The 72,089-nt window shown below is 37.1% G+C and overlaps 2 protein-coding genes and 3 pseudogenes across 2 annotated transcripts; all 5 read left to right on the top strand.

The window, feature by feature from the left end:
• Positions 1 to 6,532: 6,532 nt before the first annotated feature.
• Positions 6,533 to 8,762, top strand: LOC116119825 (pentatricopeptide repeat-containing protein At1g20230-like). Its single transcript, XM_031405748.1, is given in 3 exon segments — positions 6,533 to 6,899; positions 6,950 to 8,341; positions 8,344 to 8,762. Coding segments are annotated over 3 exon segments (2,091 nt in total). The 3' UTR covers positions 8,676 to 8,762.
• A 5,070-nt stretch (positions 8,763 to 13,832) lies between these two features.
• On the top strand, positions 13,833 to 15,819 carry LOC116119824 (annotated as a pseudogene).
• A 25,035-nt stretch (positions 15,820 to 40,854) lies between these two features.
• On the top strand, positions 40,855 to 51,909 carry LOC116119823 (annotated as a pseudogene).
• A 2,623-nt stretch (positions 51,910 to 54,532) lies between these two features.
• On the top strand, positions 54,533 to 56,925 carry LOC116119826 (annotated as a pseudogene).
• A 7,483-nt stretch (positions 56,926 to 64,408) lies between these two features.
• LOC116119822 (caffeoylshikimate esterase-like) lies at positions 64,409 to 66,490 on the top strand. The gene is made up of 2 exons (XM_031405747.1): positions 64,409 to 64,441; positions 65,696 to 66,490. Exons 1-2 carry the CDS (start codon positions 64,409 to 64,411, stop codon positions 66,488 to 66,490), a joined length of 828 nt encoding a protein of 275 aa, XP_031261607.1.
• Positions 66,491 to 72,089: the final 5,599 nt, after the last annotated feature.

Below are 72,089 nucleotides of genomic sequence, written 5' to 3'. Positions count from 1 at the left end.
GTGGAACACCAAAGTCCCGCAAGATTACTGGAACCGTTGTCCACACCGAGTAGACCATGGAGAGCATCTCATCAAGGATTTCATAGTGGCTGCCGAAATCCGAGGGGTTTACTACCATTATGTTGTGGGTGGACAAGTTATCAAAGTATGCTACCTTCATCCCCGCACCAAAGGAATGTACAGCGGAAGACACAGCCAAGCTCTTTTTCAAGCATGTGGTGAAGTATTGGGGTCTTCCGAAGTCTATTATCAGCGTTCGACAGGTTCACCGAGATTTTGGACCGAGTTGTTTAAACTGATGGGGTCGGCATTGCACTTTTCTCAAGCTTTCACCCTCAAACCGATGGGCAGACCGAAGAGTGAATGCTTGTAGAGATTTATCTACGACACTTTGTAAGCGCCAACCAACTGATGGGGAAGTTGATTGATGTAGCCTAATTTTCATACAACTTACAGAGAAGTGAAGCCACCAACAAAAGCCCGTTCGAAATAGTAATGGGTCAACAACCCCTCACATCGCACACTTTGGGTACAAGTTATAAGGGAGCAGCCCGCGGCATTCAGAGTTGCTAAGTCATGGCATGAGCAAGCCGACATCACACGGGTGTACCTCGACAAAGCACTAAGAAAATGAAGAAATGGGCGGACAAGAAACGGAGGCATGTAGAGTACAATGTGGGAGATTTAGTACTTGTCAAAATCCTCCCTTCACAACACAAGTCCACCCGATCATTACACAAGGCCCTTTTCCGAAGATACGAGGGGCCATTTCCCATATCAAGAGGGTCGGTAATGTGTCTTACAAGCTTGAGCTACCTTCTTGGTTGAGACTTCATCCGGTCTTCCATGTGAGTTGTTTGAAGCCGTACCATGAAGATATGGAAGATCCGGGAAGAGGAGAACCAAAGAGAGTACCGTTTGGCAACACCAATTCTATGACAAGGAGTGGAATGTGTGTTAGCCGATCGCGTCGTGGGACAAAAGGGCCATCCTCCAAGTCGGAATACTTTGTCAGATGGAAGGGGCTACCAAGAGTGAAGCTAGTTGGGAACCCGAGAGTGCATTGTGGCAATTCAAAGACAAGGTCCGAGAATTCCACGAAGAGTCGACGAGGACGTCTCCGGATTAGGTGGGGGAGAATGTGACGCCTCTCAAGCATTTCATCGAACACTTGGTGTGCGTCACCCGGACATTCTAGAAGCTTCCGGAATACTCTTGTATATGCTAGAATATTGTAATTAATGTGGTAGTTGGTAGATAGTAGTTGGTAGGTGGTAGTTTGGAGTTAACTAATCTCTACCGTTGATCTCGGAAGATCTAGACCGTTCATTGTATATTCCAACTACTATAAAAGGGGGAGACCTTCATTTGGCCAAACCATCGAAGAATTGTAAAGTTCTCTCATTTAGTAAAGAATTCTCTTCTAGCATCTCTTGTGAGTTTGTATGAGTGTTTTCTTACTTGCAGGGCTAGGAGCGTGAGCAAGCAAGGCTGACTTAGGGCAATCGTCGGGAGATTAGCACCTAAAGCCAAACGAGTCCGAAGGGAAGCAATCGGGTCATTACAAAAGGCAGCGCAAATATCCGGAGGAAACAAATATATATTCTATTACAAATCCCTAGGCCTCTATACATCTAGCAACCCACCAAGATGAATAATGAGGAAGAAACGCCTAACAAAAACCACCAAGGTGACGCATCAAAGACTTCACCAAAAATATCTGGAGGAAGAGATACTGAATAGATCCCCTAAAAGCTTGAAAAAATATAGGACCTGTCAAGAGGCCTATAGGAAACATAGAAAAAGGGGTAGGCCAAAATGAGTAGGAAGAGAACAGAGAAAAACAACCTTGCCACTACCCGCCTCGCAAAATAAGACATCCCCGCATTGGTAGAACCGATATCCCTACATGAAGAGGGCATCTCCACACAATTTGCAAGCATAGTCACCCTTTATTTGAGGCAAGCTTGCACATATAAAGATGCTTCCCCTAATGCAAGGATAGCGTGGGCACATCTAGGAGGACACTAATCGTTGCTAAGGAAGGGAAAGCAATTGAATTTCACATCAGGGTGAACAGTAATCCTCGTGGGGAGAGGTGGAGTCCTAGGACTCCATATCTTGATGTGCCTCGACTAGCCAGGTAAGCCTTGCAGCCTCCGCATTCAGCTCTTCCCAAATTATGACAATGCGTCTATCCTTATTGTGAAGGGTGTGGCACGTTACGTCCAATTCCTTCTTGTGGTCAGTGTGAGTTGAAGCCACTGCCTCTTTCAACTCGCTAACCCTTCTTCTGCTTTTTGGAATCATTTTAAAAGTGCAACCTGGCCCTAAAAATTAGGATATGCCTCTTGGAAGAGAAAGGTCATTAGGAAGAAAAGTTGTAAGGGGAAAACCACAAGTACCTGTTAGCGACATAAACTTCTAAGCCAATAAATGCAATAAGCCCAAGGAAAGGAAAAAACCTTGCTCTAATCTGCAACCACTTGGGTTAACAGAGTGACCTGACTCTGCTACTTATACTCTTCCCAGATAGACCCAAGAACGTAGTCAAAAAGGGTGCCCAGCGAAGCCTACAAATGATCTGGAGGCTCCCTCATTGCTTGCAGAGCCCTTGGTAACTAAGGAAGGCGAGCCTTTTAACAAACATTCGAGGGCTTCTTCTACTCCTCCTAGCCTTTTTATCCTCAAAAAGGTTGACCATTAGGGCTATTCCCCAATCAACGACACCACTTAGAGTGCCCACCTCTTGGCAATTGTGAAGCCACCTAATAACAAGAACTATCTTCTAGGGCCTAGCCTGGTCGGAACAGTTTAGCCAAGACGTAGCCTTATTGCCACAGTCCGCAAGCCACCAGGGAGGGATTCTGCCGCCATCTCCTTCTCCTCCATCGTAGGTATGGAACCTATTAGAAGATGACATTTGCATGAAAATGAAACTTTAGTCAGATAGCGAAACGTAAAAGAATAATAACAATGATAAAACCAAGGAAAAAAGGTATACCAACCTTGCCTAATTGTAATATTCTATATAGCTAGTAGTTCATTGGAAAAATATAAGTAAAACTCAATAACATGTAATGTAATAGTGGGCCCAAAATAAATTTAACTTTATATAAAAATCTTTACACCAAGTAATAAAGTCACAAAAAAAAAAGTACAAAGTAATCTCGGACAGTGGTGCAATTCTCCTCTGCTACTTGACGTTCCTCCTGATTGCATCTCATCTATTACCTGCAAAAATAGTGAAATCAACAGAATGAGCACTAACAGTACTTCTATTGTTTTTCCGTTACTCAGATCCTAGATTTTCTTTCCTTATACCAAACTTCTCAATTCTTCTATGCTCTTTCAAAGATTATAGTTTCTCACTTACCGATATGTAAGCACAAATAGGGAAACAAACTCAGGGTAGTAGAAATGGCATGATGCATATGCACAAATGCATAAAAAAATTTCTATGCAGTGCATTTTCTTTTCTGTTTCAATTCTCTCTTTTTTGTTTCTCTTCTTTCTTTTCTGTTTCTCTTATTTTCTATTCTTTCCTGTTTTCTATTCTTTCTTTCTTTTCTAATCTTTCTTCCTTTTTTTTTTTTTATATATATCCTTTCTTTCTTTTCTATTCTATTCTTTTTTTTTTCTTTTTTATTATTTCTTTGCCGATCGGACTCGGTTGAGGCATGGATTCGGAACCTTGGCCATGCGAGTGTATTCTCAAATTCTTTCTTGGGTACAGTCCTCATCCACATGCACTTCTTACAGACTGTATAAATTCTTCTTTCTTATTCTTAGGCCACTCACTAAAGGCAGCGTGCATGTGGGGATATTCTTCTTATCTGTCACTTATGGGTTCCCCATCGCAACAACCTTCTCTTCTCTTATCTTTTTATATTTCTTTAAGTAAAATTTTAGATTTGAGGTATTCTTTAATTATGTTCTTTAGATAATGATTCTACAATTAATTTCTTTTCTTTCTTTCTCTTTATTCTTTAATGTTCTCATACATGTATATGTGCATGTAAATATGCTCATTCTTTGCTATTCTTTCTAAATGCAAATGCTCAAACGTAAGAATGCATTATGGCATATAAAGATATCATTATGGAACTAGTATTCTCTACCAACAACATTTCAATAACAAAGTAATAATCTAATATAATCATATATATGCACTTTCTTTGAAATTTCATCAAACACCTTATATGCTCATACAAACCCTAAATTGGTTATAGTTCCACTTATTTCTCAAGCCACCAAAATTGGAGCAAAAACTCCCTAAGGCCAACAACCACCCTAGCCGAATTTCACCTTCCACCCTCCACATCCATTCTTTCATATTTAATCAACTCACATGTACAAATACATCACTTCTCATGGCCATAAGATTCACAAATCAAACAACCTCAGTTTCAATCCATAATTCTTATCATCCGAACACACATACAACATATACAAAATTTCTCTACACAAGTATTTATTCAATCAAAGTTAAAGTTTGATTTACTTACCTTGAATTTGAGCTATTCCAACACTATAATCTCTCTTTGGTAGAATTCCCCTTTCTCTTAACCCTAAGCATATAAAACCATAAGAGTTCAAAACTTTAAAATTTAATCTCACATCTTGGTGCAAGAATCTTACCTTTGAATGCTTAGGATTGAAAATCTATCAAAATCTAGCCAAAATCCTAAGAATTTCTTTGGAGATTTAGTGAAGAAATTTGAGAGAATTTGGGGTGAAGGTGGCGTGAACAATGGGTGGAGTGGCTAGGGTTTCAACTCTTGAACTCTTATTACTACATAATAATATATATAGTTTCCCATTTTACTCTTGCACTTTCTAAAAATTCCATCTATGTCCCTTAGTTAGTTACAATAATGCCCTCATTTCTATTATCTTCTCTATGTTATTCTACTTCTTTTCATTCCCCACTCTTTCATCAATTATGAGTGGAATGACTATTTTACCCGTAATAACATTTTAAAGAATTTCTTTAACACTTGTCCAAGATAACTCTAACAAGATTCAACTAAAGGTATTAGGGCATAAATAAAGTTACGTACCTTGATGTGGGCGTCACACTAATAATCTCCGGTGACTCAACAAAGGTTATGAAGTAGGGACAAGCAAGTATCTTTCTAAAAATGAAGAACCAAAAGCGACAAAGATAATAGCCCTAAATGAAACGACCATATTTATAGATGGAGAGGAAGGCCAACCATTCACATCATCATTATCATCGTTTCATTGTACCTATAAAAAAGGTATGGGAGTCTCCTCATTCCTTCCAACCGCTGTCATTTCCAACGCATTCGTACGCATGGGGAAGGTAAATAGATGTGCAATCATTCATTACGCTGCCAAAGAGTTAAGTGAAAAGGCCTATGATGTGACCAAACAGGGCAAGGGAAAAAGTGTCAAAGGTGACACATCGCATAGAAAAAATGGATTCGATAAGATAGATGTAGCTTGCCAAAACCATTAGACGCTGAAGCTCGCAACCCATCTGACACGCAGGTCACTAGAAAATAGTTTTTGAAGCCCAACACTGCCCTCCAAAATCTGGGGGTTTAATGTTGTGCCTAATTTCCTAGTGGTTAGATTTGTGCTATGCATCCTTAAGGTGTATCAAAGCCTGTCAACCAAGATCATCCCACGTGTCGTCCCATCAATGCTTACCTTCTCTCACAAGGTAATTACTGTCATAACCATGGGTTAGCTTGTTATTAGCAAAGCCTGGTCTATCACAAGCATGGAGATTACTGACTCAAATCCTGATTAAAGGGATTATGCATGCAAGCATCCCGTAATACCTAGTCTCAACTACTGCCAGAAGGACCAAGTATAAAAGGAGTCCATAGCCTCCATTTCAAGAGATAATTCCGATCTAATAAAGTTCAAGAGAAAAACACACTCATCTGTGTAAGAAAGCATTTTAAGAGAGAAGGTTGTGAGAGCTAAAGGTCTTCCATTTAGCTCATGCACATTTCCTTTGTAACTTCTCCTTGCCCTATAACATAACTAAGCAATAACATAACAATAGATGTAGGCTTGGTCTTTATGCCGCTGAACCACTATAAAAATCTCTTTTGTTCTTTACTTTTTTTATGTCATTTTTATCAACCTTGTTGGTTATCAGTAACCATATGCAAATCTTGTCTGGCCACTTCTGAGGTCGACTAGGTATCTCTGCTTGGTACAAAATTTCACATCAATCATTTGTTATGAAGATATATTAAGATATTGGAGGATATTAAAAATGAAAATCATAAAACTTAATAAATTCGATTTCTGTTTGAAAAATAATATTATGAGTTTTTCCATGACTGCAATGGAAATAATTTTGGCAAAAAGTTTAGGCCTTTAGAATTAACAATTACATTTGTGGCCAAGCTTTAAACTTTAATGGCCAAAAAAAAAAAAAAAAAAAAAAGATCATTAGAATGGCACAAAACTTTTTCTATTAGGCTTATTTGAGACAAACCCGCCTTTGTTTATTTAATATCTATCATTGTAATTCAATAAGTTATCCATGCCTCATGCCAAATCTCTTGGTACCACACCAACACAGAGTAAAATCTCTATACATGGAAAGGCTAAAGGAGCTATAGAGATTTTTCAATTGATGCAAAGAAGTGGACAAAAGCCTTGTTCTAATAGCTTTATTTGTGTATTATCTACCTACAGCCAGGCTGGCCTAGCTGATGAAGGCTGCAAATTTTTTGATAGCATGTGTAAAGAGCATGGTATTGAAGCAAGGATGAAGCATTATGCCTACATGGTGACCCTTCTAGGTCGTGTTGGAAGGCTAGAAGAGGCATATAATATGATTGAGCGAATGTCTTTCAAGCCAAACGCTTGTGTTTGGGGAGCTTTGCTTAGTTCTTGTAAAGTTCACGGTAATGTGAGTATAGATGAGGCTACTGCTAAACATCTATTACGCGACAAGGGACTATGGATGCAACGAAAAAACTCTTTAACGAGATGGGTTGTTTAAGGGTGGAGCCCGATGTGTTTACTTGGAATGATATGATTGCACGGTTTAATCAAAGCGGACATTATGAAGAGGCAGTTCTTTTGTTTCAAAGGATGCATTTTGAAGGATTTACACCTGAAGAGCATAGTGTTTCTAGTGTTCTTTCCGCTGTGGGCGACTTGGAGAATCCTAAGCTTGGGATTCAGATTCATGGTTTTGTGATTAAGGACGTGTTATCGGAGGACAACTGGGTCAGTACTTCACTTATTGATATGTACGAAAAGTGTGCGTGTACATGGAATATGTCCAAAGTGCTTCATGAGATGGAATTTTTGGATGTAGTTGTTTGCAATGCTTTTCTTACGGGTCTCTGTAGGAATGGTCTTGTTGACAATGCATTGGAGGTCTTTAGGCAATTCCAGAGCCAAGGAGCGGAATTAGATGTTGTGTCTTGGACGTCAATGATTGCTGGTTTCTCACAAAATGGGAAAGGTATTGAGGCATTGGAACCTTTTAGAGAGATGCAAACAGCGGGGATGCAGCCAAACAATGTTACAATACCTTGCTTGCTATCAGCCTGTGGAAGTATTGCAGCATTGATGCTCGGGAAGGTGGCTCATTGTTTTTCTATCAGAAGAGGGATATCTGATGCTATTTCCGTGTCTGGGGCACTAATTGACATGTATGCAAAGTGTGGAAGGATTCAAATGTCTCGACTTTGTTTTGATATGATGTCATCCAAAAACTTGGTTTGTTATAACGCTATAATGGGTGGATATGCTATGCATGGAGAGGCTAAAGAAGCTATAGAGATTTTTCATTTGATGCAAAGAAGTGGACAAAAGCCTTGTTTTGTTAGCTTCATTTGTGTATTATCTGTCTACAACCAAGCTGGCCTAGCTGATGAAGGCTGCAAATTTTTTAATAGCATGTGTAAAGAGCATGGGATTGAAGCAAGGATGGAGCATTATGGTTGCATGGCAACCCTTCTAGGTCGTGCTGAAAGGTTAGAAAAGGCATATGATATGATTGAGCGAATGCCTTTCGAGCCAAACCCTTGTGTTTGGGGAGCTTTGCTTAGTTCTTGCAGTGTTCACGGTAATGTGAGTATAGGTGAGGCTTCTGCTAAACATCTCTTTGAACTGGAACCTACAAATTCTGGGCAATACATCCTTCTATCCTATATATATGCTTCCAAAGGCATGTGGACTGAGGTTGATGCGGTGAGAGATATGATGAAAGCTTTGGGTTTGAGGAAGAGCCCTTGCTGTAGTTGGATTAAGGTCAAAAATAAAGTGCACATGCTTCTTGCCAGAGATGAATCACATCCTCAGATGACCCAAATCATGGAGAAGTTGAATAAATTAAAATGGAGATGAAGAAGTCAAGTTACTTTCCACATACTGACTTTGTGTTGCAAGATGTGGAGGAGCAGGATAAGGAGCTGATGTTGTGTCGGCACAGTGAGAAATTGGCTGTAGTGCTTGGACTTCTTGATTCTCCACCAGGAGCTCCACTTCATGTGATTAAGAACCCAAGAATCTGCTTTGATTGCCATGTTATTATAAAATTTATATCCAATTTTGAGAGGAGAGACATATTTGTTAGAGACACTAAGAGGTTCCATCATTTTAAAGATGGAGTTTGTTCTTGTGGGGATTATTGTTGGAAAAATGTTATAGCTGACTCACAAATTTAGCATCACTCATTCACTCTTGAAAAGGAGGAAGTGAATTTGTGAAATTGAGTCCTTTGGTGATGTAGGAAAATTATGGTTAAATTATGATTCCCCGTTGTTTCCCTTTCTTTATTTGATTTTCTTATTTATTTAGAGTTTCATTTTAGGAATTTAAGTAGTTTCTTCATTTCATTTGAAGTTTTGTTTATACAGGAAGTTTCAATTTAGTCAAGCCTTACTTTCTTATTATATAATTCCTTGTTCTAATGATACATAATATAAGGATTTTCTTATTTCTTGTTCTAGTAACATTAGGATTAGTTTAGCATAAATAGGCTTATTATTCTACAAACAATGATGAATGATTTTTTTTTAAATAAAATTTCTTGATGATTCCATAGTGAATTGTTTCGTCGTGGATTCGACATCTTCTCGTGCATTCGCGATTCATTGTTCGTGGTTGCGAGCCACTGTGCTAGAGCGTATCTCATGCCTATCCAATGTCTATTATGCAAGTGCTTTTAAAGCAGTTTTATACGTTTGATTCAAATCCATTTTAGTGATAATCTTTTGTTTCTTTGGCATCTGATAAAATACTAAATACTCTGACAGATATGTGTACATATGAGTCAATGAATGTCAAGCATTTCCCCGGTTCTGATGCATGTTGGTTGAACCTTTATCAAGTTCAACATAACTAAAATTCTTTGCTTTTGGTGCTTCTTTATTGGTGGAGTGGAGAACAGAAACTGGACGCATTCTTCAGGTACTGTATAGTATATAAATTATTTAGACTGTTTTCCCAATTATGATGAGTAGTATCAGTTACATGGAATTTATGTTCTCACTATTTCACTTTGTTCATCAACCGATACTTTGCCTAGCACAGAACTTTTTTTTTTTTTCCTTTCAAAAAAAAAAATAAAAAATAACAATGAAGTTTTTCAATTAAACAAAAAAGTGTTCTTCCTTATGAGGAGGGCCTAGCTCTTCCAAAGTATACTATAATAGTATAAACAGTATAANCCTGGTTCTGATGCATGTTGGTTGAACCTTTATCAAGTTCAACATAACTAAAATTCTTTGCTTTTGGTGCTTCTTTATTGGTGGAGTGGAGAACAGAAACTGGACGCATTCTTTAGGTACTGTATAAATTATTTAGCCTGTTTTCCCAATTATGATGAGTAGTATCTATCAGTTACATGGAATTTATGTTCTCACTGTATCACTATGTTCATCAGCCTATACTTTGCCTAGCATAGACTTTTTTTTTCCTTTAAAAAAAAAAAATAAATAACAATGAAGTTTTTCAATTAAACAAAAAAGTGTTCTTCCTTATGAGGAGGGCCTAGCTCTTCCAAAGTATACCATAGTAGTATAAATAGTATAATCTTCAAGACTTTAGGTAGAGTAGACAAGTATGTTTGATATTTAAAAATACAGGACAAAAAGATGAAGAATCCAGTAGGACAGTTTATTATTCTTTGTAGTCTATTGAGAAATTCTTTTGTGCAGTTTGGGTTGAGTTGAACTTGATAGACAAATGGTGCCATGAACTTGGTTCGCTCTATTATAATTGTTAATGTCTTTTAAATCATATTGCTGTTATTCCATTATAAAAGTTTTGACTCTTGTATTATTTGTACTTTCAGTATCCTGTTTGCAATTTCGGTCATAGATCCATGCACATGCACGTATGGGGGGACGAAGAATGCAGATAAGTCTCTGCTTCGGGCCATGTCATGGAAAAATCTTGAAGCTGGTCTCTGATATAGAGAGGCTTTGCCTCCATGCTTTGGTCTTGGGTAGATGATTAGGCTAAATTTCTTGCACTAACTTCTTATTTCAGTATGCGGTATGTTTTAGGATTATCATTTTATATTAGTAAGTTCATTCATCCTCACACAGGAGACATAGTACATTTTTCCCGTGCCTAACGCCTACAGATTTTGCACAGATTTTGAGCTAATTTAGGGAACTTGCACCTATAATGTATTCACTGTCAATCTAACTAACTAGTTACATTTAGAGATTGGTCACATCATTTGTTAATTGCTAAACTTTGCAGGCTGATTATATTTTGTAAGAGTTACAACACTTATGGGTTATGCTTATTCACTGGCCTTGGCTGACTATGTTGATTTAATTGCTTATTTGAAATGTGTCGAAGAAACCTCATCACTCAAATGTCAAATATATTCTTCTCGGTAACTAGAGATCAACAAAACTAAAGCTTTTTTAGTGTGAGGTACCTAGTTTTTGCTAGACTATTCCCATAGTTGCTTGTTAGAATTGTAGCCCTTTATCAAACACAAGTAATCTATAACTTTATATGATGCGACTACTGGAAGGGTTGTGTAGATTGATGTATTTTAGATGGATCGGTGCAGATTCATGTGGTTTGACTCCAAAAAGACTAATATAAACCAAATATTACATAGAAAATCCTCAATGACATAGGTATATGTTCATCAGTTTAGTTACGAAAAACATTGTTCATCTTTCACTCTAGAATAATTGGATATTATCTTTGTACTTATAGCATGGTTTTAGCATCCCATAAAATCAGCTAAGATTTTGTTTTAGTGATCAATCAAGTAGTCAGGTCCTTTAGATTGAAAGGGTCCACTTGCACTCCACTGTGGATTGACATAATTATTGTCCTCAAAATAAACGGCCATAAATGCTTGAAATCAATGGACGAAAACTGGAGTAGGTTTTACATTCTCACTCGCTTGTAAAGATGGTTAAAAACCAAAATAAATATTCTAGGTGACGATTCACAGCTCTGTCTAAAAACCTGTTAAGAGTCGTAATTGGTCATTATATGGCTTAAATAACATTTAAACTACGTCAACACTTTGTACCGATTCATATACTTTCTTCTCACTCACGAAACTCCATCACTATCATACTCACCACAACTCCCTCAAATCACTAGCAACCTAAATAGCTTTAAAATAATGAATCAATAAAAACACTAAGAAGATTGACTATATAAAACCTATCAAATGTGAAAACGAGAATTTAGACATAAACTTGAGCTAATATCAAAGTGCATGATGTTTAAAATATAAATTAACATCATGCACACAAACATCATAGGTGTACTCATTAATTTCTATAATTCTTTTTAGATTGAATCTTTCGTTATTTATTAGAGAAATACAATTAACTAGTTTACAATTTGAAAATAATATGCCATTGATGCTGTGAATCTTAACATGATGTTTTAAGAACCACTCCAACAAGTTCCCCGTTATTTTCCTTTGTGGATGCAGGTTCTAGGTGATGACGCAGTCGGAGGGGCGTCGGCAAGCGAAGAGGAATAGCTACACTGTTTTCCCCTGTTTTGTCTTTTAAAATGCATTTTTGTAAACAGTAATCTTTGTGTATAAAAGACATATGATTTCTAATGAAAAGAAATTTTTGGGGCCCAATTTTATATTGTTATTATGCATGCATTGTCCTAGTTTTCAGTAGTTGTTACATGATACAAGAGAGTTTTACTCTCATTTTGAATGGTTTAAGAACAAATAGAATTATAATTAAAGTAGAGTTTGTATATGCACATTTATTGTTTGATGAAATACCTAAGAGAAGTATGAGTATGAGTAGAAACCTTAATTTTATGCAACATTGCATATTTGCATTTCATGAGTGCATTTAAGTAAAAAATTTAAGCATGAGCCATCCATATGCATACATTTATATATGTGTAATAACTTAAGAAAGAATAAAGAATTTTAAGAATAAAACACTCTAAGAATAAAGAGAAAGAAAGAATAAGCATTAAAAAATTAAAGAAAGAAAAGTATTAAAGAAGAGAAAAGAATAGGTTGTGCGATGGGGAACCGTGAGTGCTAAGAAGAAGTTCCCACATACACGCCACCTTAATTGAGTGGCATAAAAAGAAGAAGAAGAATTGTACAACCCATAAGAGTGTATGTGGATGAGGGTTGTACCAAGAAGAATTCCTACATGCACGCCACCTCAATTGAGCGGCCTAAGAAGAAAGAAAGAATTTGTACGGTCCGCAAGAGTGGATGTAGATGAGGACTGTACTCACTCACATGGCCAAGGTTCCAAATCCATGCATCAATCGAGTCTGATCGGCAAAGACTAAGAAAAGAAAGAATAAGAAAGAATGAGAAAGCTTGAGCAAGCAAGCAAAGAAAAGAAGTGAAGAACTTGATCAAGCAAGAAAAGAAAAAGAGAGAAAGAAAAGAATAGAAAGAAAACAAAAGAAAGGAAAGAAAAAGAAAAGAAAATAAATAGAATGAGAAATAGAAAGAAGAAAGAAAATGCATTTCTATGCATTCTTACATATGCATTTCATTCATGCATATCACCATGAATTCCATCATGGTTAGAAAGAATAGAAAGAACGAACATAGAGAAAGAAAGAACAAAAAGAAAGAAAGAATAGAGAGAATTAGAAAGAAAGAAAAGGACAGTGAGAATTAGAAACAGAGAAAGAAGAAGAGAAAGAAAGAAAGAAGAAGAGAATTAAGGAAGGAAAGAACCAAAGAGGGAGAAGAGTTAAGGGATTTACTTACTGACCATTTTTATGCTCATCCCATTGTTTTTCCATGTTTTTGCAGGAAATAGGTGAGCAGCGGTCGGAAGGGAGTTGTCAAGCAGCAAGAATTGGCATTACTGTCCACCGTTGCTAAGTTTTTGTACTTGTTATTTTGGTATATGTAAAGAATTATATTTTTGTAAGTAAAGAAAAATTGGGCCCAACTATTTTTCATATGCTAATTATGTATATTTTCACTGCATATGTTATAAAGTATACTAGTAGAAAGAAGTCATTACAGGTCGGCAAGAAAGAATGTTTTATTTATTTATCCATAGTTAAAAATAAATATTCTCTTTTATTTATTTAATTAGCTTAAATGTACGATACCGTTTAGAAAATACTTCTCAGTCTTTTGAGGCAAACTTTAACTTACCATTGCGTGAAAGGTGAAACAATCAGGGCTCTCTGATATAATGTTACTTTGCACTTGAAAAATAAGGTTGTAACGAATGATGAACTTGATGAAACAAGCTCTTCCTCTCTTCAAAAACCCTAAACGTTCAATCTTTCATACCCTCAACTCACTCAAATCATCTCTATCACAGACACAGTAAGCGCATGCTCAAATTCTCAAAACTAGAGTCTCTAATGACATGGATCTCGCTACAAAGCTTCGGTCTCAATATGCAAATCACCAAGACTTTGATGGCGCAAACCAAATCCTTTCTTCTTCTTTTGAGCCGACAACCTTTTCTTACTCTACTCTTATCTACGCCTACTTGAAACAAAATCCTTTTACTCAATCACTCCGTGTATTCGCTCAAATGCTCTCTCACAGTATGGCACCTAATACTTACTTGTTTCCTAATATTCTTAAGGCTTGCACTGGATTGTTGTCATTGGAACTGGAAAACAAGTTCATGCAATGGTTTCTGTATACGGGTTTAATTTAATGAGACAGGTCGTTTAAGAGTGGAGCCCAATGTGTTTACCTGGAATGGTATGATTGCAGGGTTTAATCATAGCGGACATTATGATGAGGCGGTTCTTTTGTTTCAAAGGATGCATTTTGAAGGATTTACGCCCGAAGAGCATAGAGTTTCTATCGTTTTTTCCGCTCTAGGCGAGAAGGAGAATCCCAAACTTGGGATTCAGATTCATAGTTTTGTGATTAAGGACGGGTTATCGGAGAACAAGTGTGTTAGTACTTCACTTATTGATATGTATGGAAAGTGTGCGTGTACATGGAATATGTCGAAAGTGTTTCATGAGATGGAAAATTTGGATGTAGGTGTTTGCAGTGCTTTTCTTACATGTCTCTGTAGGAATGGTCTTGTTGACAATGCATTGGAGGTCTTTAAGCAATTCTAGAGCCAAGGAGTGGAATTAAATGTTGTGTCTTGGACGTTAATGGTTGCTGGTTTCTCACAAAATGGGAAAAGTATTGAGGCATTGGAACTTTTTAGAGAGATGCAGACAGCGGGGATGCAGCCAAACAATGTTACAATACCTTGCTTGCTATTAGCCCGTGGAAGTATTGCAGCATTGATGCTCGGGAAGGAGGCTCATTGTTTTTCTATCAGAAGAGGAATATCTGATGATATTTCTGTGTCTACGGCCCTAATTGATATGTATGCAAAGTGTGGAAGGATTCAAATGTCTCAACTTTGTTTTGATATGATGTCATGCAAAAACTTGGTTTGTTGGAACGCTGTAATGGGTGGATATGCTATGCATGGGGAGGCTAAAAAAGCTATAGAGACTTTTCATTTGATGCAAAGAAGTGGACAAAAGCCTTCTTCTATTAGATTCACTTGTGTATTATCTGCCTGCGGCCAGGCTGGCCTAGCTGATGAAGGCTACAAGTTTTTTGATAGCATGTGTAAAGAGCATGGTATTGAAGCAAGCATGGAGCATTATGGTTGCATGGCAACCCTTCTAGGTCGTGTTGGAAGGCTAGAAGAGGCCTATGATATGATTCAGCGAATGCCTTTCGAGCCAAGCACTTGTGTTTGGGGAGCTTTGCTTAGTTCTTGCAGTGTTCATGGTAATGTGAGCATAGGTGAGGCTGCTGCTAAACATCTCTTTGAACTGGAACCTACAAATTCTGGGAACTACATCCTACTATCCTATATATATGCTTCCAAAGGCATGTGGACTGAGGTTGACGCGGTGAGAGATATGATGAAAGCTTTGGGTTTGAGGAAAAGCCCTTGCTGTAGTTGGATTTAGGTCAAAAATAAAGTGCGCATGCTTCTTGTCGGAGATGAATCGCATCCTCATATGGCCCAAATCATGGAGAAGTTGAATAAATTAAACATGGAGATGAAGAAGTCAAGTTACTTTCCACATGACTTTGTGTTGCAAGACATGGCGGAGTAGGATAAGGAGCTGATGTTGTGTGGGCACAGTGAGAAATTGGCTGTAGTGCTTGGACTTCTTAATACTCCACCAGTTGCTCCACTTCATGTGATTAAGAACCCCAGAATCTGCTTTGATTGCCATGTTGTTATAAAATTTATATCCAATTTTTAGAGGAGAGACATATTTGTTAGAGACACTAAGAGGTTCCATCATTTTAAAGATGGAGTTTGTTCTTGTGGGGATTATTGTTGGAAAAATGTTATAGCTGACTCGTAAATTTAGCATCACTCATTCACTCTTGAAAAGGAGGAAGTGAATTTGTGCAATTGAGTCATTTGGTGATGCAGGAAAATTATGGTTAAATTATGATTCCTCGTTGTTTCCCTTTCTTTATTTGATTTTCTTATTTATTTAGGGTTTCATTTTAGGAATTTAAGTAGTTTCTTCATTTCATTTGGAGTTTTGTTTATATAGGAAGTTTCAATTCAGTTAAGCCTTACTTTCTTATTATATAACTCCTTGTTCTAATGATACATAATATAAGGATTTTCTTATTTCTTGTTCTAGTAACGTTAGGATTAGTTTAGCATAAATAGGCTTGTTATTGTACAAACAATGATGAATGATTTTTTTTTAAATAAAATTTCTTGATGATTCCTTTGTGAATTGTTTCATCGTGGATTTGACATCTTCTCGTGCTTTCGTGATTCATTTTTCGTGGATTCCAGCCACTATGCTAGAGCATATCTCATGCCTATCCAATTTCTATTATGCAAGTGTTTTTAAAGCAGTTTTATATGTTTGATTCAAATCCATTTTAGTGATAATCTTTTGTTTCTTTGGCATTTGACAAAATACTAAATACTCTGAGAGATATGTGTACATATGAGTCAATGAATGTCAAGCATTTCCTCGGTTCTGATGCATGTTGGTTGAACCTTTATCAAGTTCAACATAACTAAAATTCTTTGCTTTTGGTGCTTCTTTATTGGTGGAATGGAGAGCAGAAACTGGATGCATTCTTCAAGTACTGTATAGTATATAAATTATTTAGCCTGTTTTCCCAATTATGATGAGTAATATCAGTTATATGGAATTTATGTTCTCACTGTATCACTTTGTTCATCAGCCTATACTTTGCCTAGCATAGCCTTTTTTTTTTTTCCTTTCAAAAAAAATAAATAACAATGAAGTTTTTCAATTAAACAAAAAAGTGTTCTTCCTTATGAGGAGGGCCTAGCTCTTCCAAAGTATATTATACTAGTATAAGCAGTATAATCTTCAAGGCTTTAGGTAGAGTAGACAAGTATGTTTGATATTTAAAAATACAGGACAAAAAGGTGAAGAATCCAGTAGGACGGTTTAGTATTCTTTGCGGGCTGATTATATTTTGTAAGAGTTACAACACTTCTGGGTTATGCTTACTCATTGGCCTTGGCTGACTATGTTGATTTAATTGCTTATTTGAAATGTGTTGGAGAAACCTCATCACTCAAACGTCAGATATATTCTTCTCGGTAACTAGAGATCAACAAAACTAAAGCTTCTTTAGTGTGAGGTACCTAGTTTTTGCTATACTATTCTCATAGTTGCTTGTTAGAATTGTAGCCCTTTATCAAACACAAGTAATCTATAACTTTATATGGCGACTATTGGAAGGGTTGTGTAGATTGATGTATTTTAGATGGATCGGTGCAGGTTCATGTGATTTGACTCCAAAAAGACTAATATAAACCAAATGTTACATAGAAAATCCTTGATGACGTAGGTATATGTTCATCGGTTCAGTTACGAAAAACATTGTTCATCTTTCACTCTAGAATAATTGGATATTACCTTTGTACTTATAGCATGGTTTTAGCATCCCATAAAATCAACTAAGATTTTGTTTTAGTGATCAATCAAGTAGTCAGGTCCTTTAGATTGAAAGGATCCACTTGCACTCCACTGTGGATTGACATAATTATTGTCCTCAAAATAAACGGCCATAAATACTTGAAATCAATGGATGAAAACTGGTGTAGGTTTTACATTCTCACTCGCTTGTAAAGATGGTTAAAAACCAAATAAATATTCTAAGTGACGATCCACAAATCTATCTAAGAACCTGTTAAGAGTCGTAATTGGTCATCATATAGCTTAAATAACATTTAAGCTACGTAAGCACTTTTTACCCGTTCATATACTTTCTTCTCACTCACGAAACTCCATCACTATCATACTCACCACAAATCCCTCAAATCACTAGCAACCTAAATAGCTTTAAAATAATGAATTAATAAAAACACTAAGAAGATTGACTATATAAAACCTATCGAATGTAAAAACGAGAATTTAGACGTAAACTTGAGCGAATATCAAAGTGCATGATGTTTAATATATAAATTAACACAAACATCGTAGGTGTACTCATCAATTTCTATAATTCTCTTAGATTGAATCTTTGTACTTATTAGAGAAATACAATAACTAGTTTACAATTTGAAAATAATAGGTCATTGATGTGTCATGACCCAATCTAACGTGGGCCCGGCTAGGCCAAATCACAGAGCAGGCCCACTTTCGGACCATTCTACTCAGTATATGTCCCCCCCCCCCCCCCCCTTAAGGGATTTCTTCGCCTCCCCCATGGCTCAAACCCATGCCTAGCCTGATGGTACTCACCATGCTTTCCAATTGACTATAGCCCCTTGGGCATGGGTTCGAGCAATGGAGGAGGCAAAGAAATATCTTAAAAGGGGGGGGGGGGGGGGGGTACAATACTGAGTAGAAGTCACGGGTAGGTAGTGGGAGTGATAGTGTCAATCAAAGCCTGCCTCCTGGCCGTGCCTCCGGTCAGATGGGGCCGTGACAGATGCTGTGAATCTTAACATGATGTTTGAAGAACCACTACAACAAGTGGAAATTAGAGGAAAAATTCAGCATGTTTACCATGTGCAAAGCACGAGAAATAACAAATGCATTGTCGTGGTAACTGTAATTCTTAATTGAAAAAATAATTAAGCACGTTCAAAAAGAAACAAGATTGACCTCCTACACTTTCTGAGTTTCTCCACCCACCCAAATCAATATTGAAGTCATGTAAATTTTATAAAATTTTTTATTTAGATGATAAACTGCAAAAATTCAACAAGGCATCATGAAATTGAAAGATTTTATAACAACAACAACAACAACAAAAAATTAAAGAATAAGAAAAGAGATACTAACGGCTGAGGCAAGAGATGAACGATTAGGGAAACGCATGGCCACAGTGTTCAAGGGCTTGTTTGAGAGATGGGCACGTGTCTCTACTACTGAGGCAGACCAAGTAGAAGAACGCTTCAACAATGATGTTGTCTGAGTCAATTGGCTAACCCTTGCACAAAACCCATCGTACTTTTTCGACAATAGCAAATGGACTTGAATACTACATTTAGATGAATTATTAAGAACAAAAAACAATACCAAAGGTCCAAAACTGATTATAATATTAGAGTTGTGCAGTTTACTTTCTGCATATTTTCTGCTATCTTGACTTCTCTTCGTTGGAATGGTCGGCGAGAAAAAAAGTTTTATTTACTTATCCATAGTTAAAAATAAATATTCTCTTTTATTTATTTAATTAACTTAAATGTATGGTACCGTTTAGAAAATACTTCTCAGTCTTTTGAGGGGCAGTTTATTAAAAAGACATTTGGAGTTAAAATTTAATTAAAAGGCTATGTAGTTTGTAAATGTTAACTGAATAGCCTTATTTTTTATTATGCTTAATTATATATGATTAGGGGTTAATTATGATCAATGAATAATTGTGTAATCTTTTAAAAATTATAATATGTCCCTAAAGAGTAGAAAATCTTACAAACAAACCCAAACAGCTTCTTCTTCTTCCTCCCGCCGCGTTAACGCATTCCTCCACCATTAACATGTTCTCCAACATAGATCCTCCTCCTCCTGACATTTCATCCAGGTATGTGTATCTCCCTTTCGATTTCATATTTTGATTTACAAAGATTAGGGTCATGGTTTTGATTTAGCATGGATTGGGTTTGGGTTATGATTTTGATTTAGTTGTTTAGGTTGTTGGGCTGTGTTTGATGTAATGGAAGTTGAAAGGAGTGAAATATGTTGAAAATTTGTTATGGGCATCTGTTATGGGTATGATGGATCGATTGTAGGTGGAGATGATTGAAAATGTATTCTGGGTATGATGGATCGCTTAAGCAATCTGGTGTATCGCTTAAGCAATCTGGTAGGTCTAGTAATGCAGCAGATAGATCGCTTAAGCGATCAAGTATGTGGCATAAGATCGCTTAAGCGATCTGCTAAAAGTCCGGTGTGTAAGAGCAGATCGCTTAAGCGATCATGGTTATTTACACTGGATCGCTTAAGCGATATAAATAACCATGATCACTTAAGCAATATAGCAGACCATATAAACAACTGTGCATATCTTTTTAAAATATTTGAACCCTTATTATAGCATTTAAGAATATTTTTTTTCTTGCATTACAGGTAGTTGGCTATTATTACACATGGAACAAGTTGTTTTGGGTGTTGGATATTTCGGTGAGTGGGTGGAGGAAGAAAGTAGCTGGAAGTGGATTGGGAAGAGCGAAGAAGTTATACCAATTGCTGTGAGCACAGAGGTTAGTTTTGATGAGTTGATTGATGAAATGATTAGAAGAGGTGATTTGAGTTGCTCACGTAGTGATATAGTTGTGAAGTATGTTTTAAGTAGAGTTCTTAAACATTATAAGGTATCTTCTGCTATATTAAAGTCAGATGAAAGTGTGAAGTTATATATGATTGATGTGGCCGATAATGGTTCGAGGCTGATTTTAAGGGTTTCTTTTGTAGAAAAACCATCGGAAGTTGGTTCAAAAGAAGGGGATAACAAGGAAGTAGGCGGAGATTTACCTGGTTTTAATTTGAACTATGAGGCCATTGATTTGTTAGTTGAAAAATCAAGAGTAGACAGTGAATGGTGCTGAGGAGGACACTGTAGAAAGGTTGGTGATAGGGGGCAGAATGAAAATGTTGAAGAGGAGGACCCCGTACATGTTCTCACAGATGTAGAGATTCCTTTAAATATAGATTATGCAGAAGGCGTAGATTGTGAGAAAGAGAACACTATGGTCATTTATGCAGGTTCAAAGGGGGCAATTGGAGGTTGTAGTGAATCAGCTCATGTTTTTACGGATGGATCGGAGTTGCGCATAGGGTATTTATTTGACAACAAAGAGGAAGTGGTGAGGAAGCTAAAACTTGTTGCCGTGAGAGGTAATTTTGAGTTCATCACCAAAAAGTCAAATTCATTGGCTGTGACGGTTGCATGTCGTGACCGAAAGTGCAAGTGGCGGGTTTATTGTAGAAGGTTGGCGGAGTTGGAAAAATTTATTCTTAGCACATATACCCGTGAGCACACATGTGGTTTGGGACATATTTCAGGTGAGCATCGACAAGCGTCCGCTGATGTTATCGGACAATTTGTCAAAAGTTGGTTCGTTGAAGGGAAAGGTCTATCTCCTAAAGACATTCAGAGACTTGTGCGCATAGAGTTGAGATGTGCTATTAGTTACTGGAACTGTTGGAAAGGGAGACAACATGCATAAGATTTTGTGAGGGGCACACCAGAGCACGGGTACACAGTATCAGAAGCGTACCGTTATATGCTCAAGTTGACAAACCAAGGTAGCAAGACGACTTTGAAGTGGGACAGGAATATGATGTTTAAATATTTTTTTGTTACTTACGGTTCTGTTGTAAGGGGTTTTGTAAACATGATAAAGGTGTTGGATGTTGATGGTTGCTTTCTGACGGGAAAGTGTGGAGGTACATTATTGGTGGCCACTACACAGGACAGCGAGAATCACACATATCTTGTTGCATGGCACGTGGTTGACTCTGAGAATGACGAGTCGTGGACTTGGTTTTTTCAACAATTACATATGATAGTGCCTAACAGTGACGAGTTGTGCATAATATCCGATAGGCACAACTCTATAAATAAGTGGATTGCCACTATTTACCGTCAAGCACATCACGGATTCTGTATGAGGCACCTCGGTGAGAACATAAAACAAAAGTTTAAGTGTGTTGGCCTCCTTCAGACATACTACATGGCAACAAAAGCTTATCAGGTTGATGAGTTCGAGGAGCACTTCCAGCAAATCCGAATCAAGGATGATAAAGTTGCTAAGTATCTTAAGCATGACGTTGGTTTCGAGCGATGGAGTAGAGCTTACTTTCCTAGAAGAAGGTTTGATGTCATGACCACGAACATAGCCAAGTCCATAAATTTGAAGTTGTTAATAGAAAGAGAGTTTCCAATAGTTGCACTTTTTGATGCAATCTAGAGGACATTGTCGCGGTGGTTCCATGAGCGTCATACGGAGTCAGATAATTTTACTACAACCCTTGTTCCGTCAGCTGAAAAATTATTGCGAGAACATATGGAACTGTTTGCTTATCCTCTTAATGCTCAAGAGTTCACTGTGCGTGGCTATGGTCCGGATGCCCTAGTTAACCTTGTTAGAAAAACTTGCAGCTGTAAAGTGCTTGACATTCAACGTTTACCTTGTCCTCATGCACTAGCAGCATTGAAACACCAACAGAAGCCGAATTTTGGTTCAAGAATTTACATGGAACTTTGCTCCCCTCTCTATATGGCAGATCACTACATGCTAGCTTATTCGAAAACGATATATCCAGTGCCTCTAGAAGAGCAGTGGGTAGTGCCGCCAGAGTTGGCTGACATTATCATCCATCCACCATTCAAGAAGACAGCAAAAGGGACAAAAAGAGTTAATCATATTCCATCAGCCTCTAAGGTTCCCCGGAAGATGAATAAGTGCTCAATTGGCAAGCAACCTAGCCACAAGAGAAGCAGTTGCCAGAAGTAATCACATGCAGATCCAAAAAATTAGGTTCGAAGAAGGATGAAATTCAGGGAGTTGCCAAGGCTAACCGTTGATGAGTTATTGTTTTCAATTATTGATGTTTTAAATTATATTGTTACCTTGAATAAGTCATTCTTTATATTAAGTATTCTTGTTACATAGCCTAAATATTTGTTGGTGATTTTAGTTTGGAATTACGTTGTCAAATTGAGGAGAAAGTATGGAATTAATATGTGTTAGTCATTTTAGTTTGTCAAAATTTAGGAGAAAAGATGGAAAAGTATGTATTGCCCATGATCGCTTAAGTGTAAAACCCCCCTCCAGTCAGGTATCCTCTGAATATCCCTCAATGAGAATCCCGAGGATACATGTCTGGAGAACGAGTTGTATTTAGAAAAAATCTGTATAAGGATAATAATAATAATATCCAAAACATGCATATAAAATATCACGCAGGATCTAAACTTATAATTTACAAACTTTAAGAAATTACACAATCAAAACATATTTATAGGGTGGAAGCTTCCAAATGTATTTCACAAATATTTATCATTTACATATTTACATCAAGATAAAAACATCGAGATGATAATAAATCATCTCCCCTCACGTGTAGTCCCGCTGTCTCTAGCATCCCTCGCTTCTAGTCTACCTGCAAAGCAATCAACAATGAAAGGGTGAGCGCTAATCGCTCAGTAAGGAATGATCCGTTTCATTCTAAATGTACTATTTGATCTTTATTTAAACATATCTGTTAACACATCACTTATCTTTTACATCTAGGGATACTTCCCCTTTTATTACTAATTCATATGCTTTTCATCATTTTATCCCATGGCTATATAAACATCAATGTGTACACACACATCACATATCATGACATAACATCTAAAATCATCTAACATGAGTATAAATCATCTCATGATGTAAATAACATCATAACTCATGTAATGCAACTAAATGCATATGAAACATTTAACGTCTAGCCGATCGGACCTTTCTTAGCATCTTAAGCACTTCATATCATCTAGCCTCAAATTTCATCTAGAGCTCATATCATCGGGAGGCGTGCTTACGCGTTATTTAGCATCTAAAGCATATATTCATCTTTCCTCAACCGGTATACGAGGATATGCTTACGCGTTTTCCATCATGTCTATATGCATCTCTATCATGTCTATTTGCATCTCTAACATCTTATGGCATGTAAATACATATTTTGGTGAGCTTAATACTTTTAATTCATCTATGGATTATCAACCCATTTACATTACCTCTTGCTCACATACATCATCTTAAAACATGTATTACATTGCATCTTCATGCCATTTCATAACATTAATCATGCATTGACATCATGACCATGTATATCTTTCAAAGATCATCTAACTAATGGGTAAACATTAGTACATGGCATACTTACAATAATACATTAATAATCAATTCATAATCATAAGAATTGATTATGTTAAATCTTAAACTTTAATAACCAGTTTATGCTTCAGGCCATTTTCCATCCTTTTCTCAAACGAATTGGCTCTTGGCATAAACATAAAAGTTATAGGTCTGTGTCTTAGCTTTCTAATGCTTCAAGAATCATCTCATTTCGATTTTTATAACTCAAGTTATGGTCGAAATACAGAAGCAGGGTTACCAAAACCCCTAAGCCCATTAAATCCGAATTTTCATATTAACTATGCCACATCAATTCCTATTGACATTAACCAATAGGTTAACTTGTGGATCAAATAAACCTCCCCTTAATAGTCTTTAACATCTTAAAGGAAGTGTAAAATCTCATTTCCATAATCATCCATTATTGCTATAACATTGTAAGCTAATGCAAACAACACATCAACACTTCTAATAGCAACCATTCAACACCATGTGGCCTCCAATACTACAATTTTTGCCACAATCAGTATCCACACTTCATTTTCTTCAATCAAACATAACAACTCATAAAACATAAAGAGCAATAACTTCATGTATAATGAATTCAAGGCAATAAGTAGAATAAATGAGTTCAACTACACTTGCCATCAACTAATTCTATGCCTTAAAGCCTTAATTTAAGGTTTCATAAAAATCTACAAACCCTAGCATAAACCCTAAAGTCATGGGAGGTTCTTCCTTACCTTTTTAAAGACTTCCTCCAACAAATCCTTTGCCTTTGACTTCTTTTACACCTTAATCCTACATATATAACATTATACCTCAACATCTACTTCAAATCTTCAAATCACATCAAAACTAAAGTTTTTAATCCTTACCTTAAACCCTTCAAATTGAAGATCCAAGGCTCCTATCTTGTTCTCCTTGAAAAATTATGCAAAACTCCTTGAAAACCTAGAGAAAGAAAGCTTGTTTCATGGAAGATTTGAGAGAAAATGGAAGAAATGTTGAAGAAAGGCTCTCTCCCTTGGCTTGAACGAATTTCATCTCATTTATAGGAAAATATTTCATTTATTTTCCAAAATTATGCTATTGGCCCAATTATTTTAATTGTATAACTCATAAGTCCTTAATTCTTCATATAAGGGCATTTTGGTCATTTCACACTAGACATAATTATTACTTAATTAATGCCATTAAATGCAATGAAGCCTACTCATCCTTGACTTTTTCAATGCTTATCCATAGGCAAAATAACCATTTTGCCCCTAAGCCTCTTTATGGATAATTGATTCATATCGTTCCAAATGAATTGACTATTTTGCCCTTAGTTAGATTTTATGCTTTTTAACATAAAATAAACATTTAAAGGACTATTTTAAGTTAGGAACATACCTTTGATATCTTGGGTATTACATTAAGCGACTAAGTATATCGCTCAAGCAGCAAAAGGTTCTTCATACAGGATCGCTTAAGCGATCATGCACCTTAAAAGATATTGATTTTGCCTATCACATGATCTCTTAAGAGATCTACGATCGCTTAATCGACCAAGCGAAAAAGAAAAGAATCTCTTAAGCGATATCATGGATCGCTTAAGCGATCATGCACCTGGGCAGATCTTGAATCTGCCCACCAGATGATCGCTTAATCTACCAAGCAAAAAAGAGAGGAATCGCTTAAGTGATATCACGGATCGCTTAAGCAATCATGCACCTGGGCAAATATTGAATCTGCCCACCAGATGATCGCTTAAACAATTGTAGATCGCTTAAGTGACCCTAGATCGCTTAATCGACCAAGCGAAAAAGAGAGGAATCGCTTAAGCGATATCACAGATCGCTTAAGCAATCGTGCACCTGGGCAGATATTGAATCTGCCCATCAGATGATCGCTTAATCAACCAAGCGAAAAAGAAAGGAATCGCTTAAGCGATATCACATATCGCTTAAGTGATCATCTGATGGGCAGATTCAATATCTACCCAGGTTCATGATCATTTAATCGACCAAGCGAAAAAGAGAGGAATCGCTTAAGCGATATCAGGGATCGCTTAAGCGATCATGCACCTGGGCAGATTGAATATGCCCATCAAATCATCGACCAAGTGAAAAAGAGAGGAATCGCTTAAGCGATCATGCACCTCAGGCACATTGATTCTGCCCATCACATAATCGCTTAATCGACCAAGTGAGAAAGAGAAGAATCGCTTAAGCGATATCACGGATCGCTTAAGCGATCATGCACCTTAAAATAGATTGATTCTGCCCATCACATGATCGATTAAGCGATCGTAGATTGCTTAATTGACCTAGTGAAAAAGAGAAGAATCGCTTAAGCGATATTAACAGTCATTTAAGCGATCATATACCTTAAAACAGATTTGGCTGTGCAAATGGTTTTGCAGAGTGTCAACTCCGTATATAAAATTGTTAGTTGTTAGCAATTGTTTGATATATACGTAAACATTCTACTTGATATATGTTTGATATAGACATAAAAGAACTATATGTTTAATTGAAATATAATAACGGTCATGTTCCATTGAACGAATCGTACACCCTGTATATTTAATATAGACGTAAACTTTCTACACCATAAATGTTTGATATAGACGTACAAGAACTAAATGTTTAATAAAAATATAATAATAGTCATGTCTGTAGCAAATAGCAAAATAAAAAATGTACATAGAAGACAGCTGTAACTCTACAAAACCATCTGCACAAGCCATCATTCAAATTTTAAACTTAGTTGACTCCTTTCTCTTACAATCAGACCGAGAAGAATTTCCAAAGAGTATAATATTTATTAAATGCCCTAAAAATTGCACCGTCTTCTTCTTTATCCATATCTGAACCCTAAAGCAACTTCATTGCTCGAACTCTTAACATCTTCTTCTTTATCCATATTTATTAAATGCCCTACAACAACTATATGTTTAATAAAAATATCATAATGGTCATGGTTCACTGATCGAATCGTAAATCGAAGATGTTGAGAGTTCGAGCAATAAAATGGCTTTAGGGTTGAGATATGGCTAAAGAAGAAGATGGTACAATTTTTAGGGCATTTAATAAATATTATACTCTTTTGAAATTCTTCTCGGTCTGGTTGTAAAAGAAAGGAGTCAACTAAGTTTAAAATTTGAATGATTGCTTGTGAGCGTTATTATATTTCAACTAAACATATAGTTCTTTTACGTCTATATCAAACATATATCGAATAGAATGTTTACGTCTACATCAAACATAAGCCATGATTGAATATCAAACTTAGTAAACATATCTTCTTCTTCTTTCTTCATAACATAAAGGGTGAGTTTGGTTGAATATTCCTATCCATAGTCCCAAAATGTTTGTTTGTTTAATTATTTAGTAAATATTAGTTTATATTTTTAATTACTTTTAGACCCCTTAAGTTTATTAATATCAAAATAACCCCAGGAATAAATTTAAAATTTAACAAATACACCCCCATGTACTAAAATCTCACCGTCGAAAAATGCCATATCAACACCGAAATCTTGCCGAAAAAGTACGTTAGGACGCAGACCAGACGGATCTGGTGGGTAGGGCCTCCATATGGCCTTTTCCGGCCATATCGACCACGGATGTTGTTGGAAAATACCAGATATACGGCCATATCTAGCCATCGATCAGGTATTTTAAGCCAGATTTAGCTGTCATTGACCGTCAACGACGGCCATTTCTTTGGCTGTCCATGATGGCCACATCGGTGAATTACCACCGACGGTCATTTGTAGGCTATTGTGACACATCCCATTTTTCATTGGTCGCTTAAGTGATCTCTTCCGAGGCATAATAAAATCTGCTCAGATCTATGATTGCTTAAGCAATCCTCTGGTATCACTTAAGCGATTCCTCGCTTTTACTCTTGGTCGCTTAACTGATTTAAGATCACTTAAGCGATCTCTTCCGAGGCAGAATCAAATCTGCCCAGATCTATGATCGCTTAAGCGATACCCGATTCCTTGCTTTTACTCTTGGTATCGCTTAAGCGATCTCTTCCAAGGCAGAATCAAATCTACCTAGAGCTATGATCGCTTAAGCGATCCTTTGGTATCGCTTAAGCGATTCTTCGGTTTTACTCTTGATCACTTAAGCGATCATTTGAGGAAAAACTTGGTCGCTTAAGAGATACATGTGGTTGCTCATATATCGCTTAAGCGATCATGAGAAAAAGAGAAGAATTTTACATTTCTCCTGAATTATGTAATAATCTGTCTTTATAAAGCTAATTTCGAAATAACTATGATTGTGATACATTTTGACCTCACTCATTTTCCTCCCAAATCCGAAAAGAATAAGCAGCAAAATGAAGTCATTTATATCAATCTAATCCATCACAAATCAAAATATAAGAGACATCAATGTAATTGAAAGTTTAAACTTAAAATCATTCATAATAGTGCCAAAACAGAATAAATCCTAAGCCACTTTGAGGAGTTTTCGAATTCGGTATAATCACTATCTGAGATCATTGTCTGGTACTAGGCCTTGCCAGCAGCCTTGATTGCAGATACCACCACTTTGAGAAGTTTTCAAATTCGGTATAATCATTGTCTGAGATCATTGTTTGGTATCATGCATATCCAGCAACCCTGATTGCAGATGCCGCCACTTTGAGAAGTTTTCGAATTTGGTAAAATCATTGTTTGAGATCATTGTTTGGTACATGCCTTGCCAGCAGCCTTGATTGCAGATGCCTCCTCCTGGCCACTAGCCTTGATTATAGATGCCTTGCCAATAGCCTACTCTGACAGCCCAAGCCAGTTTGAGAAGTTCCCTCTCATTGTTTGCCAACAACCTGCAAAATTATGCGGCACACCTGTAGCCACGTCAGCTTTTCTAAATAAAATAAAAATAAAATAAAAAAAGCAAAAATATTTTTAGGGCCAATTAGTTAAATGGAAAGTTGGGATGTCCGGGGAGTAAAATTTTCTCTCTTCACGAACCCAAGTTATGGAGTGCAAGATTGAGAAGTTCACTAAGTCCGTCTATTTTGGTAAAGTTCTGTATACCCATGACACCTGTAGCATCAACACCACAACCCAAGTATCAACATCAACATCACATAAACTACAAAATTTAGAATGTCTTTTTCCATTTTGTGTCGATATCCCAAAAATGACTGAAACAAGTCTCTTTGAATCTCCTTTCACCATTCCCCACTATCCCTAAAATCCCCATATTCTTGTTAAAACATCCCAACTTGACCTCACTATCACCCTCGCAGGGAAGTACGGTATCGTATCACTTACACACTGCAACCCGTACTCTCTATAGTTTACACTCCAAAAAATCTGTACAATCGATATAAACAAAATATCAGCAAAAAAATTAAACCAAATCAAATATAAACAAAATACGCTCCGGAAGAATCGCTTTTACTCTTAAGCGACCAAGAGTAAAAGCGAAGAATCGCTTAAGCGATACAAAGGATCGCTTAAGCGATCTTCTATATCGCTTAAGCAATTCATCGCTTTTACTCTTAAGCGATCTTGAATCGCTTAAGCGACCAAGAGTAAAAGCGAAGAATCGTTTAAGCGATACAAAGGATCATTTAAGCAATCTTAGATCTGGCAAATGTTGATTCTGCCTCATACAAGATCGCTTAAGCAACCAAGAGTAAAAACGACAACTCACTTTTACTCTTGGTCGTTTAAGCAATTACAAATCGCTTAAGAGATCTTGTACGAGGCAGAATCAACATCTGCCAAATCTAAGATCGCTTAAGCGATCTTTTATATCACTTAAGCGATTCATCGCTTTTATTCTTAAGCGATCCTAAATTGCTTAAGCGACTAAGAGTAAAAGCCATCAATCTCTTAAGCGATCTTAGGTCTCGGCAGATGTTCATTATGCCTCGGACATTATCACTTAAGCGATCCTAAATCGCTTAAGCGACAGTACAGAGCAAAGGGACAAGTACAAATACCTTTTCTTCGGTAGCCTCCTCCGTGGCCTCCTCCTTCTCGCCTGAACTCTCGCCGGACTTCTCTTCCTGGCCTGAATTCTGGCTGGCCTCCTCCTCCTCTTCAAAATCGTTTTGCTCCTGTTCTCTCTCTTGTTGTGCCATCGTCGTCTCCACTGTTAGAACACCTTCACTAATCGGAGGATCCACAAGAGCAGCCATTGAACTGCTTGCGCTGCCGGACTCTACGATTCGAAGAGGCGTTGGGTTTTCCTCCTCATCGTGAATGTCAGCCATGGTTTTAAGAAAGGAAGAAGCTTTAGGATTGAATTTGGGTGTGAAAATTTGCAGGAATGTGGGCTATTATCGCTGGAAATTGCACAGAATGCGTTTAGGGATTGAAGAAATCGATTTTTGCCTTAATGGGTTTCGATTAAGCGATTTGAATGGGTGGGGCTCTTTTTCAAATTTCAAATTTTAATAATTATGATTTTATCCTTATATGTTTTAATCTTTTTGTTTTAACCTATTTTACATGTTTAATGGATCCTAACTGTGCCACGTCAGCTTCTCGAAATTAAAAAAAATTAAAAATATTTTCAAGGCCATTTTGTTAAATGAAAACCTGGGATGGCCGGCCAATTAAATTTTCTAGTCTATTGAGCCAAACTTTAACTTACCATTGCCTGAAAGGTAAAACAATCAGAGCCCTCTGATATAATGTTACTTTCCACTTGAAAAATAAGGCTGTAACCAATGATGAACTCGATGAAACAAGCTCTTCCTCTCTTCGAAAACACTCAACGTTCAATCTTTCATACCCTCAACTCGCTCAAATCATCTCTATCACAGACACAGCAAGTGCATGCTCAAATTCTCAAAACTGGAGTCTCTAATAACACGGATCTCGCTACAATGCTTCTTTCTCAATATGCAAATCACCAAGACTTCGATGGCACAAACCAAATCCTTTCTTCATCTCTTAAGCCGACAACCTTTTCTTACTCTACTCAAATCCACGCCTACTCGAAACAAAATCTTCTTACTCAATCACTCCGTGTATTCGCTCAAATGCTCTCTCACGGTGTGGCACCTAATACTTACTTGTTGCCTAATATTGTAAGGCTTGCACTGGATTGTTGTCATTGGAAGCTGGAAAACAAGTTCATGCAATGGTGTCTGTATACGGGTTTAATTTAGATTGGTTTGTTCAGACTTCTTTAGTTCATATGTACGTTAAATGTCAGAGGATTGGGGACGCTCACAAAGTGTTTGATAGATTAGCCCAACCGGATGTGAGAACTTTTAGTGCTCTGCTTTTAGTAAAAAATAAAAGGGAAGGAGAAAAAGCATAAGAACAAAGAGAAAGAAAGAATAAAAAGAGCAGAACAAAGTTAAAGGAGAATAAAAGTATTAGAAAGAAAGAGAAAGACAGTGAGAATTAGAAATAGAAGAACGATAGAGTAAGGAAGAACCAAAGAATAGTTGCGGGGATAGGTAGTAAAGGATTTACTTACTGAGCATTGTTGTGCTCCACCTCTGTTTCTTCCCTGTTTTGAGGAAATAGGAGCAGCGGTCGGATGGACTCTCGAAGGCGGAAAGTATTGGCACTACTGTCCACAGCTATGATATTTTGTATTAATTAGAAAGTTTTTAATACATAGTATTTTGTATTTGTAAAGAATTATATTTTTTGAGTAAAGAAAATTTGAGCCCACTATCTCTCATACACTATGTTCTATATTTACATAGTTGTATATAAGAATAGTAGTAAGAGTAGTGTTACAGCATTGCCCATGGGAAGCCAACAAATTGTACGTGGCCGCTCTATCTTCTCGGCCCATTGGGAGTGCTTTAACGCCATGTCTTTTGCTTGCAGGACCCATGGTTGCTTAAATAATACCCGTCCCCACGATAACATTAAAGAAGTTCAAGTTGCTTACAAACTTCACCAATCAATATCAACGGCTTTTGTTAAGTCAGTAGCCATTAGGATCGAATGTAAGAACAATACCAACACAGTTTGAACGTCTTGAATCTTTAAACTCACCATCTTTTAACCTGTCCTCTAATTTTGTGCCTTAATAAGTGTTCCCCGCCAAAACCTTGTTACCAACCTTTTGGCTACCGTACTGTCCTTATTCTTTTTTCCCCACCTCACCTGCAATTCCCCACACTTTAAGCAGTCACCAACGCATATTCCATCATCCCGAAAGTAGTGGCTTTCCATCCACCATGAACCACATTTCTGCTTTTTGTTGCTTTTTATTGAGTGCAGACAACATATAATGCACTCTTACCCCATCAAGAGAAGCATAAGTAAGAGTAGAAAGCCTTAATTGTTGCTACATGTCATAGTTGCATTTAATAAATGCATTAATGAGTATGAGTCATTTATGTGCATTAACTATACCTTTTTTATACACTAGAAAAGAGAGTAGAGAAAGAGTAGAGACTTTGGAGTTTAGACTACTCTAAGAGTATAGAGAATGAGAGAATGAGCACTATAGAGTAAAAGCTAGAGTAGTGCTTAATAAGAGAATAGAGTGGGTTGTGCGATGGGGAACCTGTGAGTATGGGTAGAGTATTCCCGCATGTACGCCGCATAGAGAGAGCGGCAAGAGTATCAGAGAGAGAGAAGTGGTGTAGCCCGTAGAGTACATACGGATGAGGGCTATACCCGAGTTTACCCGAGAGATTCTATGCACTCACATGGCTAAAGGTTCCGAATCCATGCATAACCAAGTCTGATCGACTAGAATGAGTAGAAGTCACAGGGAGTGGAAGCGAGTCCCAGCCGTGCCTCCGGTCAGATGGGGCCGTGACTTACTAGAAAGAAAGTTAGTATAAAAGAGTTATGAGAAAGAGAAAATAGATAGTTATATTAGAGAAAGAGTTACGGGGATATTTGAGTTAATGGGTTTACTTGCTGAGCATTGTTTTGTGCTCATCCAGTTGTTCCCTATGTTTTTGCAGGTTCTAGATGAGGACACAGTCGGATGGACATCGGCACACGAAGAGAAATGGCTACACTGTCCACCCTATTTTGATAGTTTTGCATATTATACAAATCTTGTATATATTTGTATCAAGAATACATATGTTTAATAAAAGAAAATTTTGGGCCCAACTTTTTATGCTATTTTTACATGTACTTTTACTATGCATGTTTTTATGAGAATGGAGTCGTTACATATGTGTTTGTTTGTTGAGAAATTGAGTTGAGAAGAGTATTCATGTTATGTTTGTTGGATATATTTCCTTTATGAGAAGTGTTGATGTGTGATGAGTTTGAGATGAAGTTGGAGGAGATTGAGTAACTTTTTGAGGAGTGTTCTTCTATGATAGGAATTATGTCTATAGAAGGGAGTTTCTTCCCATTTTGGATGATTAAAAAGAGAAATAGAGTTGTAGTTATAGAGGATTTTTTGTATGCACATGAGTTGTTTGATAAAATGCCTAAGTGAAAACATGTTACCAAACTGCCTTGTCACAGCCGTGACTTTCTGAGTAATTTTTGGGCATTTGACAGATTGAACTGGGTTTGGACCAAACATAAAATTATAGCCCCGTCTCTAAGCTTTAAAACGAGATAAAAATCGTAGCAATCCGATGTGTATAACTCAAGTTATGCCCTTTTTAGTGTGACCTGCGCAGAATGACTGTCTTTGATGCAACATTGCATATTGGCATTTCCTAAGTGCATTATTGAGCATGAGCCATCCTGGTGCATTGAAAAGTAGCTTAAGAAATAGTAGAGAACTTTGTGAATAGACTACTCTAAGAGTTAAGCTATCCTATGAGTACTAGCTTGAGGAAGAGATGAATATTAGCTTGAGCAAGAGTAGAGAATTTTGAGTATAAGCTATACTATGAATAATAGTTTGAGTGAGAAAGAGTAGAGAATGTTGAGAATAGCAACTCTAAGAGTAAAGAGAATGAGAACACTCTAATAGTAAAGAGAAAGAAAGATTGAGCACTAGCGAATAAAAGAGAGAAAAGTGCCACAGAAGAGAATATAGTAGGTTGTGCGATGGGGAACCCGTGAGTGATGAGTAAAGTCACGAGAGTGGGTGCTTTATGATCCCCAGCCGTGCCTCCAGTTAGATGGGGCCGTGACATTTAGAGAGAGAGAGAATACACTCACGTGGCCAAGATTTCTGAATCCATGCATGACCGAGTCCGATCAGCAGAGAATGAGTAGAAGTCACGAAGAGTGGGATGAGTACCCAGTCGTGCCTCCGGTAAGATGAGGCCGTGACATGCAAATGAGGAAGAATGAGCAAACATGAGAAAGAATAAAGAGAGACAATGAGTAGGGTTACGAAGAGTGGGATGAGTACCCAGCCGTGCCTCCAGTAAGATGAGGCCGTGACCTACAACAGGAAGTTAACAGAAAAGAGTTATGAGAAACAGAAATAGAAAGAGAATCAGTAGAAGTCATGTAGAGCAGGAGAAGTCCCGGCCCTGCCTCCGGTAAGATGGGGCCGTGACATTTAAAGAGCGAGTTAATAGAAATGAATTATGAGACATGAGAATAAGATAATAGAGAGAATGAGAAAGAATGAGATAGAAAGAGAGAGAGTATGAGAAAGAATGAGAGAGTTTGAGTTAGTAAGAATAAAGAGTAGAAGAAAGAAACATGCAGTTCTTTTGCATTAATTGCATGTACATCTCATATATGCATGCACCATGAGTTCTTCCATGGTTAGTGAGAGTATAATGAGAATAAGAGAGAGAACCATGATTTTCCTTCATGGTGAGTATGATGAGAATAAGAGAGAACCATGATTTTCCTTCATGGTGAGTAAGAATAAGGAAAGGAGAAAAGAGCATAAGAACAGAGAGAAAGAAAGAATAAAAAGAGCAGAACAAAGTTAAAGGAGAATAAAAGTATTAGAAAGAAAGAGAAAGACAGTGAGAATTAGAAATAGAAGAACGATAGAGTAAGGAAAGAACCAAAGAATGAGTTGCGGGGATAGGTAGTAAAGGATTTACTTACTGAGCATTGTTGTGCTCACCTCGTTGTTCTTCCCTGTTTTGTAGGAAATAGGAGCAGCGGTCGGATGGACGTCGAGGAGCGGAGAGTATTGGCACTACTGTCCACCAGCTATGATATTTTGTATTAATTAGAAAGTTTTTAATACATAGTATTTTGTATTTGTAAAGAATTATATTTTTTGAGTAAAGAAAATTTGAGCCCACTATCTCTCATACACTATGTGTATCTATAATTTACGTAGTATGTATTATAAGAATAGTAATAGAGAGTAGGTGTTACAGCATTGCCCATGGGAAGCCAAACAAATTGTACGTGGCCGCTCTATTCTTCTCGGCCCATTGGGAGTGCTTTAACGCCATGTCTTTTGCTTGCAGGGACTCCATGGTTCGCTTAAATAATACCCGTCCCCACGGATAAGCATTAAAGAAGTTCAAGTTGCTTACAAACTTCACCCAATCAATATCAACGGCTTTTGTTAAGTCAGTAGCCATTAGGATCGAATGTAAGAACAATACCAATCACAGTTTGAACGTCTTTGAATCTTTAAACTCACCATCTTTTAACCTGTCCTCTAATTTATGTGCCTTAATAGATGTGTTCCCCGCCAAAACCTTGTTAGCCAACCTTTTGGCTACCGTACTGTCCTTTATTCTTTTTTCCGCCACCTCACCTGGCAATTCCCCACATCTTAAGCCAGTCACCAACGCATATTCCATCATCCCGAAACGTAGTGGCTTTCCATCCACCATGAACCACATTTCATGCTTTTTGTTGCTTTTTATTGAGTGCAGCAACATATAATGCACTCTTGACCCCAAGAATGTCTTTTTCCATTTTGTGTCGATATCCCAAAAATGACTGAAACAAGTCTCTTTGAATCTCCTTTCACCATTCCCCACTATCCCTAAATCCCCATATTCTTGTTAAAACATCCCAACTTGACCTCACTGTCACCCTCGTAGGGAAGTACGGTACCGTATCACTTACACACTCCAACCCGTACTCTCTATAGTTTACACTCCGAAAAATCTGTACAATCGATATAAACAAAATATCAGCAAAAAAATTAAACCAAATCAAATATAAACAAAATACGCTCCAGAAGAATCGCTTAAGCGATGGGCAGATGATTCTGCCTCATACAAGATCTCTTAAGCGATCTTAAATTGTTTAAGCGATTTCAGATCACTTAAGAGTAAAAGCGATGAATCACTTAAGCGATAAATCACTTAAGCGATAGAGAAGATCGCTTAAACGATTCGTCGCTTTTACTCTAGGTCGCTTAAGCGACTTCAGATCGCTTAAGAGATCTTGCACGAGGCAGAATCAACATCTGTCCAGTTCTAAGATCGCTTAAGCGATCTTCTATATCGCTTAAGTGATTCATTGCTTTTATTCTTAAGCGACCAAGAGTAAAAGCGAAGAATCGCTTAAGCGATACAAAGGATCGCTTAAGCAATCTTCTATATCGCTTAAGCAATTCATCGCTTTTACTCTTAAGCGATCTTGAATCGCTTAAGTGACCAAGAGTAAAAGCGAAGAATCGTTTAAGCGATACAAAGGATCGTTTAAGCGATCTTAGATCTGGCATATGTTGATTCTGCCTCGTACAAGATCGCTTAAACGACCAAGAGTAAAAACGACAAATCACTTTTACTCTTGGTCGTTTAAGCAATTACAAATCGCTTAAGAGATCTTGTATGAGGCAGAATCAACATCTACCAAATCTAAGATCGCTTAAGCGATCTTTTATATCGCTTAAGCGATTCATCGCTTTTATTCTTAAGCGATCCTAAATTGCTTAAGCGACTAAGAGTAAAAGCCATCAATCTCTTAAGCGATCTTAGGTCTTGGCAGATGTTCATTATGCCTCGGACATTATCACTTAAGCGATCCTAAATCGCTTAAGCGATCCTAAATCGCTTAAGCGACAGTACAGAGCAAAGGGACAAGTACAAATACCTTTTCTTCAGCAGCCTCCTCTGCGGCCTCCTCCTTCTCGCCTGAACTCTCGCCGAACTCCTCTTCCTGGCCTGAATTCTGGCTGGCCTCCTCCTCCTCTTCAAAACCGTTTTGCTCCTGTTCTCTCTCTTGTTGTGCCGTCGTCGTCTCCACTGCTAGAACACCTTCACTAATCGGAGGATCCATAGGAGCAACCATTGAACTGCTTGCGCTGCTGGACTCTACGATTCGAAGAGGCGTTGGGTTTTCCTCCTCATTGTGAATGTCAGCCATGGTTTAAAGAAAGGAATAAGCTTTAGGATTGAATTTGGGCGTGAAAATTTGCAGGAATGTGGGCTGTTATCGCTAGAAATTGCACAGAATGCGTTTAGGGATTGAAGAAATCGATTTTTGCCTTAATGGGTTTCGATTAAGCGATTTGAATGGGTGGGGCTCTTTTTCAAATTTCAAATTTTAAAAACCTTCATTAATTATGATTTTATCCTTATATGTTTTAATCTTTTTGTTTTAACCTATTTTACATGTTTAATGGATCCTAACTGTGCCACGTCAGCTTCTCGAAATTAAAAAAAATTAAAAACATTTTCAAGGCCATTTTGTTAAATGAAAACCTGGGATGGCCGGACAATTAAATTTTCTAGTCTATTGAGCCAAACTTTAACTTACCATTGCCTGAAAGGTNAATATTTCCTTATTATAATTTTTCAACAACTTTTGAGGCTTGTGCAATTTCTAGGCAATTTGTTTGTTGAATTTGAGTCTTGTTAGTTTTGTTCATTTTCCAGTTTTGTTGTGTGTTTTGTGTCTTCGTCATTGTCTGTGTTTTTGTTTCCGTTGGTTTTGTACTGTATGCTCGGGGACGAGCATATCTTTAGTTTGGGGGTATTTGATAATCCGTGGATTATACAGTTTTCTTTAGACTTTTTATTCGGATTTCAGGTACTTTTGGGTGCAATTTGACCTGAATTGTTGTTTAATTCTTTACATTTTGTGTTTCAAGTTAAAATGGACATTTTTGAGCAAATAAGGACAAAATTTGAAGTTTTTGACTTATAAGTTAGCGGATCTCAGAAGTTAGGAGAGTTCTGAAGCAGGATAAAGCACGATGAGGCTTGTTCCAAAGGGAGAGCATTGAGAATCGAAGAAGGAATCGAAGAAGCAAGCAGAGTGGCAGTTCTGTAAATTCAGAACTTTTCAAGTAGCTTCGCCCTGGCGAAGATTTGTCCTTCGCCGCGGCGAAGTACGCCAGACACGCTCCAGATCTGTTTCTTTCTTCGCCGCGGCGAAGAACTCTTCTTCGCTGCGGCGATGGTCATTATTTGCAGTTTTGTTAAACGCACAGTTTTACTTTGTGCGTGTTTTTGGCTGGGTAATTTGGGTAAGGTATAAAAGAAAAACTGAGCCTTTTGTCTAGGAGTCTTCGTTTTTAGGCTAAAAACAGCTTTTACATATTCTTTGGAGCAGTTTTTGAGCGATTTTTTATTGTAACAAGGGTGAAGATTCGATTCTAACTAAGGGATTCATCTTTTGGGGAGATTTCTTATCTTTTATCTCAGTTTCATTATGTTGAACTTGATTATTTTTTTTTTTCGTTTTTGTTTTTTTAATTTAGCTATGAACTAACCATTTTTGGGTTAGGGTTTTGATTGTAGTTTGGATTTTTAATGGGTTAAGTGTTTGATTGTTTTAGAAACAGAGAAAGAAAGAAGAACAGAATTAAGTAAGGGAAGAATCAAAGAAGAAGAAAAGTTAAGGGATTTACTTACTGAGCATTTTTATGCTCACCCCGTTGGTTTTCCATGTTTTTGCAGGAAATAGGTGAGCAACGGTCGGAAGGACGTCAACAAGCGGAGAGAATTGGTATTACTATCCACCGTTACTAAGTTTTTGTACTTGTTATTTTGATATATGTAAAGAATTATATTTTGTATGTAAAGAAAAATTTGGGCCCAACTATTTTCATATGCTAATTATGTATGTTTTCATAGTATATGTTATAAAATATACTATTAGAAAGAAGTCATTACAACCATCCTCAAACAAATGGCCAAACAGAGAGAACGAATCATATACTTGAGGATATGTTGAGGGTTTGTTGCATGGATTACAGAATATCCTAGCATGAGATGTTATCCTTGGTGGAGTTTGCTTATAATAATAGCTATCAGTCTACAATTAAGATGACTCCTTACGAGGCCTTGTAAGATAAACGTTGTAGATCTCCACTACATTGGGATGAGATAAGCGAGAAAGATGAGTTGAATACAACTTCTGGGCTAGAACTAACTCAGAAAATGATAGAAGATGTCAAGTTAATCAGAAGTAGAATGAAACAAGCCAAGACAGGCAGAAAAGCTATGCAGACTTGAAGAGGAAAGATGTTGAATTCGAAGTGGGTGATAAAGTGTTTCTAAGAGTTGCCCCCTACAAACGGGTGATGCATTTCGATAGAGAGGGAAAGTTAGCACCAAGATACATTGGGCCATTTGAAGTATTACAGCAAGTGGGAAAGGTTGCCTATAGGTTGGCTTTACCACCCAACATGGACAGAGTACACAATGTATTTCATGCCTAGATGCTGCGGAAATATGTAAGTGATCCATTCCATATGTTAAGTGTAGAAGATGTGGACTTAGAAGAAAATCTTGTGTATGAGGAGCGTCTAGTTCAGATATTGGACAGAAAGATTAAACAGCTCTAAAACAATAGTATCCCTTTAGTGAAAGTCCTCTGGAGAAATCATAAGGTAGAAGAAGCAACATGGGAGGTAGAACAAGACATGCAAAACCGCTATCCCGAGTTGTTTATTTGAATTTCGGGGACGAAATTCTTATAAGAGAGGAAGAATTGTAACGCCCACATGGAGGTACATAATTTAATTTATGCTCTTATACCTTTAGTTGATTTTTGCTAAAGTTATTTTTAAGGAAAATGTGAAGAAAATGGCTTAAACTTGCATTAAGGGTAAAATGGTCTTTTCACTCAAAATTAGTTGAAATTTTGGTGAGTGAAAAGAGGTAGAATTTCATGGAGAATGTAATAAAATGAGGGCATTATAGTAATTGATTAAGGGACATAGATGGAATTTTAAAGAAAGTACAAGGGCAAAATGGGAAACTAATATGAAATTTTATGTTATATCAAGGATTGAAGAGTGAAACCGTAGCCACTCTTCAACCCATTTTCACGCCACTTCTCCTCCAAATCCTCCCAATTTCTTCACTTCTTTTTCAAAGGAAATTCATAGATCTTGAGTATTTTTGAGTGGATTTTCAATCTCAAGCATCTATAGGTAAGATCCTTGCACTAAGAAGTGATTTTTAATTTTTGAAGTGTTGATTTTGATGGTTTATGTTTATAGGATTTAAGAGGAAGAGAGTTTGATCAAAGAAAATTCTTAAAGGGTTGGATTGCTCATATCAAAGGTAAGTAAATCCTATCCTAAGTATGATTTAAGTTATGTTGTGTAGAGAATTTTCTTTATGCATATATATGTGTGTGTGTGTGTGTGTGTTATATGTAGAATTGTTGATGGATTTGGTGTTGAATAATGATTAGAACATATCTATGAGAAGTTGTGTTGGTGTATTTGATACTTGATGAATGTTTGGATGAGATTTGGAAGAATTGAAGTGAAAATTTTGAAGTGTGTATTTTGGATAGATTTGGCATTAATTATGGAGGAGTTTATTCCAAATTCTTGGTGGCCTAAAATAGAGATAGAAGTGTAGCTAAATTAGTATTGATTTGTGCACATGAATTGTTTGATGAAATGCCAAAGAGAAGTGCATGTATGAGTATGATTATGTATTATTTTGGGATGAGTTTGTAGATGGTAGAGAATGACATGTTTGCATTCCATAATGCATAATTTGATTTTAAACATGTGAATTTAGAAAGAATTATAAGCATGAAACCATCTACATGCATGCATATTCATAAGAGCATGAAAAAGCCCTAAAATATGTTAAAGAGAAAATAGAAAGAAATGAGAATAGTAAAGGAATTCAAATCTGAATTTTTTAATTAAAGAATTGTAAAAATATAAAAAGAAGAGAAGGTTGTTACAATGGGGAGCCCGTGAGTGACATAGTCCCACATGCATGCCACCTTTAGTGAGCGGCCTCAAACATGGGCACCCTTGTGGATTGTGTCATGGCGAGGGACTGGGATGAAAGCAAGCAACTTAGCAAAGCTGACTTGTTGAAGAAGGTGGCTAGCGATCAAACTCAGCTGTGATGTGTAGTAGCGAGATTCCTTTGTTTGTGGGCTTGGTCCGTTGCTTATTCGCTTACTGCGAATTTGTGCAACTATTTTCATGGTCCACTCTTCTTTTCCAAAAGACCTATGGTGATCCCCTAATGCTGAAAGAGAATGCCAAGAGACATCAATAAGTTGAGGTAGAATTGGTCGAGCTAGAGATGATCTTGAAGATCAATTAGATTACACTTGAGGGGGAGTTGGCAGCGCAACACAACACGATTGAAAAAACAGGGAGCGGCAAATCACCAAGCTTTGATTGGAAATGTCCACTCTCCAAGAGCAGATGCGTAGAGATTGGCAAACCATTATGACCCTTTAGCAACAGTAGGACAAGCTATGGCACTAGGTTGTGGCTAACTAGAGTCTTATGTGATGACTCTTTGGCTTTGTAATTGAGCTATAAATTTTTATCATAGTGGATTTTCTTTGTCTGGACTTGGTCCCATGGATGTAGGCAGTTTGTCAAACCATGTAAAAATGATTTGTGTGTTTTACATTATGCCATGGGTGTTTAGTTTATGTTGATAATGAGCAAGCAAACCCATAAGCACAAAATGAACAAGTTTTACATATTTTGCATAAGTTTTATAACTTGGTAATTGTATAAAACTTTCAAACCTGAGTGAGGATTAGTGTTGGCATTAGTGTTGGCATATAGTTGCTCGTTGTAGATCTTTTTTCTCTTTCTCTCTCTTTCTTTCTCTCTCTCTCTCTCTCTCTCTCTCTCTCTCTCTCTCTCTCTCTCTCTCTTTTTAAGGCAACATTTGAACTTGTGGTATGTGACAAGGGCGTAGGTTGCCGCGTTTTGTAGGGGCGGAATGGTATCTCTAACTTTTGGGATTTAAGATGCATTTAATGCAGGTGCTAGGGAATGGCCACACTGATTGATTTGACAGTCTGTGATGCCTCGCTTTTTCGAGGTGACGATTATGCTATCCCAGCCAATGAAGTGCACATGGCACTAGAGCAATGGTTTAGATTACTTCCCGCTTAAGTTGCATTGCTTATAAAAGTGAATTACTTCCCAAGCAAGTTACATTGCTTATGAAGTGTACATGGCATTAGAGCAACGGTTTAGATTACTTCCCGCTCAAGTTGCATTTGAATAAGATGCCATGTGGATTATTACCTTGTTTGGTAATAAGGATTTACTATTCTAGTCATGGAATAAACTTATTCCTAACTAGATTATGGTTTTAATTTTTGTTGCATATAAAAGGCAACTTAAAATTAAAATAAAATGAGAGAACACATTAATTAAATCAAAGCCACTCACCTCACTCTCTCTCACGTTTTTCACTTGATGGTAAAGAGAATTTTTCTTGAAGAAAAATTATGCATCTTTTTTGCTTGTGTGTCTTGCTAGCACTTAAGACCGTAAGTCGATCGCCATCCTGTCTTCGTGTGGATACCAAGAGTTCACTCTTATCTTAGAGTGGGAGTGATTCATATCGATTAAAGGAGCCTCTAAACGCTAGTATGAAATATGGAAATTTTATATTCAATATTATTTCATATGTAAATAACGTAAATCAGGTATAAGGTTCTTGGGTTCAATAGTGTTGTTGGGGATTTTATTTTGTTTTCTGTTGCATAAACCCCATCAGCAACTACCACTAACTTCATCCTCCTCTTTCGAAGGACGAGAAGGCTCGACTCCAAGTGAAAGGTCTATTGGAACGCATGTAAATGGTCCGACCAGGTCATCTCACCGCTATGACCACCATCGCCAAGAAACTCCTATCTGCCAGAATACTTCTACACAACGACTTAAAACAATCACTCACGACAACCAGCAAAGGTGGCACAAATAACGGAAACAAAAGAAAAGCACTAACCTTGCAAAACCTGAAGACACGACCAAAAAAAAAAAAAAAGAAATTCGCAAAGATAATGCTCAAAATCTGGCTAGATATGCAAGAAGCCAAGAAGCAGAAGAAGCACACGAGTAACCCTTCATAGAGGAACCAGTCATATTTATAGGCATTAAAGGATACCAACCGACTTACAATGATGGTTAGTCACCATTCCAAATGCTTCATTATGACTAGGAAAGAAATAGACGCACCTTTGTCCAATGTGCTATAAAAACCCGAATTCAAAAAGGCACGCCCTAGAGTTGAAAAGATAAACAATCATGTTCATTAGAAATATCGTACGATTCACACCAAGCAAGTTTTTGAAGCCCGATCTCACCCTCCTAAAAATTGGGGGGGGGGGGGGGGGGGGGGGGGGAGGTTGGGTTAATGATTAATAGTGATTGATGATGTTATGCAGTACATACTGGTTAGAATTAACCTTTCGAAGCTTGCAAATTTTCAAATTTTAAAAACCGGGAGCAATCTATGGAAATCAAAGAGTCCTCACAAGTAAAAATGCATAGGAATGCAAAAACATATGCAAAGGACAAATTACGAATATGTGTGTATATATAAGAAGAGCCATCAAGCCAATTCATGCAAGCTAATTCAAACAGAAAAATCCAAAGTAGTAGAGGTGACGAAAGATAAAATACAACAAACTTCGGTTCCCTCTTATCCACTTAGGGCCTATTACAAATCCCTAGGCCTTCATACATCTAGAAACCCACCAAGGTGAATAATGAGGAAGAGACGCCTAACAAAAACCACCAAGGTGATGCATCGGAGACTTCACCAAAAATATCCTGAGGAGGAGATGCTGAACAGAACCCCTAAAAGCTCGAAAAAAATATAGGACCTGCCAAAAGGCCGATAAGAAATAGAGCAAAAGGGGTAGGCCAAAATAAGTAGGAAGAGAACATAGAAAAACAACTTTGCCATTACCCCCTCGCAAAAAGGACATCCCCGCATTGGTAGAACCGATGTCCCTACATGAAGAGGGCATCTCCACACAATCTGCAAGCACATTAGCTTTTTATCTGAGGCAAGTTTGCACATATGAAGACATTTCCCCTAATGCAAGGATAATGCTGCCACATCTAGGAGGACACTAATCCTTGCTAGGGGAGGGAAAGCAATTGAACTACACATCAGGGCGAAGAGTAATCCTCGTGGGGAGAGGTGGAGTCCTAGAACTCCACATCCTGATATGCCTTGACTAGCCAGGCAAGCCTTGTATCCTCCGCGTTCAGTCGATCGAGCTCTTCCCAAATGATGACAATGCGCCTACCCTTGTCGCAAAGGGTGTGGCACATTACGTCCAACTCCTTCTTGTGGTCAGTGCGAGTTGAAGCCACGACCTCTTTCAACTCGCTAACCCCTCTTCTGCTCTTTGGAATCGATCGAAAAGCGCAGCCTGGCCCTAAAAATTAGGATATGCCTCCTAGAATAGAAAGGTCATCAGGAAGAAAAGCTGCAAGAGGGAAACCACAAGTACCTGTTAGCAACGTAAACATCTGAGCCAATAAATGCAATAAGCCTAAGGAAAGGAACAAACCTTACTTTAATCCACAACCGCTTGGGTTAACAGAGTGACCCGACTTTGCTACTTATACTCTTTCTAGACGAACCTAAGAACATAGTCAAGAAGGGTGCCTAGCAAAGCCCGAAGGTGATCTAGGGGCTCCTTCATTGCTTATAGAGGGTCCATGCCACGCCTTTGGTAACTAAGGAAGGCGAGCCTTTTAAGAAACATTTGAGGGCTTCTTCTACTCCTCTTATCCCTTCTATCCTCAAAGAGGTCGACCATCAAGGCCTTTCCCCGATCAACGACACTACCTGGGGTGCCCACCTCTTGGAAATTGTGAAGCCACCCAATAACAAGAACCACATTTAAGGCTCAGCCTAGTCAGAATGGTTCAACCAAGATGTAGCCTCATCGCCATAGTCTGCAAGCCGCTAGGGAGGAATTATGCCGCCATCTCCTTATCCTCCATTATAGGCATGGAAGCTATTAGAAGATAACATTTGCATGAAAATGAAACTTTAGTCAGATAGCGAAGCGTAAAAGAATGATAACAATGATAAAACTAGGCAAAAAAGGTATACCAACCTTGCCTAATTGTGATATTCAGTCTAGCTAGTAGTTCATTGGAAAAATATAATTAAAACTCACTAACATGTAATGTAATAGCAGGCCCAAAATAAATTTAACTTTATATACAAATCTCTACGTCAAGTAATAAAGTCACAAAAAAAGTACAAAGTAATCTCGGACATTGGTACCATTCTCCTCCACTACTTGACGATCCTTCCAACCGTATCTCATCTATTGCCTGCAAAAACAGTGAAATCAATGGAGTGAGCACTAATTGCTCAGTAAGTAAACCTACAATACTTCTATTCTTTTTCCGTTACTCAGATCCTGGATTTTCTTTCCTTACACCGAACTCGGGGTAGTAGAAATGGCATGATGCATATGCACAAATGCATACACTTTTTTCTATGCAATACATTTTCTTTTCTTTTTTTCTGTTTCTGTTCTTTCTTTTCTGTTTCTCTTATTTTCTATTCTTTCTTTCTTTTCTATTCTTTCTTCGTTTTCTTTTCTATCCTTTCGTTCTTTTCTTTTCTATTCTTTCTTCGTTTTCTTTTCTATCCTTTTGTTCTTTTCTTTTCTTTTTTTTTTTCCTTTCTATTCTTTCTTTCTTTTTTTTAATTCTTTCTTTCTTTTCTTTTCTGTTCTTTCTTTGCTGATCGGACTCGGTTGAGGCATGGATTTGGAACCCTGGCCGTGTGAGAGTATTCTCAAATTCTTTCTTGCGTACAGTCCTCATCCACATGCACTTCTTACGGACTGTACAAAGTCTTCTTTCTTATTCTTAGGCCGCTCACTCAAGGCGGCATGCATGTGGCGATATTCTTCTTCTCCATCACTCATGGGTTCCTCATCGCAATAACCTTCTCTTCTCTTATCTTTTTATATTTCTTTAGGTAAAATTTCAGATTTGAGGTATTCTTTAATTATGTTCTTTAGATAATGATTCTACAATTAATTTCTTTTCTTTCGTTCTCTTTATTCTTTAATGTTCTCATACATGTATATGTGCATATAAATATACCCATTCTTTGCTATTCTTTCTAAATGCAAATGCTCAAATGTAAGAATGCATTAGGGCATATAAAGATATCATTATGGAACTAGTATTCTCTACCACCAACATTTTCATAACAAAGTAATAATCTAACATAATCATATATATGCACTTTCTTTGAAATTTCATCAAACACCTTACATGCACATACAAACCCTAAATTGGTTACACTTCCACATATTTCTCAAGCCACCAAAATTGGAGCAGAAACTTCCTAAGGCCAACAACCACCCTAGCCGAATTTCTCCTTCCACCCTTCCACATCCATTCTTTTATATTTCATCAACTTAAACGTACAAATAAATCACTTCTTATGGCCATAAGATTCACAAATCAAACAACCTCAATTTCAATCCATAATTCTCATCATCCAAACACACATACAACATATACGAAATTTCTCTACACAAGTATTTATTCAATCAAAGCTAAAGTTGGATTTACTTACCTTGAATTTGAGCAATTCCAACACTATAATCTATGTTTGGTAGAATTCCCCTTCCTCTTAACCCTAATAAGAATTCAAAACTTTAAAATTTAATCTCACATCTTGGTGCAAGAATCTTACCTTTGAATGCTTAGGATTGAAAATCTAGCCAAAATCTTATGAATTTCCTTGGAAATTTAGTGAAGAAATTTGAGAGAATTTGGGGTGAAGGTGGCGTGAACAATGGGTGGAGTGGCTAGGGTTTCAACTCTTGAACTTTATTACTACATAATAATATATATAGTTTCCCATTTTACCCTTGCACTTTCTAAAAATTCCATCTATGTCCCTTGGTTAATTACAATAAGGCCCTCATTTCTATTATCTTCTCCATGTTATTCTAATTTTTTTCATTCCCCACTCTTTCATCTAATTATGAGTGGAATGACCATTTTACCCCTAATAACATTTTAAAGAATTTCTTTAACACTTGTCCAAGCTAGCTCTAACTAGATTCAACTAAGGGTATTATGGCATAAATAAAGTTACGTACCTTGATATGGACGTTACACTAATAATCTCCGGTGTCTCGACAAAGGTTATGAAGCAGGAAGAGGCAAGTATCTTTCTAAAAATGAAGAAGCAAAAGCGACAAAGATAATAGCCCTAAATGAAACGAGAATATTTATAGATGGAGAGGAAGGCCTACCATTCGTCGTCATCATTATCATCGTTTTATTGTACCTATAGAAGAGGTATGGGCGTCTCCTCATTCCTTCCAACAGTTGTCATTTCCAATGCATCGTACGCATGGGGAAGGTAAATAGATGCGTAATCATTCATTGCGCTGCCAAAGAGTTAAGTGAAAAGGCATGTGATGTGACCAAACGGGGCAAGTGAAAAGGTGTCAAAGCTGACACATCACATAGACACAACGAATCCAATAAGATAGATGTAGCTTGCCAAAGCCATTAGACGTTGAAGCTCGCAACCCATTTGACGTGCAGGTCACTAGAAAAGAGTTTTTGAAGCCCAACACTGCCCTCCAAAAACTAAGGGTTTAATGTTGTGCCTAATTTCCTAGTGGTTAGATTTGTGCCACGCATCCTTAAGGTGTATCAAAGCCTGTCAACCAAGATCATCCCACGTGTCATCCCATATGTGTTTACCTTCTCTCACAAGGTAATTACTATCATAAGCATGGGTTAGGTTGTTATTAGCAGAGCCTGGTTTGTCACAAGCATGGAGATTACTAACTTAGATCCTAATTAAAAGGATTATGCATGCAAGCAATCTCGTAATACCTAGTCTCAACCATTGCCAGACGAACCAAGTATAAAAAGAGTCCATAGCCTCCATTTCAAGAGAGAATTCCAATCTAGTAAAGTTCAAGAGAAAAACACACTCGTCTGTGTAAGAAAGCGTTTTAAGAGAGAAGGTTGTGAGGGCTAAAGGTCTTCCATTTAGCTCATGCACATTTCCTTTGTAACTTCTCTCGGCCTTATAACATATCTAAGCAATAACATAACAATGGATGTAGGCTTGGTCTTCATGCCGCTAAACCACTATAAAAATCTCTTTTGTTCTTTACTTTTTTTATGTCATTTTTTTCGACCTTGTTGGTTATCAGTAACCACATGCACATCTTGCCTGGCCCCTTCTAAGGTCGACTGGGTATCTCTGGTTGGTACGAATTTGCGCATCAATCATTTGTTATGAAGATATATTGAGATATTGGAGGATATTAAAAATGAAAATCATAAAACTTAATAAATTTGATCTTCTATTTGAAAAATAATATTATCGGCTCTTCCATGACTGCAACGGAAATAATTTTGGCAAAAAGTTTAGGCCTTTAGAATTAACAATTACATTTGTGGCCAAGGTTTAAACTTTAATGCGAAAAAAAAAAAGATAACTGAGAATGCACAAAAACTTTTTCTATTAGGCTTATTTGAGACAAACCCGCCTTTGTTTATTTAATATCTATCATTGTAATTCAATAAGCTATCCATGCCTCATGCCAAATCTTGGTACCACACCAACACAGCGTAAAATCTCTATACATGGAAAGGCTAGAGGAGCCATAGAGATTTTTCAATTGATGCAAAGGATTGGACAAAAGCCTTGTTCTATTAGCTTTATTTGTGTATTATCTGCCTGCAGCCAGCTGGCCTAGCTGATGAAGGCTACAAATTTTTTGATAGCATGTGTAAAGAGCATGGTATTGAAGCAAGGATGGAGCATTATGCCTACATGGTGACCCTTCTAGGTCATGTTGGAATGCTAGAAGAGGCATATAATATGATTGAGCGAATGCCTTTCGAGCTAGACGCTTGTTTTTGGGGAGCTTTGCTTAGTTCTTGTAGAGTTCACGGTAATGAGAGGTGAGGCTGATGCTAAACATCTCTTTGAACTATAACCTACAAAGTGTGGGAACTACATCCTTCTGTCCAATATTTATGCTGCCAAAAGCATGTGGACTGAGGTTGATGCAGTCAGAGATATGATGAAAGCTATGGGTTGTTGGATTGAGGTCAAAAACAAAGTGCACATGCTTCTTGCTGGAGATGAATCACATCCTCAAATGGCCTAAATCATGAAGAAGTTAAATAAATTAAACATAAGAAATTGAAAGATTTTACAAAAAAGAAAAAAATAAGAAATAAGAAAAGAAATACTAAGAACAAAGGCAAGAGATGAACGGCGAGGGAAATGCGCGGACTGTAGCATTCAAGGGCTTGTTTGAGCGATGGTCACGCATTTTTGTTATCGCGACAGATCGGGTCGAAGAATGCTATGACCATGGTGGTGTTCGATCCAATTGGCTAACTCTTGTACACAAAACCATCGTACTTTGCCAACGGTGATTATAATATTAGAGTTGCGCGATTTACTTTGCACATATTTTTCACAGTGTATTCCTCGACTTTATTTATCTATTTATAGTTAAAAATAAATAAATCACATCCTCGGTATTTTTAGCTTTTATTTATTTAACTTAATTGTACGGTGCCCTTTTTTTCGTATTCTCTTGCCTTTTGAGGAAAACTTAACTTACTATTGCGTGAACAAATCAGAGACACGTTTGAAAAATAGGGCTGTAACGAATGATGAACTTACTAAACAAGCTCTTCCTCTTCTCGAAAACATTCAACGTTCAATCTTCCATACCCTCAACTCACTCAAATCATCTCTATCACAGACACAGCAAACGCATGCTCAAATTCTCAAAACTGGAGTCTCTAATGACACGGGTCTCACAACAAAGCTTCCGTCTCAATATGAAAATCACCAAGACTTTGATGGCGCAAACCAAATCCTTTCTTCTTCTCTTGAGCCGACAACCTTTTCTTACTCTACTCTTCTCTACGCCTACTCAAAACAAAATCTTTTTACTCAATCACTCCGTGTATTCGCTCAAATGCTCTCTCACGGTCTGGCACCTAATACTTACTTGTTGCCTAATATCCTTAGGGCTTGCACTGGTTTGTTGTCATTGGAAACTGGAAAACAAGTTCATGCAGTGGTGTCTATATACGGGTTTAATTAAGATTAGTTTGTTCAGACTTCTTTGGTTCATATATACGTTAAATGTCAGAGGATTTGGGACGCTCACAAAGTGCTTAATAGATTAGCCCAACCGGATGTGAAAAATTTTAGTGCTCTACTTGCGGGTTACGCGCGACAAGGGTGCGTGGATGCAGCGAAAAAACTCTTTAACGAGATGGGTCATTGAAGAGTAGAGCCCGATGTGTTTACTTTGAATGGTATGATTGCAGGGTTTAATGACAGTGGACATCATGAAGAGGCAGTTCTTTTGTTTCAAAGGATGCATTTTGAAGGATTTACGCCGGAGGAGCATAGTGTTTCTAGTGTTCTTTCCGCTGTGGACGACTTGGAGAATCCCAAGCATAGGATTCAGATTCATGGTTTTGTGATTAAGGACGGGTTATCGGAGGACAAGTGGGTCAGTACTTCACTTATTGATAGGTACGGAAAGTGGCGTGTACATGGAATATGTCCAAAGAGTTTCATGAGATGGAATATTTGGATGTAGATGTTTGCAACGCTTTTCTTACGGGTCTCTATAGGAATGGTCTTGTTGACAATGCATTGGAGGTCCTTAGGCAATTCTAGAGCCAAGGAGTGGAATTAGATGTTGTGTCTTGGACGTCAATGATTGTTGGTTTCTTACAAAAATGGGAAAGGTATTGAGGCATTGGAACTTTTTAGAGAGATGCAGACAGCGGGGATGCAGCCAAACAATGTTACAATACCTTGCTTGCTATCATCCTGTGGAAGTATTGCAGCATTGATGCTCGGGAAGGAGGCTCATTGTTTTTCTATCAGAAAAGGAATATCTAATGCTATTTCTATGTCTACGACACTAATTGATATGTAGGCAAATTGTGGAAGGATTCAAATGTCTCAACTTTGTTTTGATATGATGTCATCCAAAAACTTGGTTTGTTGGAACGCTATAATGGGCGGATATGCTATGCCTGGAGAGGCTAAAGAAGCTATAGAGATTTTTCATTTGATGCAAAGAAGTGGACAAAAGCCTTCTTCTATTAGCTTCACTTGTGTATTATCTGCCTGCGGCCAGCTGGGCTAGCTGATGAAGGCTGCAAATTTTTTGATAGCATGTGTAAAGAGCATGGTATTGAAGCAAGGATGGAGCATTATGGTTGCATGGCAACCCTTCTAGGTCGTGTTGGAAGGCTAGAAGAGGCCTATGATATGATTGAACGAATGCCTTTCGAGCCAAACACTTGTGTTTGGGGAGCTTTGCTTAGTTCTTGCAGTGTTCACGGTAATGTGAGTATAGGTGAGGCTGCTGCTAAACATCTCTTTGAACTGGAACCTACAAATTCTGGGAACTACATCCTTCTATCCTATATATATGCTTCCAAATGCATGTGTACTGAGGTTGATGCGGTGAGAGATATGATGAAAGCTTTGGGTTTGAGGAAGAGCCCTTGCTGTAGTTGGATTGAGGTAAAAAAATAGAGTGCACATGCTTCTTGCCGGAGATGAATCACATCCTTAGATGGCCCAAATCATGGAGAAGTTGAATAAATTAAACACGGAGATGAAGAAGTCAAGTTACTTTCCACATGCTGACTTTGTGTTGCAAGACGTGGAGGAGCAGGACAAGGAGCTGATGTTGTGTGGGCACAGTGAGAAATTGGCTGTAGTGCTTGGACTTCTTAATACTCCACCAGGAGCTCCACTTCATGTGATTAAGAACCCAAGAATCTGCTTTGATTGCCATGTTGTTATAAAATTTATATCCAGTTTTGAGAGGAGAGACATATTTGTTAGAGACACTAAGAGGTTCCATCATTTTAAAGATGGAGTTTGTTCTTGTGGGGATTATTGTTGGAAAAATGTTATAGCTGACTCACAAATTTAGCATCACTCATTCACTCTTGAAAAGGAGGAAGTGAATTTGTGCAATTGAGTCCTTTGGTGATGTAGGAAAATTATGGTTANAGTATTCTTTGTAGTCTATTGAGAAATTCTTTTGTGCAGTTCGGGCTGAGTTGAACTTGATAGACAAATGGTGCCATGAACTTGGTTCGCTCTGTTATAATTGTTACTGTCTTTTAAATCATACTGCTGTTATTCCATTATAAAAGTTTTGACTCTTGTATTGTTTGTACTTTCAGTATCCTGTTTGCAATTTCGGTCATAGATCCATGCACATGCACGTATGGGGGGATGAAGAACGCAGACATGTCTCTGCTTCGGGCCATGTCATGGAAAAATCTTGAAGCTGGTCTCTGATATAGAGAGGCTTTGCCTCCATGCTTTGGTCTTGGGTAGATGATTAGGCTAAATTTCTTGCACTAACTTCTTATTTCAGTATGCGGTATGTTTTAGGATTATCATTTTATATTAGTAAGTTCATTCATCCCCACACAGGAGACACAATACATTTTTCCCGTGCCTAAACCCTCCAGATTTTGCATAGATTTTGAGCTGATTTGGGGAACTGGCACCTATAATGTATTCACTGTCAATCTAACTAACTAGTTACGTTTAGAGATTGGTCACATCATTTGTTAATTGCTAGACTTTGCAGGCTGATTATATTTTGTAAGAGTTACAACACTTCTGGGTTATGGTTATTCATTGGCCTTGGCTGACTATGTTGATTTAATTGCTTATTTGAAATGTGTTGGAGAAACCTCATCACTCAAATGTCAGATATATTCTTCTTGGTAACTAGAGATCAACAAAACTAAAGCTTATTTAGTGTGAGGTACCTAGTTTTTGCTAGACTATTCTCATAGTTGCTTGTTAGAATTGTAGCCCTTTATCAAACACAAGTAATCTATAACTTTATATGATGCGACTACTGGAAGGGTTGTGTAGATTGATGTATTTTAGATGGATCGGTGCAGGTTCAGGTGGTTTGACTCCAAAAAGACTAATATAAACCAAATGTTACATAGAAAATCATCAATGACGTAGGTATATGTTCATCGGTTCAGTTACGAAAAACATTGTTCATCTTTCACTCTAGAATAATTGGATATTACCTTTGTACTTATAGCATGGTTTTACCATCCCATAAAATCAACTAAGATTTTGTTTTAGTGATCAATCAAGTAGTGAGGTCCTTTAGATTGAAAGAGTCCACTTGCAATCCAGTGTGGATTGACATAATTATTGTCCTCAAAATAAACGGCCATAAATACTTGAAATCAATGGACGAAGACTGGAGTGGGTTTTACATTCTCACCCGCTTGTAAAGATGATTAAAAACCAAAATTAATATTCCAGGTGACGATCCACAGCTCCATCTAAGAACCTGTTAAGAGTCGTAATTGGTCATCATAAAGCTTAAATAACATGTAAGCTACGTCAGCACTTTGTACCGATTCATATACTTTCTTCTCACTCATGAAACTCCATCAGTATCATACTCACTACAAATCCCTCAAATCACTAGCAACCTAAATAGCTTTAATATAATGAATCAATAAAACACTAAGAAGATCGACTATAAAAAACCTATCGAATGTGAAAACGAGAATTTAGACGTAAACTTGAGCGAATATCAAAGTGCATGATGTTTAAAATATAAATTAACACAAACATCGCAGGTGTATTCATCAATTTCTATAATTCTTTTGAGATTGAATCTTTCGTTACTTATTAGAAAAATACAATTACCTAGTTTGCAATTTGAAAATAATATGTCATTGATGCTGTGAATCTTAACATGATGTTTTAAGAACCACTCCAACAAGTGGAAAGTAGAGGAAAAATTCAGCATGTTTACAATGTGCAAAGCACGAGAAATAACAAATGCATTGTCGTGGTAACTGCAATTCTTAATTGAAAAAAGAATTAAGCACGTTCAAAAGGAAACCATATTGAACTCCTACACTTTCTGAGTTTCTCCACCCACCCAAATCAATATTGAAGTCATGCAAATTTTATAAACTTTTTTATTTAGACGATAAACTGCAAAAATTCAGCAAGGCATCATGAAATTGAAAGATTTCATAACAAAAAATTAAAGAATAAGAAAAGAGATACTGCCAGCTGAGACAAGAGATGAACGATCAGGGAAACGCATGGCCGCAGTGTTTAAGGGCTTGTTTGAGAGATGGGCACGTGTCTCTGCTACTAGGGCAGACCAAGTAGAAGAACGCTTGGACAATGATGTTGTCCGAGTCAATTGGCTAACCCTTGTGCAAAACCCATCGTACTTTTCCGACAATAGCGACTGGACTTGAATACTACACTTGAATACTACATTTAGATGAATTATTAAGAACGAAAAACAATACCAAAACTGATTATAATATTAGAGTTGGGCAGTTTACTTTCTGCATATTTTCTGCTCTCTTGACTTCTCCTCGTTGGAATGGTCGGCGAGAAAGAAGGTTTTATTTATTTATCCATAGTTAAAAATAAATGTTCTCTTTTATTTATTTAATTAACTTAAATGTACGGTACCGTTTAGAAAATACTTCTCAGTCTTTTGAGGCAAACTTTAACTTACCATTGCGTGAAAGGTGAAACAATCAGAGCCCTCTGATATAATGTTATTTTGCACTTGAAAAATAAGGCTGTAACGAATGATGAACTTGACGAAACAGGCTATTCCTCTCTTCGAAAACGCTCAACGTTCAATCTTTCATACCCTCAACTCACTCAAATCATCTCTATCACAGACACAGCAAGCGCATGCTCAAATTCTCAAAACTGGAGTCTCTAATGACACGGATCTCGCTACAAAGCTTCTTTCTCAATATGCAAATCACCAAGACTTCGATGGCGCAAACCAAATCCTTTCTTCTTCTCTTGAGCCGACAACCTTTTCTTACTCTACTCTTATCTACGCCTACTCAAAACAAAATCTTTTTACTCAATCACTCCGTGTATTCGCTCAAATGCTCTCTCACGGTGTGGCACCCAATACTTACTTGTTGCCTAATATTGTTAATGCTTGCACTGGATTGTTGTCATTGGAAGCTGGAAAACAAGTTCATGCAATGGTGTCTATATACGGGTTTAATTTAGATTGATTTGTTCAGACTTCTTTGGTTCATATGTACGTTAAATGTCAGAGGATTGGGGACGCTCACAAAGTGTTTGATAGATTAGCCCAACCGGATGTGAGAACTTTTAGTGCTCTGCTTGAGGGTCACGCGCGACAAGGATGCGTGGATGCAGTGAAAAAACTCTTTAACGAGATGGGTCGTTTAAGAGTGGAGCCTAATGTGTTTACTTGGAATGGTATGATTGCAGTGTTTAATCATAGCGGACATTATGAAGAGGCGGTTCTTCTATTTCAAAGGATGCATTTTGAAGGATTTACGCCCGAAGAGCATAGTTTTTCTAGTGTTCTTTCCGCTGTGGGCGACTTGGAGAATCCCAAACTTAGGATTCAGATTCGTGGTTTTGTGATTAAGGACGGGTTATCGGAGAACAAGTGCGTCAGTACTTCACTTATTGATATGTATGGAAAGTGTGCGTGTACACGGAATATGTCGAAAGTGTTTCATGAGATGGAAATTTCGGATGTAGGTGTTTGCAGTGCTTTTCTTACGGGTCTCTGTAGGTATGGTCTTGTTGACAATGCATTGGAGGTCTTTAGGCAATTCCAGAGCCAAGGAGTGGAATTAGATGTTGTGTCTTAGACGTCAATGATTGCTGGTTTCTCACAAAATGGGAAAGGTATCGAGGTATTGGAACTTTTTAGAGAGATACAGACAGCAGGGATGTAGCCAAACAATGTTACAATACCTTGCTTGCTATCAGCCTGTGGAAGTATTGCAGCATTGATGCTCGGGAAGGCAGCTCATTGTTTTTCTATCATAAGGGGAATATCTGATGCTATTTCCGTGTCTATGGCACTAATTGATATGTATGCAAAGTGTGGAAGGATTCAAATGTCTCAACTTTGTTTTGATATGATGTCATCCAAAAACTTGGTTTGTTGGAACACTATAATGGGTGGATATGCTATGCATGGAGAGGCAAAAGAAGCTATAGAGATTTTTCATTTGATGCAAAGAAGTGGACAAAAGCCTTCTTCTATTAGCTTTACTTGTGTATTATCTGCCTGCGGCCAGGCTGGCCTAGTTGATGAAGGCTGCAAATTTTTTGATAGCATGTGTAAAGAGCATGGTATTGAAGCAAGATGGAGCATTATGGTTGCATGGCAACCCTTCTAGGTCGTGTTGGAAGGCTAGAAAAGGCCTATGATATGATTGAGCGAATGCCTTTCGAGCCAAACGCTTGTGTTTGGGGAGCTTTGCTTAGTTCTTGCAGTGTTCACGGTAATGTGAGTATAGGTGAGGCTGCTGCTAAACATCTCTTTGAACTGGAACCTACAAATTCTGGGAACTACATCCTTCTATCCTATATATATGCTTCCAAAGGCATGTGGACTGAGGTTGATGCGGTGAGAGATATGATGAAAGCTTTGGGTTTGAGGAAGAGCCCTTGCTGTAGTTGGATTGAGGTCAAAAATAAAGTGCACATGCTTCTTGTCGGAGATGAATCACATCCTCAGATGGCCCAAATCATGGAGAAGTTGAATAAATTAAACATGTAGATGAAGAAGTCAAGTTACTTTCCATATACTGACTTTGTGCTGCGGGATGTGAAGGAGCAGGATAAGGAGCTGCTGTTGTTTGGACACAGTGAGAAGTTGGCTGTAGTGCTTGGACTTCTTAATACTCCAGCAGGAGCTCCTCTTCAAGTGATTAAGAACCCAAAAATCTGCTTTGATTGCCATCTTGTTATAAAATTTATATCCAGTTTTGAGAGGAGAGACATATTTGTTAGAGACACTAATAGGTTCCATCATTTTAAAGATGGAGTTTGTTCTTGTGGGGATTATTGTTGGAAAAATGTTATAGCTGACTCACAAATTTAGCATCACTCATTCACGCTTGAAAAGGAGGAAGTGAATTTGTGCAATTGAGTCCTTTGGTGATGTAGGAAAATTATGGTTAAATTATGATTCCCCGTTGTTTCCCTTTCTTTATTTGATTTTCTTATTTAGAATTTAAGTACTTTCTTCATTTCATTTGGAGTTTTGTTTATATAGGAAGTTTCAATTTAGTTAAGCCTTACTTTCTTATTATATAATTCCTTGTTCTGATGATACATAATATAAGGATTTTCTTATTTCTTGTTCTAGTAACATTAGGATTAGTTTAGCATAAATAGGCTTGTTATTCTACAAACAATGATGAATGATTTTTTTTAAATAAAATTTCTTGATGATTCCTTTGTGAATTGTTTCGTCGTGGATTCGACATCTTCTCGTGCATTCGCGATTCGTTGTTCGTGGATTCGAGCCACTGTGCTAGAGCGTATCTCATGCCTATCCAATTTCTATTATGCAAGTGCTTTTAAAGCAGTTTTATATGTTTGATTCAAATCCATTTTAGTGATAATCTTTTGTTTCTTTGGCATCTGATAAAATACTAAATACTCTGAGAGATATGTGTACATATGAGTCAATGAATGTCAAGCATTTCCCCGGTTCTGATGCATGTTGGTTGAACCTTTATCAAGTTCAACATAACTAAAATTCTTTGCTTTTGGTTCTTCTTTATTGGTGGAGTGGAGAGCAGAAACTGGACGCATTCTTCAGGTACTGTATAGTATATAAATTATTTAGCCTGTTTTCCCAATTATGATGAGTAGTATCAGTTACATGGAATTTATGTTCTCACTGTATCACTTTGTTCATCAGCCTATACTTTGCCTAGCATAGACTTTTTTTTTCCTTCCAAAAAAAAAAAAAAAAATAACGATGAAGTTTTTCAATTAAACAAAAAAGTGTCCTTCCTTATGAGGAGGGCCTAGCTCTTCCAAAGTATACTATAATAGTATAAACAGTATAATCTTCAAGGCTTGAGGTAGAGTAGACAAGTATGTTTGACATTTAAAAATACGGGACAAAAAGATGAAGAATCCAGTAGGACAGTTTAGTATTCTTTGTACTCTATTGAGAAATTCTTTTGTGCAGTTCGGGCTGAGTTGAACTTGATAGACAAATGGTGCCATGAACTTGGTTCGCTCTGTTATAATTGTTACTATCTTTTAAATCATACTGCTGTTATTCCATTATAAAAGTTTTGACTCTTGTATTGTTTGTACTTTCAGTATCTGGTTTGCAATTTCTGTCGTAGATCCATGCACATGCACAAATGGAGGGAGGAAGAACATAGATATGTCTCTGCTTCAGCCGAGAACTTCACCTTTCTGTCATGGGAAAAGCTTGAAGCTGGTCTCTGAAATAGAGAGGCTTTGCCTGCATGCTTTGGTCTTGGGTAGACGATTAGGCTAAATTTCTTGCATTAACTTATTTAAGTATGCAGTATGTTTTAGGATTATTATTTTATATTGTAAGTTCATTCATCCACACACAAGAGAAACTATACATTTTTCCCGTGCCTAACCCCTCCAGATTTTGCACAGATTTTGAGCTAATTTGGGGATCTGGCACCTGTAATGTATTTACCTTCAATCTAATTAACTACTTCCGTTTAGAGATTAGGTGTAAAAGAAAAAAAAAAAAAAAAATACATCAATAGCTAGACCTGTAAATTAATAAAGACATTTTTATTTTTATTTTTTATTTTTTTATCTAAACATATACGGGATATGGGAGGATAATAAAAGAAAATTACAAAATCCAATTAATTGAATATCCGTTAAAAGTTATTTTTGAAATATACTAAAATTGATATTACGATATAGGATTAACATTATTATTAAAGGAACATAATTATAATTCTCTTATTTTATGTATTGTAATTAAGTAGAAATTTGATTATATAGTAATATGTATTGGATAGTCATCAATACTAGGAAACAAGAAGTTGGTGATATATACATGAATTCACATGTGTGAATGAGTTCATACATTGAATTTGCATGAGGAAGAACATGGAAAACTTAATGACACAAACTAATGCACATTACACAGGAAAACAAAATATGCATGAAGCGTTTTGTAAAACTAGGGTCAGGGTTTTACAATATTATTTGGTTGGCAAATTGTATCAAGAAAAAAAAATATATATATATAGATCAAGTTGATTAACTTCTCACTCGTACAAAATTAATAAAAGAAAATTAAATGGAATTAAAAAAATATATTAAGATATAAGAGGATGTTAAAAAGAAAAGTTCACAACTCACCAAATAAATAATTTTAAAATAGAATTAAAAAAAAAAAAACGAGGGCTGAGAAGAGCTTTGATATTACTGTTTTTCCCAATTAATTTTAAAATTAAATGGAACATCATAATAGCGATTACTGACTAGGCTGCTATTACAGAAACAACACTAGTTAATTCAAAATAATATTATAGAAACAACACTAGTTAATTCAAAATTATTAATATTAACATTAATAATACCATAATATACACGATTTTATAATAAATAATAATTTCAAAAGCAATATTTATGGGATAAAATATTGTAGAAAAAAAATATTTAAAGAAGGAATATTTATGTTTTTTTCCCATATTTAAAAAACGTTTTGTGGGTCAAATGTGATTTCCTTAATTAAACGTGGATTTAAAGTATAAATTCTATAAAACATTTTAGTCTCATAGTCCATATCAAAGAGCACATAATGCTTTGATTAATTGCTTAATGATCTATAGTCTATACTTATTGTTAAAATACTGTAAATGGTGGTTTATTTTATACCATAAGTTTGAACAAGAAATAATGCAATCTACTGTAAAAGAATACTATAATATCGAATCAATAATATTATCGATATCTAAATTTTAAAATTAAGTGGGTTGAAATCTTTAAAAATAAATTTGATAAAAAGAAAATAGTCATGATATTGTAACATTCTTCTTCATATTATATGCAATTTATAATGTCGCTAACACATTATATTTACTTTTATAATTAATATATTTATTTAGTTAATCGACAATAAAATCCTCAAATCTCTTTGAAGTGTCATTTTTTTTTTTTTTTAAATTCACATCATATTAATGACAACAAAAACTAAAATTATTCACTAATTTGAATTTTTCAGTACAATTTGTATTGCAAAAACAAACATTAATTAAAAAAGGGAGAACGACAATTTCCCACCCAAGGTTTGACGAAACGACACTTTCCCACCCATCAAGTTTCAAAACGACACTTTGCCACCCACCGTTATATTCCTTAGGAAAATCCATTACTATTTGACTGTAAAGACGAAAATACATTATTTGATTTAATAATTTTATTATTATTTTATGTCATGCAACAGAGTCAATTACCAATATATCCTCTCTTTAAATATGAAAATTGTATATAAATTTTAGTTAAATTCCAATAAAACATTATTTTTAATAAAAAGTTAGAGAGACAAATTGTAAATTTACATTCCCATTAACAATAACGTTACCCTATAATTGAGCAGTAATAAAAGGTTGCTGGGCAAGTATCAAAATGAGCATTGAGAAGATTCTATAGAGAGAGAAGAAGCAGAAACATGACAAAACCAGATCATTTTTTTTTTTTTTTCTTTTGATTGGTTCCTATTTTTCCTTTCACTTCTTTACTATCATACCACACACACTCTCTGGAACAACAACAACATTTTGCACAACATTTTGCAAAATCAAAATTTTTAGTTTTTCTAGTATTCGCATAGATGATAGACCATAGTACCCACTACCCAAAACCCTCAAACCCACATGGCTTCTCTGACATCTCTCTTTCATTCTCCAACCTTAATTTCTTGCTGTTCATCATCTTCTTCTTCTCCTTCCTCCACCGAATGTATTCTGCCCACATCTTCTTCTTCTTCTCCTTCCTTGACCAAATGTATTTTGCCCACATAACCTGTTATAAAATATTAGTAATTGCAAGTAATAAATCTATTGAATATAAAAACAATAGAATTAAATGTCAATAAAATAAAATTAACAATACCAACAACGTGATCACGTATAGGAGATCCTTCAAAATAACAGGAAAAAATCTGGTAAAGAATACAACCTTAGGATGAATGTCGAGGCCTATGTAACACACAATTTCCTTAAAACAAATTCATATCTTTCACTCGGGTGCACAAGGATTTGAGCAGCATCTGTTTCCCAAGATACAACGATAGATGACTAGCAAGAGAAGCATCACCTTTCCATTCTAATAAACTGAATTAAGCTTTAACTCCAACAAAGGAAAACCTTAAAAACTAGAGAGAAAATGACAAATTGAAATTTTGGTGTGTTTGAAATGAGAGGAAGAACACTTTTTTATACTACTCAAGTGGGACAAAACATTGAATTCCACCATTATTTTTCACCTTTTCACTTTCCAATTCTTAAAACCTCTTCCAGTAATCTACTAAGTTTTCATCTTTCAAATTCTCAACTTACACCATCACATCGCATTTCATTCAATTTAATAATAAATTCCAACATAATCTTCTTCTTCTCCTTCCTCCACCAAATGTATTTTGTCCACTGCAACTCTCTCTGAAATGCTAGATATGACCATGAGCCCATCGAATTGGTTAAATTTGAATTCCTTCTATGCACTTAAAGCATATGCCATACATTTGATTAATTACAGTTTTCTATTACTGTAAAATATATATTAAATCACCCAAAATAATATTTTATGGAATTTAACTAAAATTTATATACAATTTTTTTTTTTCACAAACTCACAAAACACAAGATCTAGCAACTTCCAACAAACTCATTAAAATTTCCAATCTCTACTGATATTATTCAACTAAAATTCATATACGGATTTTTTTTTTAGGAACCCAAACAACACAACATAACATCCAGCAAAACCCATTGAAGTTTTTTATCTCTACTTAAATTTAAAAATTAAAATTCATATAGAAACTCTTTTCACAAATCCACAGAACTCAAAATCAAACATCCAACAAACGCAAAACACCCATTTCAAGAAAAGGAATCTTCAATTCCTGCAGCCACTGAAAATCCACAAAAAATAAACCCTAAAATCACAAACCCATGGACAATAAGATCCAAAAGAAAAAGTGTGTGTGGAAAAAGAAAGGGGGCTATGGTGTCGGCATTAGTGTCACAGTTGGGCTGGGTGTCTGTGACACTTCGACCGCGATTTAGTTGGTTACGAGCTGAATGGGTGGCATCATAGCCAGCCCAGCTTATGGCTGGCCGCCAGCAGGTTACGCCAACGTCGCAGCCTCTAGAGTAGAAGGAAGAGATGATAGAGAAGAAAAAATTAGGATAAAGAAGGAGAAGGAAAGGAAAGAGAGAGAGAAAAAAAAGGCATATTTCAATTTTTAAATTTTGATTTATGAGGCTTCATGTAAATTGACCCTCTTGCCCTTCTTTAGAACAAATTTTCTTAACAAAACATAACAGTGGGTGGGAAAATGTCGTTTTGAAACTTAACGGGTGGGAAAGTGTCGTTTCGCCAAACCTTGGGTGGGAAAGTGTCGTTTCTCTGTAACACCCACATCAAGGTACGTAATTTTATTTATGCCCTAATACCCTTAGTTGGATTTCTTTGAAGTTACCTTAGACAAATGTGAAGAAAATTCCTTAAAACTTCATTAAGGGTAAAATGGTCTTTTCACTCATAATTAGATGAAAAAGTGGAAGTGAAAGGAGTAAAATAATGTGAAGAAGATAATGGAAAATAGGGTATTTTGGTAATTGAATAAAGGATATAGATGGAATTTCATAGAAAGTGCAAGGGCAAAATGGGAATACATGGATATAATATTAGATATAAGGTTTCATTAGAAGAAACCCTAGCCATTCTAACCCTCGTACACGCCACCCTCACCCATTTTTCTCTCAATTTTCTTCACTAAATTTCAAAGGGAACTCATAGGATTTGGCTTGGATTTTTATAGATTTTCAATCCTAAAGCATCCAAAGGTAAGATTCTAGCACAAGGAGTGTGATTAAACTTTAAAGTTTTAAACTCTTATGGTTTTTATATGATCTAGGTCCAAGAGGAAGAGACTTTTAGTAGAAGGAGGTGATATCACACATTCAAGGTAAGTAAACCTAATTTTAGCCTTGATTTGAGCAAGATTTGTGTAGAATTATTCTTGCATGTTTTTATATGATTGTATGTGAGAATTGTTGGCTGTTTTTGGTGTTGAATGATGTATAATTTCCAGCCATGGGAAGTAGTGTATGAGTATGTGATGAATTGGTGGAATTATGGAAGAATTAGTGATGAAATTTTAAAGTGTTGAGAATTGTTGAAAATGGCCAGGTTTGATGCTATAATTAGTAAGTTTTTGCTCAAATTTTGGTGGATTTAGAGAGATGTGGAAGTGTAGCCAACATGATAGTTGCATGTGTATATGAAGTGTCTGATGAAATCCAAAGAGAAAATGCATGCATGAGTTGGCTAAACCTATTGAAGAAAGAGTTAGAGAAAGGCAAGAATTGAAATAGGAAGATTATGTTGGGCTTAACCAAGTTAAATGTTAGTGTTCAAGGGTGCATATTGTTATGCCAAAATTTAGAATATCACTTGGTCATGTTAGTTCCATGAGAGAAATGGCCCTTAATGCTTGGTTCTAGTCACTCGAACCTTTACTACTTCTTGAATAGCACATGGAAGTGTTAGAGAAGAATTGAATGTTAAAGTGTTACTTTGATATGACACTTGAGATAGTAGAGAATGGTAGAATATGTCATGACATACCATTATGCCATAATGAATTTTCAAGTTTGTGTATGTGAACTAGAAAGAACATCAAAGAATGGGCTTGATAATGCATATATTGTGCATATGATTTATATATAGCCTTGTTTTGGTAAATGAGAATATTAAAGAATGTGTTAGCAAAGAATGAGAAAAAGAAAGAAAAGAAAATGGCTTGTAGATTTCTTTTTAGCTAACATGCAAGTATGTATATTTTCTCATTTACTAAAGAATACAAATATAGAATTTCCATAGCTTGGAAATTTATTTAGAGATGTGTATAGTATCTCTTTCTATCCTCTTTCTACAGGATGTTATGTTATAAGGTTGTTGCGATGGGGAAACCGTGAGTGACAGAGATACCCACATGCACGCTGCCATCAGTAAGTCGCATCAGCAAAGAGATGCAGTATTTGTACAGTCCGTTAGTAGTGTATGTGGATGAGGATTGTACCCAGCAGAGCATACGTACATGCACGCCGCCATCAGTGAGCGGCCTAAGCAGAGAGATACAGCATTGGTACGGTCTATCAGCAGTGCATGTAGATGAAGACTTTACCCAGTATACACTCACATGGCCAGGGTTCCAAATCCATGCCTCAACCTAGTTCGATCAGCAAACCAAAATAGAAGAAAGAAAAGAAAAAGAAACAAAGAAGAAAAGACAGAGATACAACATAAAAGACAAAAAACATAAAAAAAAAAAAAAAAAAAGTTATTTTCTCAGGAAAGTTTATTATTCTGTATATGTGTTATGCTACTTGCATGATTCAGTATTTCTTGTGTGCTCAACGATGTACAATTTTATTCATTGTCTTTGCACGTTGGTAAGTAGTAACAGAAAAGAATGTAGAATATCAGAAAAGAACGCAGAATATCAGAAAAGAATGAAGAATATTAGCAAAGATTAAAGTGAGAAAAAGAGAATCAGAACATGAGTAATGGAGAAAAAACAGTAGTGCAGTTTGGTTTACTTACTGAGCAATTAGTGCTCACTCCGTTATTCTACTGTTTTGCAGGTACTAGATGATTTACAATCAGGTGGGATGTCAAGAAGCGGAGGAGTTTGGCGGCACTGTCCAAGATTACCTTGTACTTATTAAAGTATATCAGTTATTTTGTGTATATATTTATATGAATTAAAATTAGAATTTTTGGATTTTACATTATATACCTTTATGTATATATGTTTACAAAAGTTATTTAGTGAATTTTGCCATATATTTCTCAAAGAATTACTAGCTATAGAGTATATTACATTCTCCTATTAGAAAGGTAATAAATAGTTGCTTTATGCAAAATCGTATAAGAAATTAAAACATGATTTATATAAGAGATTTAAAACTCGTAATTGTATGTGTTCATACATTAAATTTACATAAGGAAGATCATGAAATCTTTATAACAAAAATTAAACCACAATTCACAAGAAAACAAAATATGCATGAACAAATGAGGCGATAGACTTCTTAATAAAGACTTTTCGATACAAAGAAATATTGAGATGTTGGAGGATGTTAAAAGAAAAATTACAAAACCTAATAGATCCAATAATCTCCTATAAACTGTAATTGAGATGGCAAGACCACTTGACTTGTGGTCGGATGACAAGACCTCCATTTGTTTCATTATTTTTAGCATATCCTATCCTATTATTTTATTCAATCCTATCAAAATATATATTTGTTTTAGTATTCACAATTTAATTTAAAATTTAATCATATTCTATTCAACTCAAAATATTTAAATTCTTCAAATTTATCACTTCCTCCAATTTTAATTCCTAAAAAGCACAAAATGCACCCAAAATAACCAAAACCACTCGGAACAAAAACCCGCCCCAATTAAAAACTCAGCCTAATTGCGTGACCAAACAATTAAGCAACTAAAACAAAATTAAACCCTAAAAGTATCTATTGAAACAAAAGAAATAGGAAAATCCAAACTCTTGCCACTATCATCGAACAAATCTTGCCAAGAAAAAAAAATATCCTAATGAAATATGCTTAATTTTTCTTTTCCATCTTCAATTCTGATTCAATTGAAACACAATAAAAGAAAAAATACGTTTTTGGTTGAAGTGTTCTACCGAAGTGAAACTCAATCACGTTCATAATCCCATTCCATCGAATGCTCGGAGAGCAAAACCCAATTCTCTCGCTCACTCGCCATTAGTGGAGGATTTCCAAGTGCTTTCCCACTACGGGGGCAGCACTCCCGAGGAAGAATATTACCATCGACAAGGAATCAAATCAACAAGCTCATACTTCACTTCACCAATAGCCTTATCTCTCTTAACCCGATCATGGATACCCACCAACACCCCTCCACGCGGCCTCCTCTGTATGGTCCATGGATACGGCAATGACATGAGCTGGACTTTTCAAGCCATGACAATCTTTCTTGCCCAGATGGGTTTCGCTTGTTTTGTTCTTGACATTGAAAGCCATGGCAGATCTCAAGGTATAAGGGCTTACGTACCACATGTTGATCTTGTTGTTCAAGATTGTTTGTCTTTCTTTAACTCTTTTAAACAAGATCCTTCCTTTAATGGGTTACCTCGTTTTTTATATGGAGAATCAATGGGTGGTGCTATTTGTCTTTTGATCCATTTCGCTGATCCTCAAGGTTTTGATGGAGCAATTTTGGTTGCACCCATGTGTAAAATTTCTGACAAAGTAAAACCCAGATGGCCCATACCTCAAATCCTAACATTTCTACGAAAAATTTTATCTACTTTAGCGATTGTGCCTACTGAAGATCTTATTTACAAGTCCGTTAAGGTGGAAGAGAAAAAAGTTATAGCAAATATGTTACGAACTGGTTTTTCTTCTCAGAAGTACTATATTGTAGAGGTAATTGGAAAAATAAATTAATTGTTGGTTTAATGGAGGAAACCAAAACCACTATATTGTAGAGTAGAGCTAGTTGGAAAAATAAATTAATTGTTGGTTTAATGGAGGAAACCAAGACCGCAAGGCAACACCTTTTGGCTATAAAACCGCACATCTTATTTATTACTTCATCTCCCTTATATTACAATTAACAAAGTATAAAAATAGTAGGAGACTAATGCCAAAAAATTATGAGATAATCACTCTAACAATCTCTTTGCCACAATCAAATATTATCCTTATTTGACTAATTCAACAATAACTCATTAAAAAACAGATAATTTAATTAATAATATATTTATTTTTTAACAACATAACATTCCCTTCCCCTTGAAAACACCCTTGTCCTCAAGGGTTTAATTCAACTAAGGTGGCCATGGAAATTCAGGACTTCCACCAGTAATTTCCATCTCTTCGTCTGCATCACTATCCTTGAAACAAGCTTGAATCATGAACAACTTTTTGCAACGATGTCCGGGACCAAATTTTTCATTACATTTGAAGCATAGTCCCTTTTTCCTTCTTTCATCTATTTCTTCCATTCTTAGTCTCTTGATTGGCATTGTTGCTTGAACACTTTGAGCTTCATAATTTGTGGGCGAAACTTTGGATGAGACGAGATCACGAGCTTCATAAAGCCTGGCTAACCCAATGGCTGAGGACAATGTCAAAGGTCGATTTGCTAGCACAACAGCTCGAATGGAATCCTTTAAACCACTTATAAAGCAACTAACCTATCTACCTTGAGGCAAGAAACCTGCTTTCACTAATAATTTCTCAAATTGCATCTGGGATTCTCGTATTGAACCTTGTTGTTGTAACTTAGTAAGCTCTCCAAAAAAATCAAGGAATTGATTAGGACCAAAACGCAAGTGGAGCCCTTCTTTAAATTCCTCCTATCCAAGGCAATCATCTTTTGCATTAGGAGCTGGTACCATAATTGAGCATTGACTGTTGGCTACTATTAGCCAACCATGTGCTCCGACTCAGCTAAATACGCCAAGAATTGCAACAATTGTCAACGCTTTGCCAAAGTGTCACATCTACCTCCTGAACGACTCAACTCCATCCTCACGCCTTGGCCTTTCATGAAATAGGGAATGGACATCGTAGGCAAACTACCAACTGCGTCGAGCCAACAGGTGTACATGCTCGTGGTTATCGACTATTTCACCAAGTGAATAGAAGTGGAAGCCTTCGCCAAAATTAGGGATCACGAAGTAAAATGTGATATGTCGGTATGGCCTACCAAAAGAAATTGTCACCGACAACGGCTCCCAATTTATCAACTCTGGCTTCCAAGACTTCTATAGAATTGGGGGGATCAAGTTAAACTTCTCCATGCCATGATATCCCCAAGCAAACGGACAAGTTGAGTCTTCAAACAAAACCATCCTTCAAACATTGAAGAAGAGACTACAAAAGGCAAAAGGGGCTTGGGCAAATGAGCTCCCTAAGGTGTTATGGTCCTACAGTACCATGGTGCAGACATCCACAAGAGAAGCTCTTTTTTCCTTGGCCTATGGTTCAGAAGCTATTATCCCAATAGAAATGGGGATCCCTTCAACTCGGCTCCAATGGATGGATGAAGACTCTAATAGCCAACAATTTTGCCAAAACCTTGACACTACCGATGAGTTGAGAGATCAAGCACTCATCCGCAATGCCATTTATCGCCAAAAAATGGCTTGGCCTATGAAAAAAACATCCGAACTAGAGTCTTCACAGTAGGCGACTAGGTCTTACGCCAAGTATTCCAAAACATTTGGGACCTAAGAGCTAGCAAACTTGGTCCAACATGGGAAGGGCTTTACAAAATCACCAAGGTCATGGGGAAAGGAGCTTTCCAACTACAGACACCCGAGGGGAAGAATATCACCAATAGCTGGAACGCAATCCACTTAAAGGCATATCATTTTTTACTACATCCAACTCGGTTCCTTCATACAATAGGAGATAGGGTGGGCTTGTCCACTCCTCCCCGGATCGCTGATAGTAAATTTCATTCCAAGATGGATTTATTTTCTTTTATCTATTAATAAAAGCGAAGTATTATTTAGCAAGTTAAGTGTTTCGTTTTCTGTTTATGAAATGCGCCCCATAGGCTATAAGGGTCATGCCCTTCACGCATAATCAACGTCGTACATGGCTAAATCACATAAATAAAAGACACACATAAACGCTTAAAATTAAAAAGAACTCCGTAAACAAAACCAAAAGGATCCAATTATCATCAGTAAAAATAAGTCTTGAAGAGAATATCAACATGAAGTGTGCAAGACAATTTACAAAATGGAAAAGAAAAAAAAAAAAAAAAAAAAAAAAAAAAAAAAAAAAAAAAAAAGGAAAAGAAAGAAAGAAAACCAAGGCTGAATCAACTCCCCTGCTCTTCCTTGTTTGTTCAGCACGATTGCCGCTTTAGTCGGTATGACATCATCAATAAGGGCAGTATCGCTCTTCCTTCCAGACTCAAGACCATCATTCTTACTTGACTCGACATCGCCACTTCCTGAAGCAATCAAGTCCTTCTTTGGCCTTGTCGGCTCGGTGTCATCAGCAACATGCTCGAACCCTCGAACCCTCCAACCAGCTCAACAATAAAGCATTTATACATGTCAATTTCCTCATTCGGCTCTCATTCGCCTTACTTGCCAACCTTAAATTCTTCTATCAGCTTTACATAGGTTTTAAGAATAGCGTCTGTGGCCACTAACTCGAGCCTCACCATCAGCACTTCTTTCTCTGACACCCACTTGGCTTGGCCAGTGTCTAAGTCCAATTGAGCCTTCAAAAGTTGGGAACGAAGATCCTTTTGGCTAACTCATAATTCCTTTTCCTTTTCCTTCTCCTCTATAGCAGCCATTCGGCTCCTCAACTGAGAGTTAGGTGGACACCAATTTCTAAAGGTGTGCTTCTCCAGACGAAGCCTACAAACAACAAAACAAAACATTAGTAACAACAAGATGAAAAACTTCTAACAAAGCTTCACCAAAGTAAAACCTTACCTGAAACATCTAGGTGGTCATCCACTTGGTTGCCTGAATGGCACCAATCCATACTAAGAGCCGCTCATCTTCAGGGAGTGAGAGAGATCCCACCATGTCCTGACGAATGAAGTGTCGGAGTATGCCGAAGCGGAGGAAGGGATTGATATTTTCACAACCTCATCATCAGGAACACCCACCTGCTAAGCTACACCAATAGGCCATATGTTTTGCTCCACAGGTTTTTGTAGAGCGATCCCAATAGGGATAGAAGTATCGCCCATTTTAGTCTTCCTCTTCTTTTTGGCTGACTTGGTTTGGCGCCTCTCACGAAGGTCCTTAAAACTAGGAACTTGGAAATGATCCTTCATTTTTTCTTCTGTAAGGGAGAGTTCTTGTGGGGTTAGAAGGTGTATAGTTGACTTACTAAAGATAAAGAGGTTGTAGTAACGAACCAATAAAACATACAACAGCAGCCTCCAAGGTGGAAACGGGATACCTTGAATTATCTCTAGAATGTGCCCCCACAAATGGCTCTACCTCATATTCGACTCCTCCAATACGCGACGGTAGTTCCTATCTTTGTCCATAATTTCAAGTATGGCATGAGTCCTCTCTTCAGCAAGCAATCTCGACAATGTGTGATTGTAAGACAAGTCTGCAAAAAAAGAAACAATGAGATTCAGTACTCTATCTAAAACTAAAGATTCTGAGGTTACTCACCCATTGCCTGCCAGAAGAAGGGGATCTCCCTGGCTTTGTTCTCCCAAAAAAAACAAGCTTTCCTTTTATAAAGAAGTACAAATCCTTCCACTTCTTATCATAGGTCTTTAGCCTCGTCACTAAGTGTTTATGGTCGTGCCGTAGCATAAACAAGTATCGCCCCTCTCTTTATCATGCTCTTTAATGTAATAAGTAAAAAGCAAGTCCACCACTCCGAACCCTATCTTCAACTTCATGCATAAAAACTCCAAAGATAGCAATAATCTCCACCCATTTGGCATTAATTAACTTGGGGCAATTATGTAATGGTTCAACACCTCCTACACCAATCTCGATATTGGGAACCTAAGACCTTCAATTAAAGTTTGCTCATATATGCTTATCCAACTTGGCACCAACCAATCTACCCTCTCATGTCGAGTCGAAGCTCTAACTTCTATTGACTTAGGTATCTTGTAGAGACACCTAAGCCTTGGCACATCGCCCGAAACAAGTCTCAAAGGTGGATTGTCATTCAACATACAACCTCCAGGGTAACTCGGCTGGCCCTTGCCCTCACAATCACCTCTGGTTGACAAAATCTCCCCCCGTCTAGCTAACTAAATCCTGGAGTCACTTTCAGTTCCACTTTCACTATCAGAATCGCCATCACTGGAGCCGCTTTGGCTCAACTCTGCATTCGGGTCCATTGACGGCCCTCCCGCGTGAAAAGCTATGTTCACACGCCCAGTCGGAGCTTGCTCTTCACCTTGAGGAAGCACAACACTCGTAGGAGTGTTGTTATAATCATCTCCACCAAACATGTTTTCTCCACTCGGCTTCAGCCGGAAGTCGGCTAGTATGTTCCTTATGCGAATAGCCACACAACAACTTGGCAAGAAACACCACACGGCTCTGCTTGAAAACACACCACTTCAATACCTACGCCTCCCGACAACTCAGAGCGATGGAGATTATAGATCGAGGTGCGACACCAATCAATTGCGATTCGGCTCGGCCAAATCGACCTTATTCGATTCTACTCAAAAGACAAGTATACCCCTCTTCTTCCTTCTTTAGACCTAAACTAAAAACAACCTCCCACCAAAAACCGCTAAACACCTTTGAAATAAAAACACTTTTCTCATAAAAACCAAACCCCAAATTCAACCTAACCTTAAACCACTTCAAAATAGCCTCCAAATGCTCAGTATCTACTCACGAATGCAAAAGAAGCAAAAAATGAGCAAAAAATAAGAAGAAATATGAGTATTTACCATGAGATTTGCCGAAAAAACCTAAAAAGAACCCTTGAAAACTCCCAACTCTTCGTTCTCTCTCTCTTGAACTCTAACGATGCAAATGAACCCATAAATGAGGAAGCGCCATTTTAAAAGTGAAGACTTGGTGCTGGGGGACATGTGGCGACACCATGTTAAAGACAAAGAGGCAAAAACTTTTCATTTCCTGCCTTTTGCACCTTACATGAACGACCCAAGGAAAAAGGACACTTGTCAGTCTTGTCATTTCCTTTTTAGGATTTGTGCCTCACCTTGATGCAGCACGGCTCAGACAGCTATCATGGATCGAGTCTTGTAGAACCACGAATCTTATCTTGTCCAAATCTCATTCGGCAACCTCATAAAACACTCAAAAATTCTTAAGGAATACCACCAATTGCTTAATTAGCGATTCCAAGGATCGCATTACGCCTCCGCTCGATTCGGTTTCCATTTATAGACTCCACATGACCACTTGGTAATGCTTAAGATGGAACAGTAAGGGCTTCCGAACTGCTCACTTAGATCGTTAGAGTAGGACAAATGCCAAGCAGTACTGTTGCTATTGTGCTCTCCGTCCTGGCAACATCCGACCTATCCAAGGCCTAAACAATG

Source organism: Pistacia vera, unplaced genomic scaffold (genome assembly GCF_008641045.1).
Source record: "Pistacia vera cultivar Batoury unplaced genomic scaffold, PisVer_v2 Contig907, whole genome shotgun sequence".
NCBI classification, from domain to species: domain Eukaryota; kingdom Viridiplantae; phylum Streptophyta; class Magnoliopsida; order Sapindales; family Anacardiaceae; genus Pistacia; species Pistacia vera.
This window is presented reverse-complemented; position numbering and strand designations above follow the sequence as displayed.

Bases quoted from the DNA above. Each gene is read 5' to 3' on its own strand.
- LOC116119822 (XM_031405747.1), top strand. From the start codon at position 64,409: ATGTACAATTTTATTCATTGTCTTTGCACGTTG. The intron at 64,442-65,695 runs GTAAGTAGTAAC...TTTTGGTTGAAG, and splicing joins TTCATTGTCTTTGCACGTTG to TGTTCTACCGAAGTGAAACT.